Here is a 72089-nt window from a genome sequence, read left to right as displayed (position 1 = left end):
CTCCAAAATGCGTAACTTCACTCCTGAAATCATAATACCAATTATAATCAAATCCACCAAAAAAGCAATTATGACCTGGATAACAAATTTGCCTTCTTTTCCTTTAGCCAAAAGGCATCATTATATCTCATATCTTTTCTTACCCCAAAACACATTCTACCTTCCTTATGTACAGAGTTGCTTCCTTATTATTTCTTTTTTTTAAGAGAGAGAGAGGAAAAAAGAGAGTAGGGGAGGGGCAGTTAGAGAAAAGAGGGGAGAGAGAGAACCCAGGCAGGCTCCATGCTGTTAGCACAGAACCCAAAGTGGAGCTCAAGCTCACAAACCATTAGATCATGACCCCTGCTGAAATCAAGAGTCAGATCTTTAATTGACTGAGCCACTCAGGCACCCTTATTCCTTTACTGTTTATGATAGCTTTAATTATATACCTTAACTAGAACTCTTAACCCTTAGAAACCTTACTCTCCTGTGAAAACTAAGAAGCAAGCTATTGTGAACTGTTAACACCAATACTCTTTAGATTGGCAAATTTGGGAATACATTTTATCATTTCTCAAAGCATATGCTTCCTTGTCATAGAAGCTTTTCACATGGTACAAGACATGTTTTCTAACAGAGTCAAATTTATCTTTAGTTTCTCTGTAATAAGACAAAAGTAGGCAAATCTATGCTTAGTAACTCATGTTCTATTTGGAAATGACTTAGATATTCAATGAATTGACATCAGTCAACTTAGCAAAACGCAAAGGTTTCTAGTTACCAAGATGTAGGGGTCACTTTTAGGCAAGAGGCTTTAGCAATGCAAACCAGAGTAAAGTCCACAGTGACCAGCCACCTGGACACCAAAAGGCTCATTCAACAACCCACCTCGAAAGAGCCATAGGCTCTAACTGACCCATTACAACAAGGCACAGTTCCTAAGATTACCAAAAAAGGGAAAATCCTATAAGTTCCTGTACTTCCTCACCGTGCCCTGTAACTGTGGCCTCTCACCACTGCCCTGTGGCAGACAGTGTCTTCTTTGCTGTCCTACCCATGATTTCCTTGGGGTGTATTCTATAACTCCTTTCTTCTGCCTTGGATGAATTTTTAATTGCCCCTGCTACTGGCCCCCAACCACTTGGGATCCCCACATTTGCTAGCCCCCACCATCTAATTGGGACGCCCTACACAAAAAGATTTTTGGAAGCTATTTTTAAAGACATATACCATAAACTTAATTATTCCACATAAAAACTCTTATCCCACTTATGTCTATCTAAATCATTCCCTCCCACCAATTATGTTCACTACTCACAAAAACTTCATGAGACACTAGACAAAGTCAGCCATCATCTCAAGCTAATTTTCTTGCTGACAGATTTTGTAACAGATACCATGAACTTATCTGATCTGCGAAAATCGGTAATGGAAAGTCATTAAAGGGGCACCTGGGCGGCTCAGTCATTGGAGTGTCCAACTTCGGCTCAGATCACGATCTCTGGGTTAGTGAGTTTGAGACCCATATTGGGCTCCCTGCTGTCAGCACAATGCCTGCTTTGGGTCCTCTCTCCCCTTCAAACTCCCTCCACCCCACCCCACACTTGCACTTTCTCAAAAATAAACACTGAAAAAAAAAAAGAAAAAGAAAGCCATTAACATGAAGTCCTGAAGTTTGGGCAGGGGAAGCTCTCATACTCTACCGTTCATAGTTAATTGCAGACCCAACAGGGAGAGATGGGCTTGACCTTACACGGACTTGACCTTGCCCATAGATGCTACTCTACTACTCCAGCCACCACATGAGAAACTTTCCTCATGCCCTGGGCAACATCTCTGCCAGTGTGAAGCTACCACCCTGTGAACTCCCAGTTTATACCAATGCACTTTTAACAGCCTTCCCAACTTACCCCTTCTCTCCTCAAAAAGCGTGCCTCTTCTTTTCCTGGACTTGGCCTACGGTTTTGCTGTAGCTTGTTTGTCCCATACTGCAATTCTTTTTCCCAAATAAATCCATCTTTTGCTGTTAAAATAACTGGCAGTGTCTATTTTTAAGGGTAACAGACTTTTAGTAAGCCTATGTAGAATAAAAGTACTCTAACACTAACTGTAAAGACATACCAATTTTTTAAAAAAATTTTAATGTTTCATTATTATCTATTTTTGAGAGAGTGAGTGAGAAAGAAAGAGAGAGTGAGAGAGAGCGAGCCGGGGAAGGGCAGAGAAAGAGGGAGACATAAAATCTGAAGCAGGCTTCAGGCTCAGCTGTCAGCACAGAGCCCAACACGGGGTTCGAACTCACAAACCATGAGATCATGACCTGAGCTGAAGTCAGATGCTTAACAGAATGAGCCATCCAGGAGCCCCTAATTTTTTTTTTAACATTTATTCATTGTTGAGAGATAGAGAAAGAGCACAATTGGGGGTGGGGCAGAGAAACGGAGACACAGAATCTGAAGCAGGACTGGGAGATCATGACCTGAGCCAAAGTTGTATGCTTAACCAACTGAGCCACCTTGGTGCCACAAAGACACAACTCTTTTAATTAAACCCACAAAATATGGGGCGCCTGCTGGCTCAGTCGGTTGAGCATCCGGCTTCGGCTCAGGTCATGATCTCACCGTTCGTGGGTTCAAGCGCTGCGTCAGGCTCTGTGCTGACAGCTCAGAGCCTGGAGTCTGCTTTGGATTCTGTGTCTCCCTCTCTCTGACCTTCCCTGCTCGTGCTGTCTCTCTCTGTCTCTCAAAAATAAAACAAAAAACATAACTAAACCCACAAAATAGAACTAGCTTTAATATTGAATATTTTCCCAGATCATGTGAATGTGAAATCCATTAGAATTAGTTCTACCATATATTTTTTTATGTTTATTTATTCTTGAGAGAGAGAGAGAGAGAGAGAGAGAGAGAGAAGCCTAAGCAGGCTCCACACTGTCAGTATGGAGCCTGACATGGGGCTCAAACTCACGAATCATGAGGTCATAAATAAAAAAACATAAACATTTTTTAAAATTAGAAAAAAGAGTCAGAGGATTAACTGACTGAACCACCTGGGTGCCCCTCATATTTTTGAGAATTCAATTTATATAACCACTTAATTTTCTTTTGTTTAATTTTTTTTCTGTTTTTTTATTTAATTTTGAGAGACAGCGTGAGCAGGGGAGGGTCAAAGAGAGAGGGAGACAGAATCTGAAACAGGCTCCAGGCTCTGAGCCTGTCAGCATAGAGCGCGATGTGGGGCTCAAACCCACGAACCGTGAGATCATGATCTGAGCTGAAGTCGGATGCTCAACCGACTGAGCCACCCAGGCACCCAACCACTTAATTTTCTTAAAGCCAACTAAATAGAGCTCTTTTACAGATTAATTTTGGCAATACCATCCAGGGGTAGAATATACCATATATTGGGGTGCTTGGGTACACTAATACAAAATTCACTAGTTATAAAAGAATCAGATCTAAATTGGTAGATAGAATGGATTAAGTTTACCTGCTCAGATGATTACAGCTTTTTGTATTTTTTTCCCACGTTACAAGTATTTAACGGTTTAGTCAAGCATGTAGTTTTCAACAGTATACAAAATGGTCTTAACATACCATGGCAATCATTTGGGAGTGATTACTATATCAGGAAAAACATATTTCACCAAAAACAGAACATCAACTTTCCAATACTCTTTTCAAAGAGTTCCTGGGGTGCCTGGGTGGCTCAGTCGGTTAAGCGTCCGGCTTCGGCTCAGGTCATGATTTCACAGTTCGTGGGTTCGAGCCCCGCGTCGGGCTCTGTGCTGACAGCTAGCTCAGAGCCTGGAGCCTGCCTCAGATTCTGTGTCTCCCTCTCTCTCTCTGACCTCCCCTGCTCATGCTGTCTCTCTCTTTGTCTCTCAAAAAAAAAAACAAAAACAACAAAAAACAAAAAAAACCCAAAGAGTTTTTGATTTTCAGCTCAAAAGAACGGCATTTGATTACTGCATCCCTTGCATATAGGATGTAGGACAGGCTATACCAAGTCATTGATTAGAACTGCAATATGCAGAATAATAAGGCCAGTTCCGTTTTGTGCCACAGAAGGTAACTATGAAGCATAAAAGCATAGTAATTGTTGCAAGCAATCTTATTGTTTCGAATGTTTTCTACCATTGCTTCATGGGTCCCATTAAAAAGCTAACTACTGGCTAATGCAACAATATTTCCAAGGGTATAAAACACCGCAAAAAAGCTTTGTGCCACCAGGAAGCCACAGTAATCCTGTTTTAAAGATAGAGAAGAAAATGCCGCACAGGAAGCATACGACAGACCGTTTCAAACTGGTGTTGAATCTAAGGGACCAGGCATCCAGTCCTGGCACTGGCGGCCCCTGCTCGCTGCCTCTCCCCTTCCCACCACTGCGTCCGTTAGCTTTTTGTATTAGTATTGGTGACGTAGACACAGAAGATCTGTACTTGTCCTTGCCAAGTCAAGTTCCAAATGACCTTTCCCTCTTTTGTTTTTTCTTTTAGTAGGAAGTACCTCCGTGAAGTTTGGGTATCAAAGAGATGATCCTGGTAAGAGTTCTGGATAAGGTCCCAGCAGAACATTACATCACAAAGGCACAGAAAAAAAATAAAGTTCCTATACATCTTTTGAGATAATAGGGGGAAGTTTGGGGGTTGGTAAAAAGGATAGATGGACTTTGAATTGTTTCTAGAACTGCACCTGTGGTCCTGTAAAGACTGGATCTGTCAAGGAACAAAAAAAAAAGGACAGCTTTCTTGAATTTGTCAAAGAACTGTGTTGCCATCTAATGATATCAAAGACTAACACACATATTCACCTATGTTAGAATGTTTTCTCTCCCTGCTGGATACATTTAACTTAGGGGAGAAGGCCTTTTAAAAATTCCTATTAGGCTCTGTATATTAGCTTCCAATTTGGCCAAATTTCTGATCATAGAGTTATGTTAAATGCTTCCAAATATCTTGTTAGCTTTCAGCAGGCACAAGCAGTAAATATTTCTGCTGGTATTGCATTGCCATTAATTTTCATTTCAGTTTCCCCTTGGCTGTTTAGGAAATAATGTAGATTCTTATCAGAAAAATCCCTCAGAGTTCGATTAACTTTGGGAAGAGGCTTCTTCCAGCGTAGATAAAGGGAGACTAAAGCGGATGTTAAAGAATTTAACATCAAAGTTAGAACCTTTGAGAACAATCTTTTTTCCAGTGTCTCAGTTGATTTCAGTTGAGATATTGATCCTAGCACCTGCATTTGGTGGTGGACCCCTAGGAGGGTGCAATGCAGGAGGCTCAGGTATTATTCTAAGTGCCTGGACTTGGAGCTGTTGTGGCTATGTGAGAAGTGAGATGATTCGTTTTCAGAGGGACAAAATAAAAGCTGTGCTGTCAAGTTAACAATAGGTTTACAACCGACTGGAAATATGTATGAACCCCTCTCTCCCACAGTGGAGTCCCAAACCCTTAGAAACTTCACTTCCTGGTTCTTTTCTTCTCCATTTCGCAAGCCTAATTTTAGCAGGCTTTGCAATGAGCATGTGCGAAAGAACCGAAGTCTCTGCATCACCTCAAGGAATGTACATTTGTTCTAATCAAACTACTTTTTGCATTACATGAGCATAGAAGACTTTGGGGTAAGGTTGGATCCTCTCTAGTACTCAGTCAATGAGGAATCAGGGGACGGACTTGCACACTAGGAAATAAATTTCCTGTTGTAAGCATCCCCAAGTACCTGTCCATCAGACACTTGTTCTTGCGAGAATGTTAATTAAAACCTCGCTTCACTGTGCTCTGAGTCTCTGTGTTCCTCCTTTAGATGAGGAAACATGAGTCAGGCTGAGGGCAAACAAGCTAGCACCCCCAGAATGGGGCATGTGTGATATTCCTTGGACACGCCAAGGACAAAAAAAACAAAAAAGGTTAAATTGATAAGAGTCTCCACCAGTTTACCGGAAAGAGACAATCCTATCAACAGCCCAAAGTCTTGGAACTCCGTAAGTCTCAATGTCAGTGCCTTGCTAGAGGGAAAAACAACCTTAGCCTGACAATAGGTAGGCTACCACCAGTAAGGTGTTAGCATATGATACTCCCTCTTGACTTGTACCTTCCCAGACTCCATAAATCGGTCACCTCCACACTTACAATGCAGCTCTTCCTGCCCGTGTGTCCTGTCCCCATGCTTTAATAAAATTGCCTTTTTGCACCAAAGAATTCTTTCTTGGCCATTGGCTCTGGACTGCCCCACCATCACCCCAAAACTTCATCACTTTGATTGTGTCAGTGGGCTTATTTCTCACATTGGTGAAGCAAATAGCTGGTGGACTTTTGTTTACAATCTTGTTCCAAAGTCCTTTTCTTTTTTAGTTAACCTTTTAACAACACATGTACATTCAGGTTTTTTCACCCAGCACTGTTACAACTTTTGAATATTCGATTCATGACCAGGGTGCCTGGGTGGCTCAGTTGGTTAAGCCTCCGACTTTGGCTCAGGTCATGATCTCACGGTTCATGAGTTTGAGCCCTATATCGGGCTCTATGCTGGGAACCTGGAGCCTGGAGCCTGGAGCCTGGAGCCTGCTTTGGATTCTGTATCTCCCTCTTTCTATGCACCTTCCCTGCTCATGCTGTCTCTGCTTCAAACATAAATATTAAAAATATTTTTTAAAAAATAGTCGACTCATGATCACCAATTTAGTGGGGTTTTGGCTTTTGACATTCCTATTAGCAATAACCTTTACTCACTGGATCTTGCTTACGTCAGACTCAGTCCATTCCTAGTCTGGTTCTAGTACCCCTGTTGGATCCAGCCTACCTTCAGCTGGTAACCACCCTGTTCTCTATGAGAAATCTGGTGACTGGGGAAAGAACTGAAATGGCCAATTTCAAAGAATAAATAAATGCTTATTTATTTGAGAGAAAGAAAGAGAGTGCACAAGGGGGGGAGGGACAGAGAGAGTGAGAAAGAATCCCAAGCAGGCTCTTCATTGTCAATGCTGAGCCCAATACCAGGCTTGATCTCAGACTGTCTGATCATGACCTGAGCCAAAATCAAGAGTCAGATATATAATTGACTGAGGCACCCAGGCACCTCCTAAGTCCCTTCAAACTACTCACCTGTGGCCATGAGTTGAGTCAGACTGGTGGCCTCCCATCTTTTCTGCCCTTTTACCAATCCACGAATCTCAGGAAATAATCTATTTACAAATAGGACAACTGGAGCAGGCTGGGTGACCTTCTTTATTGTATGGAACCCAGAATGCCCTGGAAAGAGAGCTTCCAAACAGGTCTTAAAGTTTGCCACAGATTTATGTCTTTTGTTTGCATGTTTGGATATTAGACCAACCAGTGCAGGCAGGGATGAATATCTGAATGGCTTGTAAAATATCAGTTACTATTTTGACAGCTTTTTTTTTTAATAGTTTATTGTCAAATTGTTTTCCATACAACACCCAGTGCTCTTCCTCTCAAGTGCCCTCCATCATCATCCCCACCTCTCTTCCTATTTTGACAGCTTTTGTTGGTCCCTAAGGGAAACACGTTGGAGATCGATGTGGGGGTTGGCTTTGGGGTTTTGCTACTTTTTGCTTCCTGCACCCATTTTTGGACTTTAACAGGTTCTACCAATAAGTTCCTGAGCTGGTAAAGATCTGGTAGTCTGAGAGTATAGTCCTGATAATGACTCTAAATTCTTCAAAAACACTTCTGGGGATCCTCCCTAGATTTAGAACATTTTTTTTTTTTTACCTATAGCCCTAAGTTTTGCCTTTGCCTAAAAAGTGAAAGATTCCTAAGAAGGATTTCCTGCAACCTCCGGTGGCTTTATTTAAAAAATTTTTTAATGCTTATTTAGTTTTGAGAGAGAGAGAGACAGAGACAGAGAGTATGAGTGGGGGGAGGAGCCGAGAGAGAGGGAGACAGAATCTAAAGCAAGGCTCCAGACTCCCGGGCTGTCAGCACAGAGCCCAATGTGGGGCTCAAACTCATGAACTGTGAGATTGCAACCTGAGCCACCCAGGCTCCCCTAAAAGGTAACTATTTAATAGTCTCTTCAAAATGGAAAGGCAACTCAGATGATTAGGAGCCTGTGAGCACTCAGGTAAAGGTCAGAGGGAGGAGGAGTCACGTTTGTCTCAGTCTTTTGTTTCAGATACATCATGTGTCTTTCATTTTTTATTAGCTTTTTGTAATGACTCTTTCAATGAAGCTGTTTTGAAATCTTGAAGCTTCTGCATAACAGAAACTAGGTACCCCATTCTATTTAATTCGTGAATTCTTCCTTTCCTTTTTTCTTTAATGGTTAGTTTTTGAGAGACCGAGAGAGAGAGAGAGAGAGAGAGAGAATTCTAAGCAGGCTCTGCGCTTACAGCTTGATTGAACACGCCAACTGTGGGATCTTGACGATCATGACCTAAGCCGAAATCCGGAGTTAGAAATTTAATCAATTGTGCCACCCAGGTGCCCCCTGGAACTACCCTTTTTAGACATAAAATAAGCAGGTATGCTGTAAGTAGTGTACCTTACTCTGTAGATTTAAAAAATCTACTTTCTAGTGTCTAATCTTTCTTTTAGCTAAGAATTTTTGTGTCTCGTGAAGCCAGATTAATACTTAAAATGGACAGACTTCTGGGTTGGGTACACCTTTCAGTATACCTCATTGCATGGAATCAATCTAACCCATTTGTGACTGACTTATCATAACACAGGACTACTTGGGTTAGGTGGCCAGCACCCTAACAGCTTTTAAGTGTTCAACTCATGACCCACGGCACCTGGGCGGCTCAGTTAGTTAAGCCTCTGACTTTGGCTCAGGTTATGATCTCGCAGTTTCACAAGTACAAGCCCTGTGTCAGGCTCTGTGCTAACAGCTTGGAGCCTGGAACCTGCTTCAGATTCTCGCTCTCTCTCTCTCTCTCTCTGTCCTGCTCATGCTCTGTTTCTCTCTCCTTTAAAAATAAACATTAAAACATTTTTTTTTAATGTTTGACTCATGAGCACCAATTTTGTGGCTTTTTTGGCTTCTGAGATTCCCATTAACGATACTTTTAGTCACTGGACCCAGCTTAAGTCCGACTCCGCCCAATCCCAGTCTGTGTGATCTCGGTGAGTCACCTCTCCTTACCCACGTTGGACCTAGTCTACCTTCAGCCAGTAACCACCATGTTCTCTATGTGGAATCCGGGGGTTGGGGAAAGAACTGAACCAGCAGATTTCAAAGACTGAGAACTGCAGACTGATTATTGAAAAAACGAGTGGGGTGCTATAGCTCCTACCAGCAGTTCCCAATGTGGAACCTGGGAATCTGGAGACAAAACCAAGAGCTGAGGTTTCCAACCAATCAGGGAACAGTGGAAAGCAACTCAAGAAAAAAAAAAACAAAGCAGAGCTGAGAACTGGGAGAAGTTACCCTGAGCAATAGTGAGCAAGACAGAGAACTCACAGCGTTCACTGGTACCATGCCTGTATTTCTCGTAGGTTCCAAATGCCATCAAAAGTTCGCTTCAGATCCAACTGCTGCCACCAAATTTGTTCAAACCCAAACTCAGCTGCATACGATCTAATTGGCTTTATTAGGCAGTTCACGATCCTGGAAGCTATCTTATCTGGCAAGTAGAAGCGAGTTGTGAGCAGTTGTGCAAAATGGAAGACTTATAGGAAGACACAGGAGCAGGACAAAGAAGTTATTAGTAAAAGCAACGAAAGGATTGTTGCAGGTAAGGTCACCTTCCTTTGGGGCCAGGGCAGGGGTCTACTCCGCAGATGACCTCACTAGTGCGGATCAGGAAATTCCAGACTGACTGGTGAAAGGTCACATTCCTCCTGTTAAGTCTTGGCTTGCTGAAATGGGGACAAGTGTGGTTTCTTTTCTCTTCTTTGCCTTTTTTTTTCTTTAAACAATCTCAATTATCCTATGGACCTTAGTTAATAAGGTAGCAATATGAGTTTGTTAATTATAACAAGTTAAACAAATGTAATTAGGGAAGGAATGAAGGGGGAAGATGGTTATGGGATCTCTTTGTTCTTTTTGCTTTGTTGCTATTTTCCATAAGCTTAAAACTCTCCTAAAAAAAATAAAGGTTATTGAAAAAAATAATTATTTCCTGTTCCATATAGGAATCCCTTTCTGAACATTTCAATTAGGCTACTATGAAATCATAAAGTCTTTGAGGTAAGAGGTTCTTAAATTTTATCTTATCCGAATGCTTCACTTCATACATAAGGAAGCCAAAGCCCAGAGAGGAGAGGCGACTTACCTGAGATCACACAGCTATTTAGTTTTAAAGCCAAAATATGAACTTTTTATTCTACGTGAGCCTTTGCCTTCCTGGGGTGCTCTTTGCACCACACTGCATTAGGTATCTGTTTTCTACTTTTGGAGTTCTCATATGATTGGCTTTTCTTAAGATGGGATTGACTAGCTCAATCTTAGAATAATGAGGAGTGGCCCTTCTTAGAGATGGGGGCAGGCCTCTCCAAGATGGACCATTCTGGCATGAAGATTATTCTGAACTAAAGGCAATTGAGATCCTACAGTCTCAAGAGAAATATTTGCTCCTCCTTTGCTTACCTAGAAGAATCTAAATTGGGGGTCTTCTCCAGAATAAGAATTATTAGCAGAGATAAATTTTATCTGAGTCACCCATCTGTATCACCGGGCTGACATCTGATTACCAAACATCTGTTCACTTCTTTAAAAATTTTTTTCTAATTTATTTTTTATTAAGTAATCTCTATGTCCAATATATAAGGGCTCAAACTCACAACCCTGAGATTAAAAGTCACATGCTATACCAACTAAGCCAGCCAGGTGCCCCCATTTGCTTCTCTTCTTACTGCCCTGTGAAGTGCATCCCCTTCGTCTGAAGTCCCAGACCCCTACCTCCTTCTCCTTAGTTCAGGATGATACTTACAGCTCACTTTGCCTGACTGTCGTTGGAATTTCTGTGTCTGTGTGGACTCTTCGAATGTATGCTCTTACATTTTATTTTCTCCTGTAATCTGTCTCATGTCAATTTAATTCTGAGTCCAGCTAGGACTTCTGAGAGGACAGGAATTCTTCCTCTCTGACACTTCTAAAGAGAACTCCCTGTTTCTTGCTTCTTTTTTTTTCCAGAGGCCAACACTCTCCTTTTAAAAGACAGGGCTGACAATCTGCCTGTTACAGATTTGGAGGACTATCCATCTAGGTGACCTAGAGTGACGTCCCTGGGTAATGAAGAGTCCTGGCTCCTTGACTCACTTGGCCAACATGCAGAAATGTCCTGTGGATGAGGCCCAGCTGCTGTTATTTTAAGATGCTATGAGGCTGATGATCAGGCCAGTGGGAACATATGGACTGTGTCACACCCATTTTATTCTTTGGCCTAAACTATTATCTTGTTAGACAAATGTGAAGCTAACAAAACAGATGCCTAAGAGACTAGATTTCTCAATCTCCATACTGACTACCTCATTTGCTCAAAGTGATTTTATTGATTTAAGTAGAAATGGTCCCTGTCCTTAAGGAGATTACAATTTAAAATCATGTCCCTAACTGTGATAGTTCCACATCTGTGCCTCATTTTTCTGATAGCTAAAACTAGGATGGTCTTCAAGCATGTGTCCAGTTCTAACAGCATAGAATTTTGTTTCTTTTTTTTAATTGTTTTAATTTTTATTTATTTTTGAGAGAGACAGAGACAGAATGCTAGCAGGGGAGGGGCAGAGAGAGAGGGAGACAGAATCTGAAGCAAGCTGAGCTGTCAGCACAGAGCCCAACTCTGGACTCGAACCCACAACCATGAGATCATGAAACTGGATGCCCAACTGACTGAGCCACCCAGGCACCTCTAGAATTTTGTTTTTTATTACAACAGTCATATAGTAAGCATATGGGTCTGTCTTATCTCTTACTCATCCTCACCATCCACACTCACCAGACCCTGGGATTCCTAACCTTTACACATGCCTCATGAATGTGTCTGAGCACGTGATCCTGCATTCCCATTCTTTTAACTTAATTCTGGATAAAGTTCAAAGACAAGAGTGCACCCATTGGATTTAGTATCCTACTAGACTGCGTTCAGCCAAAAACGCCTCTTCAGTGAAAACATCAAATAAGGGTGGCATCCTTATTCCTATTTTACAGAGGGGAAACCGAGCCCCTGCATTGTTAACAAAATGTCCTGAGTCACTATGTCCTAGAAATAATAACTAGCATTTATTAATTAACTAACATTTGTTAATTTAAAAAAGGCACAGAGAGATTAAGCAACGTTGACAGTTCATACAGCCGCGAGGTAAAGGAGCTGGTATCAGTCAGCCGTTCTAACTATGTAGGCCACACGCAGCAAGCAGATCATCCTGCCTTTGCTACCTTACTTAATCTAACTTAATATTATTTTGATGCTATGAATTAGGTACTAACAGTGGTATGCTGGTAAATATCAAACAAGTGGTCTCTAAGGAAGGGTGTAGTACTGATTTGTAGTGTTTGCCCATTTCCATGGTGTAAATATTCCCACTAGAGTCAATTTCAAGCTTCCACAATGCCGTCAATGAGCCCAGAAATGGGAAGATATGTTCAGTAACTCTCCATTATATGCTATTTTCATTGTATAGATAAAATACATGTAAATATCTTCAAGAAATTGATAATAGTAAGGTGCAATAAATATTAGGAAAGATACATTTTTATGGCTTTTATATATTAAAAAAAACTTTTTTTGAGAGGTGGGGGCACAAATGAGTGATGGACAGTGAGAGAAAGAATCCCAGGAGGGGCAGAGAGAGAGAAAGAAACAGGGCTCACCCAAAGTGGGGCTCCTAGTTTACCTGAAGTGGGGCTCGAGCTCACCCAATGTGGGACTCAAACTCACCACCCATGAGATCATGACCTGAGCTTCATGAGATCACGTCAAATGCCCAATGACTGAGCCACTCAGGTGCCCTGTGGCCTTATTTTTAATGTAGTGTACTTAACTATAAGTGATCAAGAGTAATGTCTACAACATGTTTCCATTTTTGTGTATAAGAGAAAACTCTCCATCATAGATATGTGTATATGTGTTTATTTGATTTAAAATTTATTTTTTTAATGTTTTATTTATTTTTGATACAGAGAGAGACAGAGCATGAGAGGGGGAGGGGCAGAGAGAGAAGGAGACACAGAACTGGAAGCAGGCTCCAGGCTCTGAGCTAGCTGTCAGCACAGAGCCTGACGTGGAGCTCGAACCCACAAATGTGAGATCATGACCTAAGCCGAAGTCGGAGCCTTAACCGACTGAGCCACCCAGCCACCCCTGTGTTTATTTGATTAAAAAAAAAAAAAAGAGCAAACTGTTAAAATGGGTTACTTGAGAGACGAGGGGATCAAGAATGCCAAGAGACAGATTACCTATTTCTTGTCACATCTTTGTATTATTTGATATTTTACAGCCATAATATTGTGTTTTTATGATAAAAAATAATTTAGAGATTTTTTAAAATGGGAAACTGGAATTGGAAGGTAAGAATGACTTTTCCACTAAATATTTTAGAGATGAAGGGAATTGTAAAGGTTGAGGAACGTTCATTTTCTCATTTTAAAATTAGTGTGTGTCTTTGTTCATTGTTTTTCCCACTAGAACGAAGGCTCCATGATGGCTTTCATGGAGCCGTGATTGCAGCTTCCATCATGGCTCCCTCAAACTAGCACAACGGCTTCCCAGCCATCTCTGTATCTGTTCTTTCTCTCTGCAGTAATTTGCTAGGACTACCAGAAGAAAGAACCACAAACCAGGTGGCTAAAAGCCATAGTTTTTTTCACAATTCTGGAGGCTAGAAGTCCAAGATCAAGGTGTTAGCCGGGTTGGTTCCTTCGGAAATTGTAGGAGACTTTCTGTCCCACGCCTGTTCCCTAGTTACTGGTGGCTTGCTGGCCATTCCTTGGTGTCCCCTGGCTGCAACACTTCAATGTCTACTTCTGTCATCATAGGGTCTTCTCCTCTCCTGTGTCTGTGTTTCTTCTTCTCTTCTTATAAGGACACCAGGTAATTGGAATGTTTGTTTATTTATTTTTGAGATAGAGAAAGGGAGAGAGGTAGAGAATCCCAAGCAGGCTTTGTGCTGTGAGCACAGACTCGGGGCTCATACTCATGAATCATGAGATCATGACCTGAGCCAAAATCAAGAGCCAGATGCTTAAAACCATAAAATACCTAGGAATAAATATTACATGCTCCTTAATAGGAAGAACAAATATTGTTAAAATATCAATACGACCCAAAGCAATCTAAACATTCAATGCAATTCTTATCAAAATAACACCAGAATTATTCGCAGAGCTAGATCAAACAATCTTAAAATTTGTATGGCATCACAATCCCAGACTTCAACCTGTATTAAAAAGCTGTAATCATCAAGACAGTATGGTACTGGCACAAAAACAGACACTCAGATCAATGGAACAGAACAGAGAACCCAGAAATTGACCCATAAACGAATGGCCAACTAATCTTTGACAAAGCAGGAAAGAATATCCAATGGAATAAAGACAGTCTCTTCAGCAAGTGGTTCTGGGAAAACTGTACAGTGACATGCAGAAAAATGAACCTGGACCACGTTCTTACACCATACACAAAAATAAACTCAAGGTGAATGGAAGACCTAAACGTAAGACAGGAATCCATCAAAATCCTAGAGGAGAAAGCAGGCAAAAACCACTTTGATCTTGGCCACAGCAACTTCTTACTCAACATGTCTCCATTCATGGGAAAGGAGAGGAAAAATGAACTATTGGGACCTCATCAAAATAAAAAGCTTCTGCACAGTGAAGGAAATAATCAGCAAAAAAAACAAACAACAAACAAACAAACAAACAAACAAACAAAAAACCCTAAAAGGCAACTGATGGAATGGGAGAAGATATTTGCAAATGAGGTATCAGATAAAAGATTAGTATCCAGAATCGATAAAAAACTTATCAAACTCAACACCCAAAAAACACCCCAAAACAGATACTCCTCCAGAGAAGAGATTCAGGTGGCAAATAGATACATGAAAAACTGCTCAACATCACTCATCACCAGGAAAATACAAATTAAAACCACAATGAGGGTGCCTGTGTGGCTCAGTCGGTTAAGTGTCCGGCTTTGGCTCAGGTCATGATCTCACGGTTTGTGGGTTCCAGCCCCGTGTTGGGTGCTGTGCTGACAGTTCAGAGCCTGGAGCCTGCTTCGGATTAAGTGTCTCCCTCTCTCTCTGACCCTCCCTTGCTTGCACTGTCTCTCTATGTCTCTCAAAAATAAATTAAAAAAATAAAAAAATTCTTTAAAAACAATCCACAATGAGATATCACCTCACACCTGTCAAAATAGTTACCATTAACAACCCAGGCAACAACAGATGTTGATGAGGATGTGGAGAAAGAGGATCTCTTTTGAACTGCTGGTGGGAATGCAAACTGGTGCAACCACTCTGGAAAACAGTTTGGAGGTTCCTCAAAGAATTAAAAATAGAACTACACTACGACCCAGCAATTGCACTACTAGGTGTATATCCAAGGGATACGAGTGTGCTGTTTCAAAGGGACACAGGCACTCCAGTGTTTATAGCAGCATTATCGATAATAGTCACAGTATGGGAAGAGCCCAAATGCTCGTCAACGTATGAGTGAATAAAGAAGACATGGTATTCATATATACAATGGAATATTACTCGACAATCAAACAGAATGAAATCTTGCCATTTGCAACTACATGGATAGAATTTGAGGGTATTATGCTAAGTGGAATTAGTCAGAGAAAGACAAATATATGAATTCACTCATATGAGAACTTTAAAATACAAAACAGATGTATATAAGGGAAGGGAAGCAAAAATAATATAAAAACAGGAAGGGAGACAAAACATAAGAGACTTAAATATAGAGAACAGAGGGTTACTGGAAGGGTTGTGGGAGGGGGGATGGGCTGAATGGGCAAGGGGCATTAAGGAATCTACTCCTGAAATCATTTTTGCACCATAGGCTAATTAACTTGGACGTAAATATCAAATTAATTAATTAAGAAAAAAAGAGTCAGAAATTTAACCAACTGAGTCACTCAGACATCCCAGGATACCAGGTATTTTGGATTAAGAGTCCGCTCTACTCCAGTATTACCATCTTCACTGATTATGTCTACAATGGTTTTATTTCCAAACAAGGTCACATTCTGAGGCATTGGGGGTTAGGACTCCAACATATCTTCTGGAGGGACGTAATTCAACCCATGATGCCCTCTTATAGCCAATTCTCCATGGAGCTACCAGAGTTAACTTTAAAAAATATAAATTGGGGGGCGCCTGGGTGGCTCAGTCGGTTAAGCCTCCGGCTTCGGCTCAGGTCAGATCTCACGTTTGTGGGTTTGAGCCCCGCGTCGGGCTCTGTGCTGACAGCTAGCTCAGAGCCTGGAGCCTGCTTCCAGTTCTGTGTCCCCTTCTCTCTCTGCCCCTCCACCTCTCATGCTTTGTCTCTCTCTGTATCAAAAATAAATAAAACATTAAAAAAAATTAAAAAAAATAAATTGGTTCACTCACCCAATTCCCCACAACACCAAGAATAAAATCTAAGCTAGAGCTACCATGCCCTACTTTTTCTGATCTCTGTCTCTTTCTGCATCAATGTTTCTTCCCACTTCCTGCCTTACTAATCTGAGCTAGCCACACTCTTTCTGTTTCCAGAGCATTCCATGCTCCTTCCTCCTGGAGGGTCTTTGCTGTTCCTTCTGTCTGGAATGTGCTTCCACCAGATCTATGCCTGGCTCTCTTCCTCACTTCCTCCATCTCCCCACCCAGGGCTACCCCCTCCGAGAGGTCTAGTCTGATCCTAACTAGAACAAGGGCCACTCCTGTGTCCTTCTCTGATGTAGTTTTCTGTATAATGCTCAGTATGACATGACATTATATCTTAGAGTTATTTGTTTATTATATTACATGTTTCCGCAATAGAATGTATGCTCCATGAGGGCAAGGATTTTTTTAAATTTGAAATCCTTGCAGATATTTTATTTTTTATTTTTAATATAATTTATTGTTAAATTGATTTCCATACAACATCCAGTGCTCATTAATTTATTTTTTAATGAAACTTTTGAACAGGCAACTCATTTCCATGGCTGAAAGTCAGAATGATACAAAAAGATACTTAGAGAAGTCTCATTCTGATTCCTGCCTCTGGCCATCCAGTTTCTTTTAAAAAAATTTTCTTTTTAACGTTTATTTTTGAGAGAGAGAGGGACACGGAGTGTGAGCAGGGGAGGGTCTGAGAGAGGGAGACACAGAATCAGAAGCAGGCTCCAGGCTCTCAGCTGTCAGCACAGAGCCTGACACCGGGCTCCAACCCACGAACGATTAGATTATGACCTGAGCTGAAGTCGGCTGCTTAACCCACTGAGCCACCCAGGCGCCCTCATCCAGTTTCTTTTACTGGAGAGGAAACCATATTTACTGGTCTTGTAGTACTTCTTTATGCAAATACAATATGCATTTTTATATAGGTACATACGGGCATTTGCAGCCTTTGAAAAACATTTCTTAGATATCATTCCATATTGGTTTATAGATAATTTTTTCATTTGTTTTTATAGCTGCATAGTATTCCCTTTTAGGGACACACTATAGTTTCTTTAATCAGGTTGCTCCTGATGAACAGTCGTGGCTTCCCATCTTTTGCTACCACAAATGTCGGAAGGAATTTTTATACCACGCTGAGGCCGCCAGACTCTTGAATCCTTTTTGCATAGAACGAATGTAGAAAGATGGAGTGAGCCAGTATTACTGGGCGAGGGAGGTGTGGCCAAAAGGGAGCCGGGTAAGCCACGCTGCAGGGAGGGTCCAGCAGGTGGCGCTGCAGGCAGCAGATGCGTCTGGCCCGACCCGCCACGCCGCTCTTGCCGTGGGCGCCGACGACGGTGGCGCGGGGACGAGCGTGGGGGGTAGGGCGAGTCATATGACCCGCTCGGCTTCCTGGCTTCGGCCGCCGCGCCCGCCTGTGTCCGCCAGTAGTGCGCCGCGGCCCCGAGGAGCCGTTGAGGGGTCCGGGCTGAGGCCCGCTCGTGTGCAGGCCGTCGCTGTTGCTGTCCGCGCCCGCCCGTCCGTTCTCCCGTCCGGCCGCCATCATGCTGGCGCTCATCTCCCGCCTGCTGGACTGGTTCCGCTCGCTCTTCTGGAAGGAGGAGATGGAGCTGACGCTGGTGGGGCTGCAGTACTCGGGCAAGACCACCTTCGTCAATGTCATCGCGGTGAGTGCCGCCCGCTCGCCTGCCCGGGGCGCCGCAGCCCGCGGGTCTGGCCCAGTGCGGGCCCGAAGGCCGGGGTTCCCCTCAGCGCGATGGGGCGAGGGGGACGAGGGCTGGAGGCGAGGCGTTGCTGTCGCCTCGGCGGGGGCCGGGGTTTGGAGTTCGCGCGTGTTGGCGCCTGAGCTGTTGCGCTGATTTCGGCCGCCGAAGGGTTAATTCCATTTAGTCGTGTTCTATAAAGGGCTGGGTCCTCGACGCGGCCGTGACTTGGAAAGGGTAAAGTCGGCCTTGTCAACGTTTTTCAGGGTTGGGATTTCCTTGGGGCTTGCTTTGGGAGGGGGGTATCTGAACGCTTAACTCCGGCCCGTCCCTCCCCGGGGGGCGGATTTGGCGAGTCTGTCCATCCGGTCAGAACGCGTGAGTAAGACGCGCGAGCGTCTGTCCAGTAGCCGCTCGGGACGGAGAGCTCCGTCGTGAGGAAAGCAGGGGACCGGTGTGGGCTCCTTCACGAATTCTGTGGACAGCTGCTTCCTGGTGCTTCGGTTACTGGTTTTCAGCCGTTCCCCTTGCGGGGCCGGGATCGAGTTCATTGCTGCCGGGCTCGCTGGGAGAGACTGGGGAGAACCACTCCGGCCAGGCCGCCGCACGGTAGTCCGCAGCCTTTACTTAGCCAAGCAGTTCGGGGTCTCTGCTTTTCCAGAGCCAGTGGTCCGAAGAGTTGCATTTGTAGTCGCTTAACTTCCTGGAAAAAGGAGTTGGTCTTTGGTGAGAGTGTTTCTTGCTTGGAGGAGAGGGGAGGGGAGGGGCTGGGCAGGAACATAGCTTGTTCCAGACCCGGGGTGTCTAGGATGGAAATTGCCCTGGGAACCTATATACAAGCTGGCGTGTTTTCAGCCGTGATTGAGAGGAAGGATGATTATTAAATTTTGCTTGGGTGGTTAGTTGGTGAAGGAAGGAGTAAGAGATTCTCTTCAGTCTGTCGAGGCCAGGAGTTGCTGTGACTCACTCTTAGCTGGTAGGTGCTTGTACTTGACAGGGGTGAGCTTTTAGAACTCTTCTACAGAGAGGTGGCGGCCGTTCTTCCACCTTCTAGATGGTGGTTGAAATAGACTAGTTGCCCAACTGGTTTGGTTACAGGAATGATGGAAACACAGCTCCCTTGTGGGAGAAAATAATGTAACGTGTGACTCTTAGTCGTGCAGTAAGTAGTAGAGTGGCAGGAATGAGTAAGACTTTAGGAAAAAAGATTAGCAGAGATCCAAACTTCCTTTGAAGAATGTTGCATGTAAGTATAAAGAAATTTACCTATTTGTTCGGCTCCTTTGGTGATAAGTTTTTATTTTTGTTTTTATTTTTTTGGCTTGAAATGACTATCTCTTCCGCAGGTATAGTAGAGTGGAATGTGCATGTGATAACACATTAAAAAAATAAAATCTTTGGATTCAGTATCCATAGTGGAGTTTTTATATGATGTGGAAAAGTTAAAAATCTCAGTTCACTATACATTTTCTGATATCCCCTGAGGTAAGAATTAAAGTCTCCTTGTATCCCCTGTCCTTTTGGCAAAACTGAATTAATACACAGTGTTGATGTAGGTCTGTCACTACAATTAGTCGTTGAATTGGTTGCAGAGAAGTAGTTACGCTTCGGAAATCTGAAAAAGTTTAGTAAATCTTTGAAGAACTTCTAAAGACATAAGCATGAACATCATGCTTGATTATATATTCTTTTTTCTTGTAGACAGCGTAGCTTAATATAATGAGCAAGAACTTTGAAGTGAAGGAACCACGGGTTTGCGATCTGGCTCAGCCACTCTGCAACCTTGTATCCTCTCTTCAGTCCTTGCTATCTTAGCTATTAAGTAGAGATAATAATATGTTTCTGAAAGAGTTGTTTTGGGGAGTAAATGAAATGACAGATGTGACCAGCACTATGCCTGCCCAAAGAATGGGCCAGGTAAGTGGTAGCTGTTGTTATTTGTAGCAGATACACTTTTTTAATTCAGAAACAGTGTTTTGAAAAACATTTAGAAGGGAATTAGCTGTGCCCATTTCTTTCTTTGAATCTAATTTATCCAAACGTGGGCTCCAGTAGTGGATTTGTGGATTGTTGGCAAATGATCACATCATGTACTCCTCTCCCCACCCCCCTAATTTTTTTTTTTTTTTAAATTGTGTTAGATTATCTTAACAACAGAGCTTCTGGAACGCTGTTGAACTTAATGTGAACCACTGGTTCCACTTTTTTTTTTTTAAATACATTAGACTGTTTTTTTTTTTTTTTTTTTTGAGAGGGAGAGCACTAGAGTAAAAGCGGAGGAGGGGCAGAGACAATCCGAACTAGGCTCCATGTTCTGAGCTCTCACACTGCGTGAGATAATGACCTGAGCTGAAGTTGAACTCTTAACCGGCTGAGCCACCCAGGCACCCCAGCCTATTCTTTTTGAATTATAATTATATGGGTAGGTTTGGTTTAGGAAAAAATCTGGACGGTAGTTGGTTATAATCTTTAAGATGCTGACAAAAAGAGACCTTAATTAATTTCACACCTTCTTAAAAAATGTCAGACTCTAACCTAATCTGTGATTATTATAGACTATATTGAGAGTGAGGAAAAGTTAGTAATTAAAGTTGATGTTACAGACTTTTAGATAAAAACGTTTCAAAATAGTGAATTTAGCCTTGTCTTTAAAAAAATTAACTGCATTATTCTTTGTGTTTTGTATAAAATGTTTGACTTATAGATTCAGAAATACAGATGGGTTGAGTGTGTATTTAGAAAGTTGGCCATTTACTTACATTCAACAAGTAACTTAGGCATGAAAAGCTTAAGGTGAACATAAACATAAAATGTGGCTCTATCTTCTCCCTTAAGGGTTATGAAACATTTCATAAATATCGTTTAACTTACTAGAAAGGTTTGTGTAGGGTTTGGTCCATTCTGAAATTAGGCAATCTATTTACAGAGAGGTTCAGTCCTAAAATTCATATTCTTGTGGTTTTAAAACTTCAGTGATACTCCATTTTATCTGATATTTTTACATAGAGACCGTTAACACATGTAATGTACTCTTTTCTTTGGACATTAAAAAAAGAAACTTCTCTAGTATTAAATTTTCTCCTTAGTGTTAGGGTATGAAATATTGCTCATTGCTAAGTATTTTGGCAGTTATTGCATAATAAATCATGTGTCCTCTATGTGTAATGTTTGTTGAATAATCTTTGTTTTTAACAGAGATGCTTACATGGGTTATAGGATAGTTACTAAGAAATGTTTAGTAGGGTTTGCCAAGGTGTTCTAGGCTAACTTTTATAGATACTGTGTGTTTTTGAAATGAGTAGTATAAAAATTTATATTGGTACTTAACAGGTTAATTCAAGGAAAAGTTTATCAACTGCTGCGAATTAGGAAAGGGAGATATTTTGAAAGATTGTAGAAATTTGAACCTAGAATAATTTTTTTTAGCATTTCTCTTAACTTTAATTAAGTGGTCTAATTTTGACTCTCATTTTATAGATGTAGCTAGAAAATCTAGAAAAGTAATTCCTAAGGTAACAAAGCTAATTAGCGGAGATAAAATTAGAACCTACAGCCAGTGTGCTTTTACTTTTCTTATCTGCCTCTGTAAAATCTAGCTGAGATTAGAATCCTAGAGCTGTGGATTGGGAAATCTTAATCCTTTAAATATCTTTTTTCATTTATTTGTACATAAATATACTCTCCTTATGGATGTGGATAACCTTTTATTTTATTACTTTTTAAAGCTTTATGTTGTTTGTTTTTGAGAGAGAGCATGAGTCAGGGAGGGACAGAGAGAGGGGACAGAGGATCCAAAGTGGGCCCCATTCTGACAGTAGCAAGCTGGGTGCGGGGGCTTGAACTCACGAACCAGAAGATCATGACCTCATGGTCCTGGTTGGACGCTCAGCCAAATGACCCACCGAGGTGCCCCAAATCTGGATAACATTTTAAATCCAAGTATCTTAAGTATGTTGATTAACATTTGAGGACTATTTGCATATATGTGTGTGTATTTATGTTTGAGGATATGAATTAGGGGAAGGAATGATAGTCCGTGTAAAATAGAAGTAGTGGAATATTATAATGTTTGGACATTTAAGTAATTGGCTAACAGGGGTTGTTGGGTTCCTGAGCTATGTCTATTGTCTTTAAAAAGCAGAAATAGGGGCTCAGTTGGTTAAGCATCCTACTCTTGATTCGGATGGAGGTCATGATCTCATGTTTCTGTGCTGACAGCGGGGAGCCTGCTTGGGATTCTCTCTTCTCCCCTCCCCCCCATAGGCAGGCTCTCTATCAAAATAAACAAACATTAAAAAAGAAAAGTAGAAATAAGTCTGGATTTGATCAGTTTTTATTATTTAGTTATTTTAGGGTAAGAATGGCAAAAACAGTTTTTAAAGAAAATACAATATGGTTCAAGTCTAAAGGTTAGTAAATTTGAAACTTTACTGTAGAAACTAGCCTTCTAATGAGTTGGTCTTCCAGTTCACATTAGGAATTGTGGGACACGAGGCGTCCTGCCAGGGAGCTTCTTTTCTAGGCTCTTTATCCTTCATCCCCAGTCCCATTATTTTTGCCACGTAGACCTAGAATCTCAGAAGCCAGATGTTCTCATGAAGCTGGTACAATAATGCATTTTAAATTACTGACTTAGGGGTGCCTGGGTGACTTACTAGTTAGTGTCCAACTCTTGATTGTGGCTCAGGTTTTGATCTCACGGATTGAGATCCAGTCCCACATTGGGCTCTATGCTGACAGTGTGGAGCCTGCTTGAGATTCTCTCACTCGGTCTCTGCCCCTCCCCCTACTTGTGTGTATACTTTTTATCTCAACATAAATAGACATTCCAAAACAAAAGGGATTTTTAAATTGCTCACTTTGAATATATCTCACAATTTGAGGCACTTTTTAACTTCATCAAAGATAAAAATGGGTGGTAAGTGAACATGGATACAAAATGGATTGCAACTATAAAAACTAGTTACTTAAATGCTATTTTTAGGATTTTTTTCCTGACTTTCAAAATAATACAGGGTTATTAGTAGAAATTTGAAAAAATGGCATAAAGTAGAAGAAACCACTTGTGGTCTTCATCATCCAAGGTTAACTGACTGTCAGCATTTCCAGTGTGGGTGCACGTGGGTAGCTCAGTCAGCTCAGTGATCTCAGCTCAGGTCATGATCTCATGGTTCCTGAGTTCAAGCCCTGCTTGGGGCTTTGTGCTGACAGAGTGGAACTTGCCTGAGATTCTCTATCCCTCTCTTTCCCTCCCCCACTCTCTCTCTTAAAATAAATAAAGTTAATAAAAAGTATTCCTTTTTTTTCTTTTTAAAATGTATATATCCAGATGCCTTTAAACTTAAAAATTTTAAACCCTTTTAAAAAAAGTTTTGAGGGATGTTTGGGTGACTTAGTTGGTTAAGCAGCCAACTTCAGCTCAGGTCATGATCTCACAGTTCGAGCCCCGTGTCGGGCTCTGTGCTAACAGCTCAGAGCCTGGAGCCTGCTTTGGATTCTGTGTCTCCCTCTCTCTCTGACCCTCTCCAAGTCATACTCTGTTTCTGTCTCAATAATAAACATAAAAAAATAAAAAAAATGTTATAAAAAAGTTTTGAGATCTCTAGTTTTAAAAAAAATTATGGTGTATGCATTTTTTGTGTGTGAAAAAACCATTTTAATGCCTTTATAATTTATTCTTTTATGGCATATCATGTGGCTATGTCATAATATATTTGATTGTTTCCTTATTATTGGACATTTGAGTAGTTTTCAGGGTTTGGCTATTGTACATTAATTTGATCTGCATTTCCTAAGGATGGATTCCAGAGTTACATCATGGGGTCAAGAGATAGAAACATATTTCATGTCAAATGGCCAAATTACTGTCCAGAAAGTATGCATTACTGACAGTGTTTTCTGAATAGATTTCATGTATGAAGTTGGAATTAAGCTAAACACTAGTTCTTTGTTATTTTTAGAGCAAAACATACTTAGTTTTGTTGATAAGTAAAGTAAACCAGCAGTATTTTTAAACTATTTTATTAGGTAATTGCTCTGTTTCTGTGTTTAATGTTTAAAGAAGTATCTGCTTATGCTTCAGCAACTGCTAAGACTGAGACTATAGAGAACATAATTCCTTTTTCAATTTTCTTTTTTATTGAACTTTGCAGGCAACTCTTATAAATACGGCTCATCCCCTTTAGCTATCTGGATGTAATTTGTTTTAAACTTACTGGTAGATTGCATTAGGAGTTTGTATTCCAGGAATCTGGCATATTTCCATGCAGTTCTTAACTAATCTTGTCCTATTATGGTGTAATGCTGCCTTTTCTTGTTGGGGGTGGAGGGAGAGTGTTAAATATTCTTTTCTAAATCAGAATCTAAGAACATTTGCTAGGGAGACCACTTTTTGAGGCTATAACTTTTTTTTTTTTTTTTTTTTTTTGGTGTGTGTGTTTTAATGGTTATTTATTTTGAGAAAAAGAGAGAATGAGAACATGCATGAGCAGGGGAGGGGCAGAGAGAGGGGGAGAGAATCCCACGCAGGCTCTGCACAATCAGCACAGAACCACTAGAGCCTAATGGGGGCTGGATCTTACAAGCCATGAAATCATGACCAGAGCCGAAATCAAGAACCTGAGACTTAACTGACTGAGCCCTCCTGGTGCCTCAAGTGTATGCATTTTTTTGAATGAATAACTTGGGTATCATTTATAATTATAAAAGTTGATTCATGTCCTTTGTGCTCATATATGAAAAAACTCTGAAAAATTATTAACTTATTTGTTGAGTAGATTAAAATTAAATGACAATTTAAAGCATTTAGTTTTTCTTTCTTTTTTTCAAATATAATTTATTGTCAAATTGGCTTACATACACACCCAGTGCCCATCCCAGGTGCCCTCCTCAGTGCCCATCACCCATTTTCCCCTCTCCCCCGAACTCCTCCCATGTATCCTCAGTTTGTTCTCTGTATTTAAGAATCTCCTGTGATTTGCTTCCCTTCCTCTCTGTAACTATTTCCCCCTCCTTTCCTTCCTCCATGGACTTCTGTTAAGTTTCTCAAGATCTACATATGAGTGGAAACATGGTATCTGTCCTAGGACTGACTGACTTCACTCAGGCATTCAGTTTTTCTGAGAGGTAACAAACAAAAATTGGAATCTCTAATGAAATAATGTGAGTTAATTTCTTTCTTCAGAGTCAGAATTAAAAAGCTTTTATTCTGTTGTGCTATTTTTTTTTTTAAGGTTACACTATTTCTTAAATCGGACATTGGATCTTGTATTTGGATCCAATTTCATAATTTGTCTAGTTTATACAGTAGAATAACATTCTCCATATCCCAAAAGGAATTTTTTTACATTAATGATATCTAAGCTTAGAGTTAATTTAAGTTAACTTAATTTCATTTATGCTTTAGGGTTCATTTAAAAATTCTAAGAATATTTTATTTTTAAAGAATTATAATTCTGGCAAAATACTTTTAGGTTTCAGGTGTCAGAGTAGTGACATTTCTGCTTGAAAATTGAAGCCCTTCCTTCTAAACTGGGTTGGAAAAATAATCATTTGTTATTTAAAATAAAATTTGGATGATGATTAATTGGCAAAATAATCCTAAAAGCATCTTTTTAACCAATTTACTTGATAACAATTACTTTAGCTTTACCAAAGTAGTATTAATGAAGAATATATTTGAGCCTAAATTTGTTAGCATATGAGTGTGGTATCAATGAGTTTGTTTGGAATATGGTTAAGTGGCTGCATGAGTTAGAATGGCATAAAGGTTAGTAATTGAGAGCCAAACTATTGAGGTTCAGATCCTTACTCTTTGACTTGTGTTGTTTTTGGCAAGTTCTTTAACTCTCAGTGTATGTTTCCTTACATATAAAATGGGAATAATAGTAGTTTCTATCTCATAGAGTTGTTATAAGTTAATATTTAAAAAACATTTTGAACAGTGTTCAAAAGGCATATGATATGAAAGTGCTTCATAAATGTTAGCTGTTGAAATGTTACTGCATTGTGCTCTCCTTGAGGTCAGGGATTTCTGTTGCTTTTGTTCACTGATGTATTCCAGTTCCTTGAAACAGTGCCTGGCACATACTAGGTGCTCAAATATATTTTCAAATAGATATTCAAAATAAAAAATTAAGACAGATGTCTTTATGAACCCATATTCCATTTTCATGCAAAGTATGCAGTGTAGCACAGTGTTAAGAATGAGAGTTAAGAATGCAGCCTTGTGGTACAAGGTGGAGTAGACTGATCCCAACTGGAAGAAAAGAGTGGTCCTTGGCAGTACTACGTGCCCTCTAGAATTTAGGCTTTGTGTACAAGTGTGTGCTTAGATTGTCATTTTAAATTTGGATAAGACCATAATATTGGCATCCATTTACAGGTGTTTACTTTAATTTTTAAACCAAGATTTATGATTAGAGTGGGTTTAATCACTGTTGACAGCCATAGATTTGCAAGCCCCAACTGGCAGTATAATGTGTGGTAGCCCATCCTCTCCTAGATGAGAAGTGGGCCCTTGAGACTGCATGCAGCCTAAAGCAGAAAGAGCTTTTGGCAGAGTTTCCTCTCTGAAGGTGGCTTAAGGTCCGGTTTAGACACTGATCACTAGACCTACCTTTTTTTGACAGCTTATTTTGTCTAGAGAATGTTTGAATGCAAATATGTTGACTTTATTATTTTTAAATAGTTCTTGTCAGAGGAAAAACCAGGAAATGGAAGAAACCCACTTTTTCCCCCTCTCCAGAATCTAGCCGTTTGACTCCTAGGTTTTGGTTTCTTTATTTAATTGTATTTTCTGCATTCAGTGGCTGAATTAAAAAAAAACTTAAAATATTTGTTTCTTAAAAAAATACGCATAATTCATATTTAAGAAGAAGAGGGTAGATGTTTGGCGCCTGTGTGGCTCAGTTGGTTGAGCATCTGACTTTGGCTCAGATCATAATCTTGTGGTTTGTGGGTTCGAGCCTTGTTTTGGGCTTTGGAGCCTGTTTTGGATATTCTCTCTCCCTCTCTCTCTGCCCCTCTCCTGCTTGTGCCAGGCGTGCACTCTCTCTCTCTCTCAAAATAAATAGATGTTTAAAAAAAACTATAGAAAGTGTAGATACACAAAAAAGTCATCTTTAATACCATTAGGATTTAATCATTATTAAACTGTATATCCTTCCAGTTTTCCCTATCTTTATACACACACAAATAATATACTTTTTTTGTTTTTGAGATATAATTAACATATAACATTATATTGCATTCAAGTGTATGGTATAATGATTGCATATTTGTATATAGTGCAAAGTAGTCATCACAGTAAGTCTAGTTAACCTCCATCACCATGCATAGTTATACTTTTTATCTTATGATGTGAATTTTTAAGACATACTGCTTAGCAACTTTCAAATATGCAGTGTAGTACTATTAACTATAGTTATCATGGTGCACATGACATCTTATTTATTTTATAATTGGAAGATTGTACCTTTTGGCCCCTATACCTGTTCACCTGTTGCCACCCATCATCCCCCTACTCTCTGCCTCTGGCAACCACCACTTTGTTCTCTGAGTCCTTTTTTTTCTTTTAAGATTTTACAAAGAAGTGTCTTTCTCTGACTTATTTTACTTTGCATAATGCCCAGTATATGCCTTCTTGATCACAGTGACAGGATCATGTTGTACATACTTAGTCATCTCATGTAGTCTATTTGATGTATCTACTTTGATGGCTAATAGGCAACTCATGTTTAATCAGCTCGAGATGGAACTTTTGATCCCCTTCTGCCTCAATCCAAGGGACCAAGATCTATCCTTTTCTAAAAAATATTAAATGAAATGGATGCTAGAGGCTTTAATTAATTTATATACATACATTTTGGTTGCAGGCACTATTTTCCACTGTTCAGTGGATATTTGTGCCTATGACTTTGTTTTTGCAATTTTCTTTGGTGTGTCTGAAGGTGGGCCAGTTTGACCAATTTTAACCTTTACATGCTTCTCTCAACCCTGTCTGTAGCATGTAATTTCCTGAGTTAGGACTGATGATATCACCTCCATCATAATTTTCACCACACTTACCACCTTAAGAAATTATCTTATTTACTGTCTTTGTCTCTTTTATGAAATGTAAGTTCTTTTATGAACGTAAATTCCATAGGGCAGAGCTTTCTCCTTTTTTCAGTACTGTATTTCGGTACAAAGCACTATGCCCCGCATACAATAGGTTTTCTAAATATTGAGTGAATGAATGTGTATAAAGCATAGTGTTTCTGTTTTATGTATACTTAAACTGTGTGCAAGGCATTATGATAGATGATTCATAAATGTGTCAGATGGGGTTGTTTATGGTAGCATAGGTGCCTCATAGTAGCGATGTATAAATTAGAAATACTAAGTGCCTTTAGACTGGCACAAAATGCTTTGGGAATCTCTTTACTCTGACCTCTCTAAGACATTGGGGGTGTTTTAGAAAGGCAGTTTAGTGGGACCATGGTGGGAATGGCCAATGAGGTGAGCTTTGAGAGTAGAGTAGTTTTCATTTATCCATGAGTATTTGAAGCGGTGTTCTAGGTAGCATAGATATAATGAGGAACAAAACATACCTGATTTCTTGTGCAGCTTCCATTATTATGGAGGGAAGAAAAGATGTTCAAGAAAGAATAGTGGGAGTAGCAAAGGCACAACTGGGGACAAGAAATTTTGTTGAATTAAGTGTAACTTGCATGAAGGAGAAAACAAGAGACTGGAAAAGTAGATTTGTATGCATGGGGAGCCACAGATGATTTTTGTTCAGAGGAATGAAGTAAAACTGTTTTCCATAGGATTAATTTAGTAGCAATATATAGACCAATGAAAAGGAACTTTGTCACAAGGTTATTACAAAGGTCTGATTGAGAGGTAATGAATGGGGGGAGAGTTAAGGAGTAAGGAAAAGATGAGCAAGGGGCACCTGGATGGCTCATTCGGTTGAACTCAGGTCATAATTTCGTGGTTCATGGGTTCAAGCCCTGTATGGGGCTCTCTGCTAACAACTAACTCAGAGCCTGGAGCCTGCTTCAGATTCTGTGTCTTCCTCTCTCTCTGACCCTCCTGTGCTCACAATGTCTGTGTGTCTGTCTCTCTCAAAAATAAATCATAAATAAACATTAGGAAAAAAATTAAAAAGAAAAAATAAGATGAGCTTTATTAGGGAAGTAGAATAGGTATGATTTAGTGGTTGAATCAGATATGCAGGGCAAAGGGGGATTTGTAAGGAGTTGAGTGAATGTTGGGAAATATGGTTGTGTGATCAAATAGTGGATATGGGGTAGAGAACGAGGAATGGGTTTAGAAGAGATAGGGATGAATTGAGTATAAAATGTATTTTTATGCTTAATGGTAAAAAGGAAATTTGTGGTTGGGAAGGGCATTCATGCTATTATTTTTAGATATAGGAGGACTAAAATGAGAATTAAAATATAATCAATTCATATCTTTATCTTAGTAGTAAGGACTTAGTAAGTAGTTGAGCATTCAATTCTGGTTTCTCTTCTAAAGAACGTTGTAGAGTATTTTCTTTCTTGTGATTTGTGTCAGTTATGCTACCCTGCTGACTACTTATTTTGCAAATGTTTTATAAGCAAGGAATAAACAGAATGTTCTCCACTCTTCCAGAATTTCAGTTGAACTGTCTTGATTTGTTTATGGGGTTATGTACCTTAGTCTGTACTCAGATTGCAGGCTGCCCAGTAAACGTCCTAATCCATAGGCCTTGAGGCGGCTGAATGAAGGCTGTATATTCAAAGTGGCTCGGGCTCTTGTCGGCTTGGAAGCCTTCCTGATTTAATTTAAAGAGGAATGATTCTGTCCCTGGAAAGTGTCTGATTTTGTTTTGTATACCATCTTTCTACTGAAGAGAAAAGCTGGTATGTATAATTCGTTGTGCTTTAAACATAAAGGATATCTGATGTCTTGGGATTTCAGTTGTGATTTTTCTTAGGTGCTGGGTCAATGGATAGCTAGTCTTAGACTCAGGATATCGTTTTTCTTTCTTACTGGGTTATTTTACTGATTATTTTACTATGTGACTGAAAAGACATAGTGTGATCCTTAGTCCTCCTATCCCAGTTATGCTGTTTGATATTTGCTAAGAGATTCATTAAGTACAGTCTTCTGTGGACTTAACAGTGCTCAAAGACATCTGTTCATTTTAGAACATGTGGACATTATCAAATAACAAAAAAGGAACTGGCTATGTATGCCATGTCATTCTTAAGGGTAGTTAATGCAAAGAGACATCCTACTATTTCTTATACTGTCCTTTTCTACTATCTGTCTCCAAAACTGGAGTATGCGGTGAAAACCTATTCATTTATTTAGTTAGTGAAACAGTTGACTGTTTTAGGAAGTGCGTTCACATAGGAAAGCATTGTATGATTCTTTTGGTCTCCTTGTTAAATAGATACTCACTGGCTTATAAAAGATAAAAAGAGGTCAAGTGACACAGTTTTGAGATAGATCTGGAATGCAATTCCAACTCAGCCTGAATGTTCTAGTTCATGAAAAAGATAAACTGTGATGAATCCTGTTTACAGACATATCCTTTAGGATCTTGGTTTGCCACTTGGTATAGTACAGCTTTTCCAAGTTCTGTGACTGAGACTAGCTGGGAAACTGGGTATCACCTCTTGTGGTATTTCTTAGGCATTTTTAGCTTTCTTTGGCAATTCTTTGATAATTCATACTTTAAGTCTATTTTACTGATTGTTGTAATACTTTTTTTTCTATATTATCCTTGCCAGGAACACTTGTAAATTTTAGTGGTGTGTGTGTGTGTTTGGCAGACTTTGGACTGGGTCTTAAATTTGCCAGTGAAAATTAGCAAGATGGTTGTGAGGAGGAGGAAGCAGGCCTTGAAATACGTTAGACTGTGTTAATAATGGAGAATGAGATGCCCGATACCGAGCCATTTTCCTTTGTCTGCAATACATTATGTCCTGATCCTCCTTTTCCCTGAGACAGCACTCTTACAAATTTTTTAGGTCCCATATCTGTGGAGCCTTGCCTTAACTCTTTTCCCAGGCAAAGTTAATTGCCCTTTGCTCTCTTTTCATAGCATTTTTTAAAAAAATTGTATTTATTTGCATCAATTATATATCTTTTTATCTGTTTCTACTTACAGACTGCAGACTTCCTTATTTATATCCCTTAAATGTAACTCTGTGCCTGACTCAGGAGGTGCTCCATAATTATTGACTTAGTGGAGTGAAGCAGTATAGTGTATTGTTTAAGTATGTTGAGTCAGACATGCTTATATTTGAATTGTAGATCTGTCAGAACTCTGTGGCCCCCTCAAAGTGGTGATTTGGGAATGAGAGTAGTTGTCGCATGGGCTCATGGTTTGAGGGAAGATAAATCAGCAGAGTACCTGGCATAAATGCTCCGTAGTTGATAATTATCACTGTGGTTGATGTGGTATTTGAGGAGAAGGGCTGGAGCACGTGCTCCGGTTAGATGGCAGATGAAGTGGATCCTACCTCACCCCTCAAGTAAGCACTGAATAGGGATTCAGTTTTGAAGGAGGAGGAAAGGTTTCTGAGTTCCAGGATAGAGGTCTGCTGGCCACTAGGGAGCAGTTTTTTGATTCTTGATGAAGGTCTGTCATTGTGAGAGAAATTAAAATCACAGACTGTTCTTTGCCATCACAGATGAGCCATGATGCTTGGGGCAGCTTACTGAAAAATTTGCTGGTCTTTTTGTTTTGTCTTCCTGTTGGTAAGTTTGATAGTGGTTACTAGTTTTGGCTTGGTGGAATACTAAATTGGTATTTTACTTTACTTACCCATTTATGATCTCTCAGTTGACCATTGAGTTTTTTTTGTTGTTCCTGTGTTTGAGCAGCCTAACACGGACTTCAAGCTTCTGTACGAGTAATGACCTTTACTTATTTATCAATAGACAGCTCTCAAATATGTGAAGCATTTTTATTCAAATAGAAAGTAACATTAGAGTTTTGAAATTCAGACTTGTGTTCAAATCCCAGTTTTCCTGGTGTGTGTGACCTTGCTTTTAAGCTTCCTTTTCTGTAAAATGAGACCAGTAAAGTGATTGGTGTCATGTTGTTGTTAACATTATTACTATTTGTTATTAATAGTGTAAGTCAGTGACATATTCCTAACTAATAATAATGATGTATTCTTGACGCAGGAATCACATATAATTGGAAAACATTCTTGTTACTCCAGCCTCTTCCTGCACTTTCAGTTCCCTGCCAGGCTCCCCACCTGGATGGTAGTAAGTGGGGTTGTAGATAGCTACTAAATAAATAAAGATGTTAGCATTTAGAAGACATGGCAGTTTGGCACTTGAGAACTAGCATTTAGAAGACATGGCAGTTTGGCACTTGAGAACCGTACAGTGACTCAGTATTTCATGACTGCCCATCATATAAGAGCTGAGTTTCAGTATGAAGCAATGCTGATAACACGGAGTGGGCTAATGGAGTAGATTTACAATGTTTAGTGTTTCTTAAGGGACACCCAGAGAGAGCCAGAGGGTGAAAAATAACCATTGAAAGGGAAATGTATTCAGGCCATGACATTTTCTGCAGCCATACTACTGTACTGCCAAACTAAAAAATTTAGAAGCAGAGATGTCTCTACTAATACATGAATAAATGGCTACAAGACCTGAGGTATCCTAGTTTAAAAGAGGGGTCCCTGGTGGCTCAGTTGGTTGGGTGTCCAGCTTTGGCTCAGGTCATGATCTCACAGTTAGTAAGTTTGAGCCCCCCTCCTCCCCGGTTGGGCTCTGTGATTAATAGCTTGGAATCTTGGAGCATGCTTTGGATTCTGTCTCTCCCTCTCTCTCTGCCCCTCCCCTGCTCACACTCCCATCTGTCTCTCTCTCTCTCTCTCTCTCTCTCTCTCAAATATATACATTAAATTTTTTAAAAAATGTTTTTAGAGAATTAGTAACTTTAATATTTTAAAAAGTAAGAGGTGTTACTAAATGCTTTACTTTTTTCCCTGGGGGAAAACAAAGCAGCCCACATGATGTTATTAGTGGAAGAGATAAGGATGCAAATCCACAAAGCAGGAAAATGTTACAAGTTGGAGATAAAGGACTAAGAAATTAAAATCCAGGTTTTAATATATCCTAATGATAGGTGCCAAAGTTTGCTTCCTCCAGAGTCTGACATCAGAATTGTATTTATAAACATTTTCTGCTTCCAGTACTGCTGTCAAGGATGCCTGGGCTACTCTTTAAAAGATAAGAAAAGGGAGTATTGCCTATCTGTTTTAGGATACACCTGTGGAGCCCGGTTTTACTAGCTTTATTTATCTTCCAGTTAGAAAAGAGATCTGATAAGAGGTCATGGATTTGCCATCATCTGGCATGATATGCTCTAATCCTTGGTTACATTTAGAGGCTTTTTCCTTCTAACATTTAAAGGTTCTGAGTAGCAGTAGGACTTATGGGTTCAATTCTAAACTAGGAGACAGTTTCTGGGTAACTTCTCAGTAATGTCTCTGACATTTGTTTAATTGTAGACCTAAATAGCCACTAATGGATGTTACAGTTTCAGTGAGCAGTGAAGTTTATCATCTCGGAAGTAGAATGAGGTAGACTCAGAAAATTATATAAAATCTTCATCCCCAGTTAGATTTCTTGATAGCCCAGAAAAATCCCTGCATAACTTCTTTTAAAGAAATGGAGCTGAACGGGAAACAGAAGTGGCTAATGGATGATGTTGGACCTGAGAATTCTGAATGAGTCAGTTCAATTCCTACAGGATGTCTTGTCTCAAAGAAATTAGGTTAATATGTGATGTAAAGTTTGCAGGGCTCCCTGTGGTCTTCCTAGTTATACTCTTTAACAGGTAGCAGTTATTATGGCCTCTTCTCATACAAGATGTGATTAGGTTGATTTTTTCACTTTGGGGACTATGCATAGCAGTTTTAAAAATAATGCTCTCTGGTTGGTTCATCAGGAACTAAAACCTCATGGCTAAATTCCAACACAGACTAATCTTGTAATCTTGTCCTTAATTCTCTTGTTGGAGGTTTCCAGACTGCTTCAAACTAATCCAAGGGTATAATGGGAAAGAACAACATGAGGGCTGCAGCTATAGGTGTAGAACTGTAGTTGTGTTCTGAAAATTTTAGGTTAGAATAAATGGTTCCTGGGTTACCAGAAAACATTGGCGGGTTTACCAGTAACCTCCTGATGGGGGTGGGGGTTGGATACTCTCGCTCCGCTACCTTTCCACATAACCAGCATTTGACTGAACAAAATTGATAACCTAGATCATTCAGCAGGTGTTAGATCTCCCTTTGTCAAGGGCTGTTGTCCACAAATCACAAGCAAATCCATTAATTCATAGAACTTTGCTGTAGATTGGTGTGAATTTTCTAGCTGTTTTAGATCATTATAGTTGTTTTAGGACAGTCTATCCACCTTTCTGAATAGGATATTGTATCCACCTTTTTGAATATTGCAAATTACTTTTTTGGCATCCAGGTAATGCTAGACTTCTAAGATGTGTTGGGAAAATATTCCTGCCTCTTCTGTTTTTTGGGAAGAGATTATGTAGATTTGGTGGTGTTTTTTAATTTAAATGTTTGGTGGGATTCACCAGTGAAACCATCCAGGCCTGAAGATTTTTTAGAAAGAGACTTAAAATCTGAATGCCTGGCTAGCTTAGTCGGTGGAGCATGAATTCTTGTTCTTGGGGTTGTGAATTTGAGCCTCACATTGGGGATAGAGTTTACATTAAAAGAAAAAAAAGATTTAAAGTCACTAATTACATTTCTTTAATTGACAGGATTATTCAGTATTTTTTCTTCCTAGGTTAGTTTTGGTAGATTGTTGCTTTCAAGAAATTGCTCTGTTTCGGGGCTCCTGAGTGGCTTAGTCGGTTAAACATCCGACTTTGGCTTGGGTCATGATCTCATGGTTCGTGAGTTCAAATCCTGCATCCGGCTCTGTGCTGACAGTTTCAGAGCCTGGAGCCCGCTTCAGATTCTGTGTCTCCCTCTCTCCCTGCCCCTCCCCTGTTCACTGTCTCTCAGAAATAAACATTAAAAAGATAAAAATTTTAAAAATCGGTCCATTTTAATGGGGTTGTTGAATTTATGTGTATGGAGTTTATAGTATTTCTTATGCCTTTAATATCTGTAGAGTTTAGTGATATCCCTTCCTTCATTATTGACATTGGTAATTTCTGTTTCTCCTGTTTTCTGTCATTTCATCCGTTTTATTTTTTTTAGAGAATTGGTTCTTGGTTCCATCGATTTACTTCTATGGATTTTCTGTTTAATTGATTACTACTCTTACTGATTGTTTCTGTTTGTTTCAGATTTATTTTGCTCTTTTTTTTTCCCCCCAGTTTTATCGAGATATAATTGAAATACAGTGCTGTGTTGTTTAAGGTCTATGATTGTACTGACTTGACTTTTATGATTATCACAGTAAGTTTAGTTAGTATCTATCATCTATAGATACCAAAAAAATTTTTTTTCTTTGTAATGAGAACGCCTTTAAAAAAAATCTTTACTTATTTTTATTTATTTTTTAATGTTATTTATTTTTAGAGAGGGAGAGAGACAGAGACAGAGAGAGAACAGGGGAGGGACAGATACAGGGAGACGGAAAATCCCAAGCAGGATCTGCACTGTCAGCGCAGAGTCTAATGAGGAGCTCGAACTCACCCATGACCTGAGCCAAAGTTGGACATTTAACTGACTGAGCCACCGAAGCACCCCAGCAGTGTTAATTGAAATAATAATGTTGCACATATTTGCTCTTCTTCTAATTTCTTAAGTTATTAATTTGAAAATTTTCAAATACAAACATTTGAGTGTCTAAGTTTCCTTCTAAGCACTACTTTAGCTATATCTCACAAATTCTGATGTTTTTCATTTAGTTTAAAATATTTCCCAATTTTCCTTAAGACTTTTCTGACCCATGGGTTACATATAATCAAATATTTGGTTATTCCTAGATACTATATTAATTATTGCTAGATTAATTCCATTATAGTCAGAGAACATACTTTGACTTGAATCTTTTTACATTTCTTAAGCTTGTTGTATGGTCAGGATATGGTTTGTCCTGAATGTTCCATGTTCATTTGAAGAAAGTATGTATTCTGCTCTTTTTGAGTGGAGTGTTTTTTAAATTTCTATAAATGTCAGTTAGATTCATTTGATTGCTGGTGATGTTAAATTTTACATCTTTGCTGGCTCTTTGCCCACATGAGAGGAAAGCTGAAGTCTCTGTAACTGTGGGGTTTATTTCTCCTTTCATTTCCATCAGTTTTAATTTTATTATTTTATTTTATTTTGAGAGAGAGAGAGAGAGACAGTGAGCGAGCGCACGCACACAGTGGAGGAGAGGAGCAGAGGGGAAGAGAGAGAATCCTAGACAGGCTCTGGGCTGTTAGCGCCAAGCCCGATGTGGGTCTCATGACCGTGAGATCATGACCTAAGCTAAAATCAAGAGTTGGATGTTTAACTGACTGAGCCACCCAGGCGCACTGAGGAAACAAATTTTAAGTAAATTCTTTGCACTCAAGTCTACTTTGATATTAGTATAGCTACTCCAACTTTCTTTTGGTTAGTGGCTGCATGGTGTTACTCTTTCCATCCTTTTACTTTTAACTTAACCTCTGTCATTACATTGCAGCCCATTACAGTGGGTTTCTTGAAGACAGTTGGGTCTTTTTATATATATAAAAAAAGCTTTGATAATCTCTTTTAGTTGGTGTGTTTACATAAGCATTTACTTTTGTTACAGTTATATGTTTGGATTTTGTTCTACCATTTAATTATTTGTTTTCTGTTTCTCTCCTTTGCTTTTTCTTCCTTTGTTTCTTTACTGCTTTCTTTTCAGTTAGACTATTTTTCACTATTTTAATTTATTGCACTTTTGATTGTTCTTTTTGTATGGCTTCATTAAGTGTTTGTTCTAGCGATTACAGCACACACTTTACCTGGTTTACTTAAAAACCTTACTACCATACAGGTCCCTTTACCTTCTTTCCTGTATGGGGTGTTTGTCATATGATATCTGCACACATTGAAAACATTACCAGAGAAGGTTGTAATTTTTGTTTTCAACCATCAACAATTTTAAGTATTCAAGAGACAACACTTTATTTACATTTACCCAGATGTTACTATGTCTGTTGCTTTCCCTAAATTCCTGAAGTTCTAGGGTTCTTTTTGTTAGTTTCTCTTATGCCTGCATAACTTTTGGCCTTTTTTTTTTTTTTAAAGAGCATATTTGCTGGCTACACATTCTTTTAGTTTTCCTTCATTTGAGAATGTCTTTACCATTTTCATTTCTAAAGAATATTTTGCTGGATATAGAGTTTAAGGTTGACCGACCTTCTCCACCTCCTCCTCCCCCCAGCACTTTTTGGCCTTTATTGTTTCTGATGAGAAATTCGTAGTCATTCAAATTGTTACTCTCACAGGTATTGTGTTCTTGCTGGCTGCCTTCAAGATTTTTGTGTCTTTGGTTTCAACAGTTTAATTATGATGTACCCAGGTGTGCACTTCTTTGAGCTTATACTTCTTTGGGTTTGTTGTAATTGAATCTAAGTTTGTGTTTCATTAAATTTTAGACATTTTCAGTAATTCTCTGTCTTTAAATTGAAGTATAATTCTCGAGTGCATGGTTGGTTCAGTTGGTTAAGCGTCTGACTTCAGCTCAGGTAATGATCTTCCGATTCGTGAGTTTGAGCTCTGCATCAGGCTCTGTGCTGACAGCTGAGAGCCTGGAGCTTCCTTCAAAATCTGTGTCTCCCTCTCTCTCTGCCTCTCTCCTGCTCAAGCTCTGTCTCTGTCTCAAAAATAAATAAACATTAAAAAATAACATATTAGTTTCAGGTGTACATCATAACAATTTGATATTTGTATACATTGTGAAATAATGACCACAATGAATCTAGTTAAGTTACCCTCCAATTTTTTTCCTTGTGATGAGGTTTACTTTCTTAGCAATGTTCAAATATGCAGTATAGTATAATTAGCTAGTCATGTTGTACATTACATCCAATGACTTATTTATTTTAAAACTCAAAGTTTGTACCTTTTGACTGCCGTTACCCATTTCTCTCACCTCCCACATCCCCCAATCTCCGCCTTTGGTAACCACCTGTCTGTTTTCTTTATCTAGGAGCTTGGTTGCTGTTTTTTTTTTTGTTTGTTTTTCGATTTCATGTTTGAGATCATACAGTATTTGTCTTTCCCTGTCTGACGTATTTCACTTGGTATAATGCGACCGGAGTCCATACACGTTGTTGCAAATGGCAAGATTTCATTATTTTTTAATGGTTGAATAATAGTCATATATATGAATATATGAATTAATATGAATATACATATGTGCCACATTTTCTTTATTCATTTCATCCATTGATGGTCACTTAGGTTGCTTTCATATCTTGTCTATTGTAAATAATACTGCCATGAAAGTGGGGTGCATATATCCTTAATATTTTCACTTCAGGTAAATACCCAGAAGTGGAATTGCTGAATCATAGAAGTAGTTCTATCTTTAATTTTGAGGAACCTTGCTACTGTTTTCCATAAAGGCCAGCAGTACCAATTTACATTCCCACCAACAGTGCACAAGGAAGGGTTCCCTTTTCTCCACATCCTAGCTAACACTTAGAATTTATCTTTTTGATAATAGCCATTCTAACAGGTGCGAGGTTTTGATTTGCACTTGTTTTTGATTCATATTTCCCTGATGATTAGTGACGTTTAGCTCCTTTTCATGTGCCTGATGGCCATCTGCATGTCTTCTTTGGAAAATATCTTTTCAGTCTTCTGGCATTTTTTATTTAAAAAATGTTTTTTTAATGTTTATTTATTTTTGATAGAACACAAGGCTGGGAGGAGAAGAGACAGAGGGAGACACAGAATCTGAAGCAGGCTCCAGTCTCTGAGCTGTCAGCACAGAGCCTGATGTGGGTCTTGAACCCAGACCCATGAGATCATGACCTGAGCTGAAGTCAGTCGCCCAACTCACTGAGCCACGCAGGTGCCCCTCTTCTGCCATTAAAAAAAAATTTTTTTTTAATGTTTATTTTTTGAGAGACAGAGAGAGAGAGAGACAGTGTGATCAGGGGAGGGGCAGAGACAGAGAGGGAGACACAGAATTTGAAGCAGGCTCCAGGCTCTGAGCTGTCAGCACAGAGCCCGATGTGGGGCTTGAACCCACAAACCGTGAGATCACGACCTGAGCTGAAGTCAGTCGCTTAACTGATTGAGCCACCCAGGCATCCCCTGGCATTTTTAAACCAGATTGTTTGTTATTGAGTTGTAGAAGTTCTTTATATTTTGGGTATGAAACCTTTATCAGATAAATGATTTGCAGGTATTTTCTTCCCTTTGGTGTCGTTTCATTTTATTTTATTTTTAAAATTAAAAAAAAATTTTTTTTAATGTTTTATTTAATTTTTGATACAGAGAGAGTCAGAGCATGAGAGGGAAGGAGACACAGAACCGGAAACAGGCTCCAGGCCCTGAGCTAGCTGTCAGCACAGAGCCTGATGCGGGGCTTGAACCCACGAATGTGAGATCTGACCTGAGCCGAAGTCAGAGGCTTAACCGACTGAGCCACCCAGGCGCCCCTCGTTTCATTTTAATGCAGAAGCTTTTTAGTTTGATATGCTCTGAATTATTTATTTTTGCTTTTGGTGTCAAGATTCAAAAAATTCTTCTCAAGACCTCTGTCAAGGAGCTTAGTAGCACATGTTTTCTTCTAGGAATTTTATGGTTTGGGGTCTTACGTTCAAGTCTTTATTTTGAGTTAAATATATTATATGATGTAAGAGAGTGACACTTTTCCCAGCAACATTTATTGAAGACACTGTCTTTTCCCCCTTGTAAATTCTAGGCTCCTTTGTCACAAATTAATTGACCACATATGCATGTGTTTATTTCTGGGCTCATTATTCTGTTTCATTGATCGATGGGTCCTTTTTTTTTTTTCTTCAAATGCCAATATCACACTGATTTGACTACTATAGTTTTGTAATAGAATTTGAAATCTGTCAGTGTGAGGCCTTCTTCTTCCTCAAGATTGCTTTGACTATTTGGAGTCTTGTGGTTTCATTCTCTTTCTCTTATAATGGGATTTCAGTGACATGAATGTTAGACTTCATCCTACAGATCCTTGAGGCTTGCCTCTTTCTTTTTCTTATCCTTCTCTCTCTCTCTCTCTCTCTCTCTCTCTCTTTTTTCCTGGTTGGATAATTTCTGTTGCTTTATCTTTAAGGTCATAGAATTTTTCCTGTCATCTCCATTCTTCTGTTGAGCCCATCCAGTGAGGTTTTTTTAAAAATTTTAGTTATAGTTTTCATTTCTAAGATTCTTATGTGGTTCTATTTTATAACTTTTACTTATCTGCTGAATTTTATGTTACATTTATTTAATCTTTCTTGGAGCATGGTTATGATAGCTAGTCTCTGAGATTTCCAACATTGGGGTCATTTTATTACTGACAACTGTTCAGTGATTTTTTCCCTTGTTAGCTGTCGAGTTTTCTTGATTTTTCAGATGTTGGGTTATTCTGGACACTTTGAATATTATGGGTCTCTGGTTTTGTTTACATCCTATAGAGAATGATTTGTTGTTTTGGTTTATTGTGCATTTGACCCAGTTAGGTTCAAGCCACAAGATTCAACGAGCCTTCGTCTGTGGGCTTGGTTCTAAAGTCAGTCTAGTTTTCAAAGCCTCAGTAGTACTATTTGGATCATTTCTGGCTATATACTGTGAAGGGCTTTATCCAGAAACCTAGCTAGTGGTCCTATTTCCTAGTTTAGTTCTCAAGACCTTTGATATGTTGTTTAGGGTCAGATCCACATGTTACAGTTTAGGGATGAGCCCAGGAATTCATGTACAACTTTATGGGGTCCATTTCTCTAGATCTCTCCTTTGCAAGTTTCATCAATACTATGACTCATAGCCCTGGCCCCATTTTCCTGAGCCTCTGTCTGGAAGTCTGGGGCTTCATTATCCCTCCTTCGCTATGGCTTTCCCTCAACTGAATCTATCTCAGGGGCCAAGAGAATGGACAAAAATTATCATCATCATCATCATCATCTTCATCATCATCAACAGGGATTCCTCTCTCTTTTCCTCTCCACACTACCAAGCACTTTTTGGACCAGGGTTCTTATGGTTAAGAGTATCCTTTTCTAAGGAATACCTGCCTGACAGACTTGGTTTTGTCTGGAGGCTATGGCATGAGAGAGAGGAAAAAAACCCAGGAGACTTTTCCTACTTTCTCTGTCCTCTCTTCCTCCTGCCCCCCGCCTCAGCTCAGAAGAGAAGGTGCTTTTTTTGGAGCCTTTTCTGTTCATGCCTGGTATATGTTGGTCTCATTTGTACTACCTTTGATTACAGAGTAGGAGATGGGAGGAAAGAAAACAACTAGGAATTAGCACCAGATTGCTTGTGCTTTAAGTTCTGATTTCCTTTACTAATCTATCTGCTTCCACTTACACCCTCAGTTGCTGCATACATTCTTTCCAGGGTTTTTTAGTTACCTTCAGTGAAAGGGATGAGGTGGAGTGTGCTTGCCTCATCTTTTTTTTTTTTTTTTGAGAGAAAGCATGCAGGCAGATGAGAAGGGTAGAGGGAGGGAGGGAGGGGGAGAGAGAGAGAGAGAGAGAGAGAGAGAGAGAGAGAATTTCAAGCAAGTTCCATGTTCATTGGGGAGCTGGACAAAGGGCTCGATCCCACAACCTTGCACCATGACTTCAGACGAACTCAAGAGTCAGACGCTCAACCGACTGAGCCACCCAGGTGCCCCCTTACTTAAATTAATCTGAACCAGAACCCTGTGCATTACTTTTTAACATTGCATTTAACGGACTTCATGTAATGATGATGCTACCAAATATTAAAACCCTTTCTATAACTTTCTGAAGCAGGCATTGTTGTAAATGCTATATGTATTTTAATTAAAAATATGAAATTCACTGTACTGTTTGCAGGCTAAAACTTTGTTATCTATGATTAAGCCTTTCCATAAAGTAATTTTCCTTATGACTAGAGGACTTCTGCTACATATATAACTAACTGGTTTATAGCATTTTGGTGGTTCTAGGAATTCCCCATTTTAATTTAGTAATAGAAGCCTATTTCGGGATTTGAAGGAAACTTTTTGTAATTTCTTTTTGAACAGCTATACATGCACACACGGAAGAGCACATGCAGCAAAATATAGAGGTCTCCTCATTCTAGTTCTCAAATACGCAGTTTTTCCCAGAAAGAGGGAAAGAAACTTTTAAATGTAGAAAATCACTTTCTTTATGAAAAAGTATTTAAGTTAGAAAGGTTAAAAAAAAAGTAGTTGAAATGTCTAGAGACTAACCAGTAGAATAGTATCAAGGCCTGAAAATGTGACTGTATTTTCCCCACTCATGCTCCTGACTTTAGAACCTGGTTTAGCCCACATGTGAAGATTAGTAGTCTTTTTATATAAAGGCACAGGTGTTATTAAAGTTTTATGGTGGACCCTTGATGTTGGTGGAAAATACATCCCAACATTAGTGACTTGACAAGTTAGCAAAAATTATATTTGCTAAAGGTCTCTAGCACTGATTTCTTTTGGCATCCATTTTTACATTATTACTGCATTGCCATAATTTCTGAGTACCTGAAAATACACCGTGGTGTGGTCATTGAGGGTTTGACTAGGGATGTTCACTAGCAAATCATTTTACAGACAAGCAAGTTGAATTTTTCCTCAGTTTTTTGGATATAGATTTATAAAACCTTTCTTAAAGTATTTTTAATGAAAGGTATAGTGAAAATAGGAAATAGTCACTGCAGACCTTTTGAAATGAATTTTCTTCAGGAATAGAGGTTAGGAGAGATGAGTTTTCAGGCTCCTAATTGAAATTATAGGTTTGAGAACATTTTAATCCTCAAGAGTTAACTTTATAAAGGGGATTGCTGCAAAGTAGCTCTATTTGTATCAGCAAGCAGTAAGGATTAATTAGTTGTTATAATGAGTTAAATTGGAATGACAGTCAGGCATTTAATTAGTAGTTACAGAGTTCCCTATGCCATTATGCTTTTAATTTTTTTTAATGATTTATTTATTTTTGATACAGAGAGAGACAGAGCATGAGAGGGGAGGGGCAGAGAAAGAAGGAGACACAGAACCGGAAGCAGGCTCCAGGCTCAGAGCTAGCTGTCAGCACAGAGCCTGACGTGGGGCTCGAACCCATGAACATGAGATCTGACCTGAGCCAAAGTCGGAGGCCTAACCGACTGAGCCACCCAGGCGCCCCCATTATGCTTTTAAAAAGGTCTTATTTGGAGAATTTTTATCAGTTAAATTTAGTTTTCATAGCCTAATGTCCTAATGTCTTCTGCTGCATTTTAATGTTAATGCCCAAAAAAGAGCTATTTTAGAATCCGTTTTGCTCCTGTTGGGGTGTTCTGTATATCCTACTATATAAAAACAACAGTTAACTTGAAAAGTAAGCTAGCCACCTCCAGTCCCCACAAGGCAAACCTGATTGCTTGCCAGATTATCATAATTTAACATTAATAAAGGACAAAACTAAACAAAAGATCACTGGCAGTTTTAACACTAAAACCTAGAGACTTGCCATCCCAAGAACTTTAGATCTGGGAGTGGTCCTCAGCCGAGTATATATTTCAGGAGTGCCTCTGCTGGCAGAAAGGCAATACTTGATGTTTGTGAGGACCAGGATAGCAGTTAAGAGTTAAGTTTTATATCTTTTGGGTTGGAGTGGGTCTTTTTGCTTCAGATGAAAGGAATGCACTTGTTATTAAAGGCCTGCTATTTGGGAGCAGAAACTCCTATCTGCAGTAGCTTTAGGGACTCCGGAAAGAAGAAAAGCAAAGGGAAGGGAGTGGTAAACACGTGAGGTAATGGAGGAAGTGAACTATCTATAGGCACTTAAGAGAAGCAACTGTAAGGAGAGAGGTCAAGCCTTTGCATTCTGAGTAAGAGGGTTGTTCAAAGTTGTGTATCTATGTATAATCTAAAGTGGCATGGCTGAGACTGAAATTTAGATTTCCTTACTGATATTCGAGTAGCACAGCAGTTAGGTTACCTGTAGAAGCTGCCTTATTATCCCATGTAGATTTTAAATGATCTTTAGATGTTTAAATGTCAGTATTTAAGAGAGGCCTTTCTAGATACTCAGTCACCTCATACTATCTCCTTTGTTTTAAATGGTATATATTTATTCTGTGATAATTCTTAGGTTTCCTAGTTTCTCTTCCTTCCGTTTATTTGAATAAGTGAGTAAATAAACGAATGAGTGAAAGTACAGGCGAAGTAGCTTCGTGGTCCTCAAAGACCGTAGAGGAAAGGTGAACAGTATAAGTGTCTGTGAGTCAGCACAACACACATTCATTGTCTGCATATGCTATTGCAATGTTTGGATCATGTGTGAAATAGGCTTTTATTTTTATTTATTTTAATTTTTTATGTTTATTTTTGAGAGAGAGATCGAGAGAGAGAGAGAGAGAGAGAGAGAGAGAGAGAGAGAGAGAGAGAGATCGAGACAGAATATGAGTGGGGAAGGGGCAAAGAGAGAGGGAGACACAGAATCTATAGCAGGCTCCAGGCTCCGAGTTGTCAGCACAGAGCTTAATGTGGGGGTGGAACCCATGATGCAAGATCATGACCTGACCCAAATTCAGACACCTACCCAGCTGAGCCATCCAGTACCCCTGAAATAAGCTTTTATAATTGGTTTGCCTATGTTGGAACCCCTAGGCCAGAGTTCATAAATGTTAAGCCTGAGAGCTTTAACTACTTCTCCCTCATCTGTGTAGACAACACAGCTGGAAGAGCACATCTTTACCAAGTCCAGGTACAAGCAACAGCCAGTTGATTTGAATTGCCAGACCACATGAAAACATTGGCATCTAGACCATAGTCTACACAGGGTCCTGTCCATGCAAGAGTCTAAGAATGCTCTTACTCTTTTTTTCCCCCCTAAGTATTAGATTCATGCCCAACATGGGGTTTGAACTCATGACCCTGAGATTAAGAGTCACATGCTCTACTGACTAAGCCAGGGAGGCACCCCTAGCTAACCCTTTGTCGAAGAGTTAGAAGTTTTTTTGAGTCAGTGTTGCAGGTCACAGCATTTTTGTTTGGAAGGATAATCTTGGAATTTTATGATTTTGTAGAAAGTTTTTATTATTTGATTTGTTTCAGAGAAATAATTTCTGAGTGTAGTTTGTTTAGAACAGTGGCCCATTTTGAGAATTTGAGCCATTTGAAGAAAAGAGGCCTTAATTGATTATGTCCCTGAGAAACCTGATTTCTTAATTCTGTATCGTAAGTTCTAAAGAGAACCCCTCCCTCCCCAAACAATTGAAACCCACAGACAAACCCACTGGAACTTAGAGAGAAGTTATTCTTTGGTTATTAAGATTTAACTGCCCAAACAAATTTTTTAATGTGTGTGTTCAAACTGATGTGCTGTGGCAACGAACTCTGTATGTCTATAGTTGGAAGTAAATCGAGATTTGCACATAATCTGAGAAGACATTGTTGTCTTTTAGGAGAATATGTAAGGAAGGATTGTCCATAATAATTCTTGATGTGCTACAGTAGTGAATGATTATCTTTTCTAGCCCCTTCAAAAAACTGTTGCAAGGGGTGCTTCAATGGAACCGTTGGTTCCAAGCATCCGACTGTTGATTTCAGTTTGGATATGATCTCATGGGTAGTGTGACTGAGCCTCTCATTGGGCTCCACACTGACAGTTGGAGCCAGCTTGGGTTTTTTTCTCTCCGTTTGTCTTTGCTTCCTGCCCTCCAGATTGGACATTCTTTCTTTCTTTCTCTTCTCAAAATAAGTAAATATTAAAAAAAGAGTGTTGTAAAGGAGATCTCAGACATGAAGTCTGTGTTCAAAGTGGTAACTACTGTATTAAGTGTTTAGAAAGAAAAAAAGAGGAAAATGTTAGTTGAGTTCCAAAAATTAAGAGAAGATTAGATGTGGAACACACTATATTTTAATTCATTTCCCATGTTTTAAATAAATACTGAAACATTGGAGTAGATTTTATTTATTAAAAATTTTTTTATTTTTAAGAGAGAGAGAGGCAGTGTAAGCAGGGGAGGGTCAAAGAGAGGAAGACACAGAATCTGAAGCAGGCTCCAGGCTCATGAGTTAGCTGTCAGCACAGAGCCTGATGGGGGGCTCCAAGCCACAAACCATGAGATCATGACCTGAGCCCAAGTGGGACGCTCAACTGTCTGAGCCACCCATACGCCCCTGGAGTAGATTTTAAAATGCCAGTTTTAAAGCCCAGAGGACTTGACTTTATACCGAAACTGAAGTATAAAACATGGGTTTTTTTTTTATTAGAATATGTCTATAATTGAGTGGCCTTTTAGAATATTAAAGGATATTGTTTTGAAATAATTTTAGATTTTCAGATGATTTGTTTTATCGTTTATGTTCCCTCTATGTCATTTTACATTGGTAAGATATACGTACCATGGCCCTTTGTATAAAATACTTAAGTGTATTATTTTCTAAGATTTAGGATATTCTCTTACATGACTAGTTTAGTTTACCAACTTTATGATGTAAAAAAAAATGATACTTCACAGATTTTATCTGTCGCTTTCTGTCCTTTGACAAATTGACAGGTATAGGATCCAGCCTCTGGTCAGGTACTGTCTTTAGTCGGCATGTCTTTTTAACCCTCTCGAGCCTGAAACATTTTTACAGCCTCCCTTTGCCTTTTATAACACTGACATTTGTCAAAAATATTCCCTCTCCCATTTAATAGAATGTTTCTCATTTTGGGTTTGTGTGATGGTTCCTCAATATCATCAGTTTTTGCATTCTCAGCTGGAATACTACGTGGGGGATATAATGTCCTCGTGGTATCACTTCTGTAGGCACGTGATGTCCATCTGAGCCTCTTATGTTGATTTTGATCACTTAGTCAAGGTATTGTTTCAGTTCTCTAGTTTTTCCTCCTGTAAGTAATGAGGGTTTGTGGGGATACACTTTAAGACCATGGAAAATAGATTTCCCCCTAGAACTATCTTTCATTTTAAATACTTCACTAGGGGCGCCTGGGTGGCTCAGTCGGTTGAGCCTCTGGCTTCGGTTCAGGTCATGATCTCACGGTTCGTGGGTTCGAGCCCTGTGTTGGGCTCTGTGTTGACAGCTAGCTCAGAGCCTGTAGCCTCCTTCAGATTATGTATCTCCCTCTCTCGGACTCTCCCCTGCTCGCTCTGTCAAAAATAAATGAAAAACATTAAAAAAAAAAACTTCACCAGCAAAAAATAGGTTGCATTCTTTTTTCTTACTAAATTGAAATATAAGAGTAATAATTTATTATCAGTAATTCCATTTGTTAGTGAAATATAAGGGGCATAATAATACTACTAACTAGAGAAATTAGTATTGGTAATAATAATTTTATGTTAAAAGTTCTTGGAAAAAAGTGACTAACTTGTATATTTATTGGCCATACCTTCCTTTCAAATGTGTGATTTTTGGCAGTTAAACAATTGAGTCATAGTGTGTTTTGTTTAAAAAAAAAAAAAGATTGCTCTGCTTAGCATGTGAAAAGTAGTTTCTTCTGGTCAAGAAAAAAAATTTATATGAGGCGTTTGTCCTGCTCCTTACTACATTCTGTCTCTACAAAGTACCTTGATAACCAAAGCCTTAAAAAAAAGGTGGGGGGGGATTGTTACAGAATACTGAGAGACATTTGTCAAACCGGGTATTTTTCCACTTGTCTTTTCAAGTGTATTCGACTGGATTGGATTGCCACTGTAGTTGTACAGATGAAGTAAGGAGAGGCTTGTTTTCCCTTGTTGTTAATAGCTTGCTTGCATATTTGTTCATTTAAAAGAGCAACTGTAAAATCTAATCTAATTCATTTAGAATCCCTACTTTAAAGCATTGAAGTGTATGGATAGGTCATTGTGTTCTCCCCTGTGTTAGCATAGTTTACAGACAGCCCCTGCTTAGGACCTCTCTGGTACATTAACCTATTTACAGAGAATAGACCCTTCCCCTTTCACGTTGTCTTCTTAGGGTGTGGTCAGTTAAGTATCCTTTCATTAACATAGGTCCACTGGCCTCATCTTTTCCTCCTTCCTGGTGTTAACTTTTACCTTGGTTCTTCTTTTTCCTTTAACTTCCTTTCCCTTTTCCATTTACCTCATTTCTAAGATCTGCAGTAGTAAATGTAAGTAAACTCTACATGTGAGTTAACACTATAAGAAAACTTTCTGGAACTAGGTTTGCTTTTTAGCCTTTGATATACTAATGAATTTTGGGAAAAGAGAGCTACATTCTCCTACAGTTGTAGGCATTCATCTCTTGAGTAACGATATTTTATTTTTATTTATTTTTTAAAAGTTTTTAAATGTTCATTTTTGAGAGAGAGACAGAAATAAAGAGTACAAATGGGGGAGGGCCAGAGAGACAGGGAGACACAGAATCCAAAATAGGCTTTAGACTCTGAGCTGTCAGCACAGAGCCCAACGTGGGGCCTGAACTCACGAACTGTGAGATCATGACCTGAGCTGAATTTGGATGCTTAACTAAGCCACCCAGGCACCCCTATTTTTGTTTTGTTTTTTAAATTTTGATTATTTAACGTCTCTACCTAACATGGGGCTCAAGCTTGTTACTTAACTATATTTTAAGAAGCCTGTGAATAAAATATAAGATCATAAATGTTAGAACTAGAACTTAACTTTGGACCTACTCTTCCAATTCCCTCTTCTTTTGATAAGGTAGCTTCATTCCAAAGGTAAAATGACATGCATGTAGGTAGTAAGTCGCATAACTGGTAATAACAGTCCCTGACTTGGAGGATAGTTTTTTTCTTTACTATCTTATTTTGCTTTCAAGTTGCTTTTGTCCAGCCAAATTCCAGGAATATTGCCTTGAGATTTTGGCTTATAGGCTGTGTGTTGATGTCTACAGTTGCATCCACTGTCTCAGAATCAGTGAGTGCTACTTGAGTAGTATTAAGTGCCAAGAACAGTGCGTGGTGTTATTTAAGTGTTAAATTTGTTTAAGTAAATAGAATGATATATGATTAAGTATATATATTTTTAAGCATCTACTTGCTTCCTAAATTGCTAGTCTCAGTTTACTGGCATTTTGAGAGCACAGAAATAAATATTCTCAGTTATCTAGAAAACAATTGCTAACTGAGTGGTTTAGTCGTTCAGCACAAGTTTTGAAAAGTGAGGAGTAGGATTTGATACTAGGAAAGAAGTAGAAACTGCTTCCAAATCTATAAAATAGTTATACCATAAAATCCACGCATCATAGTTAAATATTTATTAAACATATTTCTGTACTAAAGACATTTTGCAGGTAAAAACTCAAAAGACTTGATTACCTAATTTTCAGCCTTGCAGGTTAGCAACTGAATTAGAAAAGAGTTACTGTTAGCTTCTGCCACCATTGAGAAGTATTGGTAAAGAAACGTCTAAGAAAGTTTAGGGGCACCACTCCAGTACACTGCAGACCCCCTACATCATTTTATCTTGGAGTGGTACTATAACTGATGTTCCTAATCATTAGGTTTTATTGCCAGAAGGGCCCTTACAGGTTATCCATCTTAGTTTTCCTGTTTTACGTTTGAAAAGTGACCTTCAAATACCAAGAACACATTAAATCATGTTCCATAGATGTATGTGAGAAGTTAGCCGAGTATGTGCGCATTTTAGAAAGCTTTCTGTGCAAGCTAGTTTAAAAGTTTTGACATTTAAAAAAGTTTAGCTACCATTTCTGGCTGCTTCATTATATAAAATATCTATTTCCTAATGATACCAAACAAATGAAGCATTATCTCACATAGATCTCACTTCAGACATTAATTAAAGCTTATTACAATACATATAATTACAGTGAAAATCTTTAAGAAAAACAGAATCAACCACTATTGAGCTATGTGACCTTGGGGATTTATTTCCTTTTCTTTAAAAATGATAGTGATAATTGCCTCTTTTTACAGCATATGAGTTTTGAAGTTGTGGTAAGATACACAAAACATAAAATTTACCATCTTAATTATTCTTAAGTGTACGATTATCTCAGTAGGTATTAAGTACATTCACCTTGTTGTGTAACTGTCACCACCATCCATCTATAGAACTTTTTTTTACCTTTCCAAACTGAAATTCCATTCCCACTAAGCAATAACTCCCTATTTCCCCCTTCTCCTAGCCTTTGGCAAACACCATTCTACTTTCTGTCTTTGCAAATTTAACTGTATTTTAGGTTCCTCATGTAAGTAGAATCATATAGTATTTGTCGTTTTGTATCTGGTTTATTTCACAGTGTAATGTCTTCAGCGTTATCTTTGTTTTAGCATGAATAAGGTTTTTAAGGCAGAGTAACATTACTTTGTGGGAGTAGACCACATTTTGGTTTTCCATTCATCTCCAGTGGCCTTTGGGTTTCTTCTACCTTTTGCTTGTTATGGATAATGCTGCTGTGAATGTGGGTATACAGATACCGTTTTGAGTCCCTTGCTTTCAGTGCTTTTTGGTATATAACCAGAGGTGGAATTGCTGTATCGTGGTAATTCCGTTTTTAATTTTTTAGGAATTACTATATTGGTTTTCATAGTAGCCGCACCATTTTGTGTTCCTGCAGCAGTGCACTAGGATATGGCTCCATATCCTCACTGCAGCTTGTTATTTTTTGTTGTTGTTGTTGTTTGATAATAGCCACCTTAATGGGTTTGGAGTGGTATCTTTCGTGGTTTTGATTTACATTTCCCTAATGATTAGTGGGTTGAGCATCTTTTCTGTCCTTACTAGCTATTTGTATTTTCTCTTTGGAGAACTGTCTCTTCAAGTTGTTTACCCATTAAAACAAATTAAAAAAAATTTTTTTTAATGTTTTAAAATTTATTTTTGAGAGACAGAGATAGCACGAGCAGGGGAGGGTCAGAGAGAGAGGGAGACACAGAATCTGAAGCAGGCTCCAGGCTCTGAGCTAGCTGTCAGCACAGAGCCCGACACAGGGCTCAAACCTGGAAACCATGAGATCATGACCTGAGCCAAAGCTGGATGCTTAACTGACTAAGCCACCCAGGCCCCCCTAAAACAAATTTTTTGTTAAGACTTTTTAAGAGTAGTTTTAGGTTTACAACATAATTGAGGAGGGGAAGGTATAGATACTTCCCATATACCCCTTGCCCCTACACTCACAGCTTTTCCTATGATCAACATCCCACACCAGAGTGGTCCATTTGTTATAATTGATGCACTTACACTGACACGTCATAATCACCCAAAGTCCATAGCTTTACATTATTTTTCACTCTTTGTGTTGTATATTCTGTAGGTTTGGACAAATGTGTATTGACATGTATCCATCATTATTGTATCATACAGAGTATTTTTACTACCTAAAAATCCCCTGTGGTCTGCCTGTTTATTTCTTCCCCACCCCACCAACTCCTGTCAACCACTGATTTTCTTACTGTTTCCATAGTTGTACCTTTTCAGAATATTCTTGGAGTCATGTTTTCAGTCATTTTGTTGGAATCTGTATATAGGCCTCCCAGGTTGAGTCTTTCTTTTAGGTATGTTTTAAAGATTCCTCCATGTCTTTTTGTGGCTAGATAGCTCATTTCTTTTAGTGTTGAATAATTTCCATTTCTTCAATATGCCACAGTCTATTTATACATTTACTGAAGAACAACTTGTTTCCAAGTTTTAGCAGCTTGCATAAAGATGCTGTAAGCACTAATATGCAGGGTTTTATGGGGACTTAAGTTTTCAACTTCTTTGGATAAATACAAAGAAGCATAATTGCCAAATTGGATGGTGCGAGTATATTTGGTTTTGTAAGAAATCACCAAACTATCTTCTACAGCAGCTGTACCATTTTGCATTCCTATCAGTAATGAATGAGAGTTCCTGTTGCTCCATATTCTTAGCAGCATTTGATACTATCATTTTACACATTTTGGCCACTCATTGGTAAGTGTGCAGTGGTATCTCATTGTTTTAATTTGCATTTCTCTGATGACCTATCATTGGCAATATTTGCCATCTTTGTATCTTCTTTGGTGAAGTATCTGTTAAGGTCTATGGCTCCTGTTTATTTTGAAAGAGAGAAAAGGGGTAGAGAGAAGAAAGGAGAGAGAGAATCCCAAGCAGGCTCTGCAATGTCAGCACAGAGCCTAATATGGGGCTTGAACTCAAATCATGAGATCATGGCAGAAATCAAAAGTGGGATGCAGAGATACCCAGGTGCCCCATGGGGCTCAGTTTTAATTGAATTACTACTTTTCATATTGATGAGGTTTTAAGAGTTCTTTTGTATATTTTGGATAACAGACCGTTATTGGATGTATCTTTTGCAAATATTTTCTCCTGCTTTGTGCCTGTTTACTAACACTGTAACTTGTCTAACTCTTGTTCACAAGACAGATTTTAATTATAATGAAGTCTAGCTTATTGTTGCTTTTATGGATAGTGCCTTTGGTACCTTTGCTCCTTTTTATATCAGGTTATATTTTTGTTGTATCAAGACTAGTTCTGATGTATGTAGTTTTGATGCCATTACTAGATTTTCATATCTGAGAATTACGTCTAATATAAATGAAAGTAGTGGTTGTGGTTAATGTCTTTTTTCTTTTATTTTTTTTAATTAGCATTTAATTAAAAATTTTAATGGTTTATTTTTGAGAGAGAGAGAGACAGAGAGACAGTGCGTGCGCGTACAAGAGGAAGCACGGGTGGGAGAGGGGCAGAGAGAGAGGGAGGCACAGAATCTGAAGTAGGCTCCAGGCTTTGAGCTGTCAGCACAGAGCTCCATGTGGATCTCAAACTCAACAAACCATGAGATCATGATCTGAGCTGAAGTCAGGTGCTTAACTGACAACCAACCGAGCCACTCAAGCACCCAACATCTTTTTTTCTGAAATGAGATTAAACTCCACTGAACGGGGTAGGGGAAGCAAGATAGAACTTTGGAGTTATGAAGAGGAAATTAATGTATAAAGTTGGAATTCAATGTATTCAGGACTTGTAGACAGTTTTAGAATCATGTGTGGCTAGCATAAGGTCATAGTAAACAATCGGCCAGTGCTGGGGCCTTGAAAATCGTTCTATTTGTTTTAACCATTCCTATTTTGAGAGATTTTATAATCCTGGGCTGTTTACCTAAAAAGTTAAGAGTCAGGTCACTAAGAAATTAATATTGGGTAAATAAAATCCATAAATATATAAATTTAGTATTAATTGTGACTCATTCAATGTACTTAGTAATTGCAGTCAAAATAAAGAATATGATAAGTATGAAAGAGCTCTTAGGAGAATTATGATACTTTACTGAAGTTTTATAAGATTTGAATGTTTAAGTGGACACATCATGTGCCTGGAGATGGAGAGATTTGATAAATATTAAGAATTGATAAAGGGCAATCCCTCTCAAATTAGATACAGCTAATAAAATTTCAGTCAGTATTTTAACTGAAATATGAATTTCTAAAGTTTATTTGGAATGTGAGCAATGAATGAACTATTTCAAATTCTTGATCTTCTATATAGAATAATATATTGTACACGCTATAGTAATCATCTAATTCGAATTTAGGATAAACAGACTAATGGAAAAGAATTGAAGATTCAGATACAGAACTGTCTTTCTGTGGCATTTGTCAAATCACTTCAAATTAGTTAGGAATGTGTAGTTGTTTTTTTTTTTAAGGTAGGCTTTGTGCCCAGTGTAGAGCCCAATGTGGGGCTTGAATTCACAACCCTGAGATCAAGACTTGAACTGAGATTTAAAAAAGTCGGACTCTTACCCGACTAAGGAACTGAGGTGCTCCAGGAATGTATGGATTTTTATTTATAATTTATTTTTTTAAAGTACTTAAAAACTTTTTTTTAATATGTTTTTTATTTATTTCTGAGAAACAGAGAGAGCGTGAGCAGGGGAGGTTCAGAGAGAGAGGGAGACACAGAATCTGAAGCAGTCTCCAGGTTCTGAGCTAGCTGTCAGCACAGAGTGTCTGACGTGGGGCTCGAACCCATGAACCATGAGATCATGACCTGAGCCGAAGCCAGATGCTTAACCGAATGAGCCACCCAGGCGCCCCTGGAATGTGTGGATTTTTAAATGAGGAATTTTTTGCGCTGTATAATCAAATTCTAGATGGGTGAACATTTTAAATGTGAAAAAGTCATTCAAATACTATTAGAAATATTTCAGTTTTATGATAAGAAGGTCATAAACCAAAAGGAGAACAGAATTGATTACATAAAAGGCAAACCTATAAAGTGACAAAATAATTGGGGATGCCTGGTGGCTCGGTTGAGCATCCCTCTTGATTTTGGCTCAGGTCATGATCCCAGTGTTATGGGATCAAGCCCTGTGTTGGGCTCTGTGCTGCGTGTGTAGCCTGCTTAAGATTCTTTCTCTCCCTCTGCCCCACTTCCCTGCTCATATGCTCTTCCTCTCTCTCTCAGAAACTAAAAAAATTAAAATAAATAAAAATCATCTCTCTGAAAAAAAAAATTACAAAATGTTTTATAAGCCTTGTTAGAAAACAAACCTGGAGCTCTCTGGCTCTCTCCGTTCCACCAGCTTGGAGTGAGCAGAGGCCCGGGTTCGAACCTGCAATAAACGACCCTTGCTTTTTGGCTTTGAAAAAAAAAAAAAGAAAGAAAACAAACCTGGAAAAACTATTCAGCTATGAGTTGTAACAGTTATTATCAAAATAATTTAAATGCTAAAATGGAAAACTTTGAAGTTTTACTTCCGATTTTCTGCTTTGTGTGTTAACATTTATGTATAGGTGGGAAAATTAATAAATGTTTATCCATAGTTTTAATAATTTTTTTAATTTAAGGAAATATGTAAAATATTTTATTATTTTCTAAATGTTTGTTTATTTATTTTTGAGAGAGAGAGAAAATCCTAAGCAGGCTTCATTCTGTCAGTGCAGAGCCCAACTCAGGGCTTGATTCTGCAAACCGTGAACTTACAACTTGAGCCACAATCAAGAGTTGGATACTTAACTGATTTAGCCACCTATGTGCTCTCAAAATATCTTGCTTTAAATGGGGGAAATGTTTTTGTATGAACAAAATAATGTATCTCTTCGGGAAGTAGGGGTATAAAGCATGTTTTCTTTAGACATTATTACCATCACTAAAAAATTAAATACTAAAAAGGTTACAGAAGCATTGTTGATGCCTGAAGCTTATGTCATGTTATGTATCTTAATAAATATTGATTAATCTAACTTCAGATGATTTCTTTTGTTCAGTCAGGTCAGTTCAGTGAAGATATGATACCTACAGTGGGCTTCAACATGAGGAAAGTAACTAAAGGTAACGTCACAATAAAGGTATGTGATCTTTCCATACTTGATTTGAATTGTTAGCCACACAGCTAGAAATCTTTGTTTCTTTTTTACATGCTTATTTGTACTTCTTAACTCAGGAATGAGTATGTTTCAAAAGAATGTAAATCTTTTTTTTTTCTTGCTCTAATAGATCAAAATGTGTAAGTTGAAATGGTATTAAGTGCCATAAAAAAAAAATCTAAACATACGGTTTGGCAGAATAACATTTAGGGTCTAGATGTTTCTAGGAAATAAAAATCCCATGTTTGAGATCTGTGGTTTGGGATATACATAAAAATAAAAATCCCATGTTTGGGATGTAGTGTTACATGATTTTATGGGTAGTATTTTATATTGAAAGGTAATTTATTCTTATAATATGGATAATTTAGTATTACATTTGTGGTATATATGCGGTAACCTAGTTTTCTCTTTCTTTGTTACTAAGCCCTAAAATTAAAACTATAAAATTGGAAAGCTAACTAGTTAAACCTAATTTTTAAAAAAATTTTGTTTATTTTGAGAGAGATAGAGCATGAGCATGCATGAATAGGGGAGGGGCAGAGAGAGAGAGAGAGAGAAAGAGAGAGAGAGAGAGAGAATCCCAAGCAGGCTCCATGCTGTCGTCATGGAGTCTGATGCGGGGCTCAATCCCATGAACTGTGAGAACGTGACCTGAGCCGGAATCAAGGGTCAGACACTTAACTGTCTGAGCCACCCAGGCATCCCTGAACATAAATGGCCTCAAGAACGTCTAGATTAAGAGCTTGTTTTATTCAAGTTTTTCAACAGTAATTTGGCTCTAACATTGTATAAATAAGCATACCTGCCTCATCTTTCTCTCCCTCTTCTGGTACCTTTTCCTTCCATGTATTACTTGAAGTATTTTTATTAAGAATTGTCTGTCTTGGTTTAAAGATTTGGGACATAGGAGGACAGCCCCGGTTCCGGAGCATGTGGGAACGGTACTGCAGAGGAGTTAATGCCATTGTGTAAGCACTTTTTTACAAAAGTCAATTTAAGTTTCTAGGAAAAGATGTTGTTTTCAGTACTTCAGAGGCTCAATTTGTATTTCATACAATAACAGTCTTTCTCAGATATTTTCTTAGTATAATCCCCTTAATATGAAACTTGAAGAAAATTAATCATAAATGAGTTTTATTTATGTTTTTTGTTTATGCAATTAAGAGCTAAGTGATATAAATGTTTTACTGTCATGTTTTAGCACCTGAGAATAGTCTATTTAAAAGTAGTTTTGGGTACTGAGGTTCTCTTTATGTAGGTCTTTATTTTGGCTAACAGTTTCAGTAGTATAAATCTTAAAATTAAAAACCTTAATTCTTAATTGTGATCATCAGAGAATTTGGAGAAGATATATCGAAACTGCTTTTTTTTTTTTAAAGTTACATGATAGATGCTGCAGATCGTGAAAAGATAGAAGCCTCTCGAAATGAGCTACATAATCTTCTAGATAAACCACAGTTACAAGGAATTCCAGTAAGTATGGAGTTTTTGTTATACGATAATATTTATATTATTAAAAGTATAATTCTTTGATTATGTTACATTTGAAATCAGTAAAATGTCTTCTGTCTTAAAGTCTTAAAAGGCTTACTTGTCCTTATTGAATATGAGCCATATACTGGGCTCTGTGCTATGTATTCATTTCTTAACCACCTGTTTGTCAAACTCTTTGCAGTAGGAGCAGTGCTCAGGCCTGGGGATACAGTCATAAACAGAAGTGAATGTGCTCCCTGCCATCATGGAGCCTGTGGTTTAGTAGGAAAGGTAGATGCCATGAAATCATTTGAATAGCACAGCTCTGATAAGTACTGCAAATGGGAGGTACAAGGGGCCATGAAAGTTTTAAGTTAGAGGAGAGATTTGATTTAGTTTGAGGGAAGAAAGGGTTCCCAAAGGAAGTGATGCTTGAGCTGAATTGTGAGGGGTAGGGAGGCATGTGAGGGATGGGATGATGGGAAGAGAAGGGAGTTGTAGACAAAGAGAGGCCTTTTGGAAGGAAGAAGCAAGGCACTGAGAGGAGGCCAGTTTCTCTAGAGCACACAGCAAAGTGAGAGGGTGAGGAGAGTATGGTGAGTTGTGAGGCAGCTAGGACACTAGAGGAGGCTGGGTTGGGCTGGGCCGGGCTGGACTGGACTGGACTGGACTGGACAGGACTGGACCAGACAGTGTGAGAAGCCGTTGCAATGTTTTAAATGATCAGATTTATTATTTAAGTCACTTTTGTTTCAGTTTATAAGTGGATTAAAGTGGCAAGAAGGAACTATAAGGAGAACAGTTTTAGGAAGCTGTTGAAGTTGTCCTGGAAAATTATAGACCATGAATTAGGGTGGAAGTAGAGAAGGTGGTGAGAAGGAAACAGATATTAGGGATTTTTAGGAACATTGTCCACCAGACTTGATTATGGGTTAGAAGAGGAAATGTAAAGAATAACTCCTAGTTTTCTGGTTCATGCATGTAGATGGAAGTTGCTGCTGTTTGTTGAGCCAAGAATGCTGGAAAAGGACCAGGCTTTATTTAGCCTCATGACAGTTTAATGAATGTCAAATACTTGAGGTATATTATCTTCATGAATACTCATAACATAATGAGGTTCATGGCTATCCGTCCTTTATAAAAGTTGTCACTCATTCAAGGTTACATGGCAATCTTATGTTGTGCAACCAGGTTTTGAATCCATGTCTATCTGACTTGAAAGCCAATTCTTTTTTCTCCTGTTTTAAAACCGAATTCTGTATACTATAAGTAAATATCAGTCTTAAAGTCATCACGAGTCTTTTTAGTTGCAAGCAATAGAAAGCTGACTTAATTAGGAAGGAATTCATTGAAAGGATATTGGATAGCTCACAGAGCCTCTCAGAAGGCTGCACATAAGCAGGCTCAGGAGATAGGCTGGAGAAGGAAGCGAAGCAGCTGCCAGACACCAGACTCACACCACAGAGTAAGTCTGGTGACCACATGCAGTTCCTGAACACTGGGTGCAGTTGTTTTAATTCGAAAGTCATCTAGATGATTCCCTTTCCCTGTCAGAATGGGTTCTCTGTCCTCCTTTCTTGTATAACTGTCTCTGCATTGAAAGTTTTGGTTAATTCTAGATGTAGCAGAAAGGAAAGCTGGGGAAAAATTATCCATAGAAGCAAGTGGCTCTATCAGGAGGCAGATTCTTAAGGTAGGAGATTTCTTAAATGTAGTAAGAGGTCTAAAATGCCAGGCAACCTCCAAACTGACAACTGATCACAAATGACCGTGATCTTATTTTTAGAAACTCAAGTAGGTCCAGATTGAACCTAGTATGGCTTACAAAGAGGCGTGGGAGTTGGGAAAGGGGAAACAGGCTGACCAAAGGTATTGAGTTTTGGCTCTTGGCACTCTGAGTCTCTGTAGTGCACTCTCCTATGAGCTCCCGGTGTCCCTGGCTCTCTGTCCTTTGTGCAGTCAAGAGTCTGGCACCCAGGAGTACAGTTGGTCAAAGTATATGGAGTCAGCTGTGGGGGTGGGGGCGGGGGTGTATTAAGTGAAAGGAATAGATATGACAAGGTAGACCTGGCATGTACTTTGTTGAGATGGATCAGAGATACAAATTTTTAGAACACCCTGACTTTAGAGTATGGATATTATTACGTATGTTACAAGTTCTTGTATTCTCGCTTTCTTTCAGGCAGAAATGACATATCTGAGAAAGACAGATTGGTAATTGGGAAGCCTGTTTCAGCTTTCCGTTCTTTTCAAAGCACATCTAGCAACAGCATTTACTGCTAGAGTTTATAGCTGCTATATTTATCTGGAGCTCCAGACTTAACCATTATCTTAGAATATTTATACATGGTATTTTGTAGGATGGATCAGGAATTTTAAAATCGTATTTTAATGTTTATATGAGGAATGGCTAACATAAAACATGGTTAAAAAATTATTCCCCCTCTCTTGGTTGTGTTGAGTTGGGTTCACATTTTGGTAGAGATATATTTACTAATAGCAGAATGCATACCATAGACTTAGATTTTTTTTTTTTTTTGAGAGTGTGAGTGTACAAGTTTGGGAGAGGGAGAGAGAGAGAATCTTAATCAGGCTCTCTACACCCAGCTTCTAGCTTGCCATGGGGCTTGATCTCACAACTGTGAGGTCATGCCCTGAACTGAAATCAGGAGTTGGACATTTAACTGAGAGAGAGAGAGAGGGAGAGGGAGAGGGAGAGAAAGAGAAGGAGAGCTGGGGAGAGGGGCAGAGGGAGAAAGAAAATCTCCAGTAGGTTCCATGTTCAGCACGGAGCCCAGTGTGGTCTTATGACCTGAGCTGAAATCAAGAGTGGGACACTCAACCAACTGAGCTGCCCAAGTGCCCATAGACATAGCATATTTCATTTTATTTTTATTTTTTTATATATTATTTGTTTTTGGGAGAGTGCAAGTGGGGAAGGGGCTGAGAGAGGGGGACAGAGGATCTAAGCAAGCTCTTCCCTGACACACTGACAGCAGAGAGCCTGATGTGGGGTTTGAACTCCCAAACTGTGAGATCATGACCTGAGCTGAAGTTAGATGCTCAACTGACTGACCCACTCAGGTGCCCCTAGACTTAGAATATTTTAAATGTTTATTTTTTATTTTTTGAGAGAGAGCACCAATTAAGGAGTGGTGGGGGGTGGAGTACTCCTCTCTGACAGCGAAGAGCCCGATGTGGGGCTCAAACCCCCCTGTGCGATCACAACTTGAGCTGAAGTTGGATGCTCAGCCATTGAGCCAGCCAGGTGCCCCTAGACTTAGACAGTTTTAAATAGAAGTTGGCAGCCACAGGATGGATTAAGGGCATCTGTGTGGGAGAAGTTAAAATCGGTGCTAATTTGAATGATACAATGAATGAGATAGGCTACCACTTACCCAAATATGCTTTAATAGTATGGCATGTGGTACCATTCCAGTTTTCATGTCCACAGATAGGACTATCATATGCTTCTGTGACCTTTTCTTACGTAAAAGTTTATTGTTAATATCTTTTCTTTTTAAAGGTGCTAGTGCTTGGAAACAAGAGAGATCTTCCAAATGCCTTGGACGAAAAACAGCTAATTGAAAAAATGTATGTCTTAAGAATGAATGATGGTGTTTCAAAATATGTTTGGTTCTGAATTACACTTTTTTGCCCACTACTTTATTTAGCATTGTTATATTATTATTTTTATTTTTATTTTTATTTTTAGAGAGCACAGGAGAGGGGGAAGGGGACAGAGGGGAGAGAGAAAAAATCCTTAGTAGGCACCATGCTCAGCACAGAGCCTGACATGGGGTTCCATCCCACGACTGTGGAATCATGACCTGAGCTGAGATCAAGAGTCGGATACTCAACCGACTGAGCCACCCAGGCGCCCCTTAAGGATTTTATTCTATTTTTGAGAGAGAAAGAGAAACAGTGTGAGCAGTGGAGGGGCAGAGAAGGATTTTATTCTAAAGTTATCTCTATGCTCAACATGACGTTCGAACTCACCACCCCAAGATCAAGAGTCTCATGCTCTTCTGACTGAGCCAGCCAGGCACCCCTGTTATTTAGTAATGATTATACCTGTGTTTTTAGGTAAACATGGTAAATTTGGACTACCAGAGAAGTGAATTTCTAAAATTTCAGTAGTAGTAAAATAATTTCTTCAGTATAAAAAGACCAGAAAATTGAAACAAGGGTGAGCAGTATGATGGTTATTTTAAGCACCGACTTACTCTCTTAATTCTGTTGCTTATAGGAACCTGTCTGCTATTCAGGATAGAGAAATTTGCTGCTATTCAATTTCTTGCAAAGAAAAGGATAATATAGGTAAGAAATGACTGTTGAAGAAATCGGTATTACTGGAAGGACATCTTAATGTTTTCTACTGTTTATTTTCCCCTTTTCTGTTTAATTGACTTCCTTTTTAGAGTACTGTTGTTTTTGCCTCAGGAAAAAGAATAGACATTATATCTTTTGACAACAAATACATATCCTGAATGTGCTCTGTGCTATTTAAAGAAGTAAATGAAATAGACATGAAGTTAAACATTATGTGGTATCAATTTATTGTATTAATTTGGTAGAGCTAGTATCCAGCTGTGCTTTTTAACAAAATGACATTTTTGAAATAAGACTTTACAAAAATTGGTCTATTATTTGGTGTGTAGGCACTAAAACAACTGTTCATTTATTGAACCAGTATATTACTGCAATATGTTAGTACTCTATTGGAGGTATAAGCCAAAAGTACCCTTTATCTTTTAAGTGTCTGTATAAATTTTCTAGAATTGCCATAGCAAAGTACCACAAACTGGGTGGCTTAAAACAGCAGAAACTTATTTTCTTAAGTTCAGGTGGAGAGGCATCCAAAATCCAGGTGTCATAGGGCCCTGAAGGCTGCCGGGGAGTACCCTTCCTTGCTTTTTCTTAGTCTGTGATTGCTGAAGTCTTTTCACTTGGAGATGGCATCACTCCAGCTTCTTCTGTCTCCAGCCTCACACAGCCTTCTCTTCTGTGTGTCTCTGTGTGTGTTTTCTCTTCTTAGGAAGACATATATCATTGGATTAGGGCCTAATTTAATCTAGGATGATCTCATCTTATATCTGCAAAATTATTTCCAAATAAATTCTGAAGTTCTGGTAGATGTGAATTTTTAGGGGACACTATTCAATCCGGTACAGAATCCTTAAAGAATAAGTATATCTGGTTGGACTTTAGTTTCTTAACCTATTTATGAGAGATTATTTAATAAAAGTTTATTGGAATGGGTAAAAAAGGTAAAAAGGAAAGACTGGAAGAGTTTGACAAGATAAAAGGCTGTTCAATCTGTTAGCTGCTTGAGTGTAAAGACCTCTGAACAGTGTAATAAAATATACCTTGAAGCAGGTGGGTAGGAGCCTAGGGATTTTCGTGGCATCTTCACTTTTCCAAGTTTGGTGGTCACTGGTCAGAAAGATCACCTGTGGGTCACTACAGAAAAATGAGGCTCTCCATCATTGCTGCCTGGTAGGCTACAAACAGCATGGGCTTTGGAGTCAGGCAGCCTTAGGCCAGAACACTTGGTCCTAAGTTATTTTCTGACTGGCCTTGGACAAAGCACTTAACCTCCCTGATCTCCAGTTTTTACTTATCTATAAAATGGTGATAATGGCAGCAATTTCGAAGCCTGTCTTGTGAGAAGGAATGTGAAAATGCATTGCAGCATTTGACATATGGTGGATGTCACATGGGGGTATTAGTTTTCTGTTGCTGCTGTCATTTAGCAGCCTGTCATGGTTCTCACTGAGCTGGAATCAAGCACTAAAATGATGGGTTGTGCTCTCTCTGGAGGCTTTAGGAGAGATTCCATTTCCTTGCCTTGTTTTCACCTTTTAGATCCTGCCTGCTGTCTTGGATCATGGCTCATTTCTCTATTCTTTTTTTGTTTTTAATTTTTTAAACATTTATTTATTATTGAGAGAGAGAGAGAGAGAGAGACAGAGCATGAGTGGGGGAGGGGAAGAGAAGAGGGGAGGCACAGAATCTGAAGCAAGCTCCAGGCTCTGAGCTGTCAGCACAGAGCCTGATGCGAGGCTCGAACTCACAAACCGCCAGGTCATGACCTGACCCGAAGTTGGACGCTTAACTGACTGAGCCACCCAGGCGCCCCTCCTCCTTCCATCTTCAAAGCCAAAAACATTGTGTCCCTCTGACCCTTCTACCATAGTCACACGTCCAATTAAAACAAAACAAAAAAACTTATATTGGAATACAATGTAGAACATAAATAATGCCAAAATAGTGTGTTTAAAATGTATTCTGATATTTTTTCCCCTTTAGCCTTTATTGTGGTTCTTAACCATAGTTAACTTTTCCCAAGTCATTTCTAGTCTATCAAGTCTTTCCCCGTACCTTCTCAAACATGCTCTGATGAACTCAAAGTGTTGATAGTTTTCTGGCTGACTGTGGGCTCATTTTATTTTTATTTTTAAGTATATTTACTTTGAGAGTGAGTGAGCATGAGTGCATGAGTGGGAGAGGGGTAGAGAGAAGGAGAGAGAGAAAACCCCAACCAGATCTGTGCTCTCAGCACAGGGCCTGACACCAGATTCAGTCTCAGGAACCATGAGCTCATGACCTGAGCCGAAATCAGTATTTGGATGCTTAACCTACTGAACCACCCAGATGCCCCATAAAGATTTTATTTTATTATAATTTTTAATGCTTATTTATTTTTGAGAGAGGGAGACAGACAGACAGTGCAAGCAGGGGAGTGGCAGAGAGAGGGAGACCAAGAATTCAAAGCAGGCTCCAGACTCTGAGCTGTCAACGTAGAGCCTGACGTAGGGCTTGAACTCATGAACTGTGAGATTATGACCTAAGCTGAAGTCAACACTTAACTGACTGAGCCACCCAGGCACCCCAAGATTTTATTTTTAAGTAATCTCTACACTGACCATGGGGCTTGAACTTAACCCTGAGATCAATAGTCCATGCTCTGCTGACTGAGCCAGGCCCCCAGGCTTCCTTTAAAGAGCACCTAAAAGCAATCTGAGCCTAATACTTTGCTGATGGACACATACTCTCCTCTATTAATTGGGTAGAATATGTGACTTGTTATATTGTGAGCATTCAGTTAATTTGAGAACAGACTCTTCAAACACATAGGGTTACAAAGAGTTTATTAAAAAAAAATTCCCCCTATGTTAGGAGGAATTCTTGTTAAATTTGTTGTGACGCCATGAGAGTACTTACACACCAGTGTTCTCCTCAAAGGATTTTTTTCCCGGGAGACATTTGGCAACATCCAGAGACACTTGGTTGTCATAATGAGTGTGATGCTGGCACTTAGTGGGTAGAGACTGGGGATGTTCTAAACATGCTACAGTCCCCATGGCTAAGAATTGTCCAGCCTTAAATGTCAGCGGTAGTGGTGAGATTGAAAAACACGTTTCTGTACTAACCATAATTTTTAGGGCATTGTGCTATTCTGTAAATCCATTTTACTACCTTATATACTCTTTAATATTTCATAAAATAGGAAAAGGAAGTTTTTGAAAGGGATAAGAAGAATCTTTTATTTTAGTAACTTAACAAACCAGCCCAATACTTCCTTGAAAAAAATCTCAGGAGCTCATTTAGGAAAGGAAATGCCAGAGAGCTGGTGAGAACTTTGCTATTTGAGGCTGATCTTCCAAGTCCGTCATAGAGCTCCAGAGTCACTGTGTGTGAGCATAGCACTCCTGCTTCACTTCGTATTATCAAGCCCTAGGATGGGATCCACTCTACCTAGCTTCAAAACCAGTAGTTTGTAAATCAGAATGCTTATTTATTTGGAGCAAGAAATAAAACTAACAGCCAATTAGATTTTACTTGTTGGATAATTAAGTCAGAACATCCTCCTTAATTTCAGTTTTTAAAACATATTTTAGAACCAAATTTATGAATATACTAAATTGTTTCAAAGGTGTGTCAGTGCAAATGGATTGTATATTCTTCCACCTTCCTAATAATGGCATATGAAATACTTCAGTAATGTATCCCCAGACCACACATAGAACAGATTACTTTTGGGAACATGATCTTTGCAAAGATGACTCATGTTTGTGGCTGTTTTTGTCATGGAAGATGACTTCTTTTCCTGAGTATCTTATTTCTTTTCTGTTTTTTTATCTAGTCTTAAGGATCTATCCGTTTTTACGATATTACTTCTGTCCAGCATCCACAAGTTTTGATTTTTTTAAATGAATATCTTAAATATTTAAACCTAGGCATTTCACTTTCAGTTTTCCCTTTCTCCCTGTTCAGTTCTAATGATACGGCTCTGCTCTTACTGCACACTGCTCTCCTCCTTTGAAAGTGCACACAGTCTGGTTCAGCAATCGGGTTAGGTCATTGTTTTCACAACTCTGAACAGATCGTGTTTGTTCAATCTCAGCTCTAGGCTCTTCTTTATATGTGTGTGGAGTACAGTTTCTGTAACACACGCTAACTGGGAAACTGAATTTGCACTCCTCTCTCAGGCTTAGAGACTAGAACGCTTCTTTTGATAGATGCTCACATATCCTTTGTGTGGATGACACATTATAAAGAAATCAGCGTCAGGGATTCAGTGTTTGAGTTAGCTGCTTTCTCTTGTCACTCCAAGTGCTTTTCTCTTATCTCCACTACTGTAGCTTCATTTGCCACCTCTGTGGTGGTATCTTACCTGTCCCTACTTTTTTCTGAGATCCATAGAGCCAAAACTACCTGCTGCACATCTCCATGCCTGTTATTTTCTGCACCTCAAACCTGACGTGCTTAACAAGCTAAACTCTTTTCTCACGTTTCTTTTCCTTTTTCCTTTCTTTCTCTTTTTCTTTTCCTTTTTCTTTTTTTCTCTTTTCTTTTCTTTTCTTTTTTCTTTTCTTTTCTCTTCCTTCCCTTCCTTCCTTTTTTTCTTTTTCTTTCCTTCCCTCCCTCCCTCCTTCCCTCTCTCTCTCACTTTTTTTTTTTTTTTGAGATAGTGCAAGTGGGGGGAACAGAGAGAGAGAGGGAGAGAGAATTCCAAGTAGGATCCGCACTATCAGCATAGCCACTATGTGGGGCTCAGTCTCACAAACCATGAGATCATGACCTGAGCCAAAATCAAGAATCAGACGTTTAACTGACTGAGCCACCTGGGGGCGCCCCTACAGCTAAATTCTTTTTTTTTTTTTTAATGTTTTATTTATTTTTGATAGATATAGCATGAGAGTGGTAGGGGCAGAGAGAGAGAGGGAGACATAGAATCGGAAGCAGGCTCCAGGCTCTGAGCTGTCAGCAAAGAGCCTGACGTGGGGCTCGAACCCACAAACGTGAGATCATTACCTGAGCCAAAGTTGGAGGGCTAACCGACTGAGCCACCCAGGCGCCCCCCTACAGCTAAATTCTTAATCTCTTTTTTTTTTTTTCTCTCAAGTCTCTTCTTTCTTTAGCCATGGTGTTTGTCAACAGCTCCATGACAAATAACAACTCATTGAGGTCAGAAGATCCTTTCTCACCCACTACATTTAGGCAGTCTGTTCTGTATCTTAGTCAACTCTGTATTTCCTTTCTCCATCCCTATAGCACTTGTTTGCTTCAGGTGTTCCTCTGCTTCCTGTTCTGCTGTTATATATGGTGTCTGTATTGACAGTCCTCCAAGTTGTCTTCTGTTGCCATTGTTGATCATACTAAAATAAAGTAATAGAAGTTCTCTGCTTAAAATTCTCCAATAACGTCTAGTTGACTTGAGAATAAAACGCAAATCTAGTAGCATCTTAGAGTGGGTTACAAGGATATCTGGCTCCTTCTTGTCTGTGGTTCCCCATTGAGGACCTTTTTGCCCCCAGGGGACATTTGGCAATATCTGGAGACATTGTTGGTTGTCACAATTAGGAGTGTGTAGGCGGAATGATAAAGGCCTCTAGTGGTAGAGGTCATGGATACTGCAGAATAGTCTATCAGGCACAAGAAAGGCCCTCTTTCCATCCCAGCAAAGAATTATCCAGTCCAGAATGTCCAGAAGGTGTGAAGGGAGACCCCCTGCTTAGCCTTAGCAACGAGTGGCAGCCCTTCCCCCATCCCTGTGCTTCATCTGCATCTTATCAAATAAATATCCATCCAGATCTCCACACTCTTCATGCCTTTGTTTATTCTTTTGCTTTTGTTGTTTCCTTTGCCTGGAATTCTGTGGGGCAGCCCTCCTGCCAGCCTCAAATGATTTCTTCTGTGTTTTCCAGCTTTGACACTAAAAGCTCCCCGAGGGCAATGAGGGGTTCTCCCATGTCTTTGCATTCCTGGCACTTCACCTTATCTTAGTATACCTCATCTTAAGGCAGTCAGTAAATTTTTGAATGAATAAAAAGATGACACATGCTGTCCTGAGGACAACTTAACTTTTAAATCAGAGACTCCTGAGTCTCTCATAATTCCTTAGACTGCCCTCTTGAAGTTTAGGTAATGGAGATTACCTAAGAAAAGTGTAGTGCAGAAAAGCAGAAGAGGGCAGGGCCAGCACGTAGTTTGAATTAGCTGCATTTTTAAATATTATCTCTCATGTTTATTAGTTTCTTAACTTTGATATCTTAATGCGTTCAATTTTTTTCCCTCCATCTTTAGATATCACACTTCAGTGGCTTATTCAACATTCAAAATCTAGAAGAAGCTGAAGCATCTCCTGAAGTCTTCCAGTCCTTCCTGGCTATAATCCTAGAATTATTGTCCGTTCCTCTGAAGTACTTCCCAGAATACGGTCCTTCCTAAACCCAAGAAATTGCCTTTTTCAGAGTTTATTTCTCATGTGCACTGCTGAAGATGTGTATCCCTAATCCTTCATAAAGAATCAGCTAGAGTTGTCATGATAAAGTCAGCACACACAAAAAAAGCTTCTTATACATACTTGTCTTAAACAGTGTGTAGAGCTTTTTTTTTTTTTTTTTAAAAACACATATACGTGACCATCTTAAATCAAGACAATTGCATATATATGTTCTGGTCTTTCTGGGCCAGATTTTTATATTGGTTTTTGGTAAATGTCTATGATATTTCATTATAGAGTCCATTAGCTTAATACTGATACTTGATACAGCATGAAGTTTCTAGTGCCACACACAGTATTTAGAAAACCTTTAGCCTGACTCATGTGGGGTATAAACATTATGTTTACATATCTCACAAATGCATGTGAAATGTATAATTACACCTTAGGAATATAAAAAAATGGTCTGCAAAGAGTGAGCAGAAGCACCAGATCAATGTCGTTAGTTGGTTCTTTATACTGGTGAGATTGTTTATGAGTTTAAAACACATTCTGCTTTCTGAGAATTCTTCATCACCAGATAGCAGTTGGGGATATGGGAGGAACTAAGGCATGCTGTTGTGTATCTGTCCAGATCATTATTTCTCTATTTTCTCTCTCTTTTTTTTTTTTTCCCCGGGTTCAACACACTTTTTTAAAGGGTTGGGAATTGAGGATTTTCTCAAAAGCTTTCATGAATTTAGAGCATTCCAGCCAATGTAATAAAATGTGTTAAGAATGTCAGACTTTGTTCGAACACCTGTTTGTTCTATCTCCAGTCATTAAATCAGTGCTGCTGCATGACACTCTAACTCTTGACTTTTTATATCCAGTCATAGACTTTTAGCACAATAGATACTTAGAAAGAAATAAAAATTCCTATTTTTCTCTCCTATTGATGTAAGGTTTGGCACTCTTTTGTCTGGTGCCATTAGACATCTTGATTATTGTGACAACTCTAGACCTGCCTGCTCTATCTAATGTAATCATGCACAACGTCTACAGGCTGTTTAACGATCGCCCGGGGAACTGAGGAACTGATGCTGTGTGATGGTTGCTTCTATGACACGGAGATGTATAACAACTTAAAACGAACATGTTCTGTAGTTTAGTGATGTCCATATACATAAAGGGACATATTAATACTGGTTCACTTGTAAATTGTTATTCACATAAACCACTGTAGTAGATGAAACTCTATGGTACACCGCTCATGTGTTGCCTCACACCGTGTGTGATTCTGTTTCTTTTGTTAAGCAGCACTCATGTAGACAGTGCGTTTCCAGACGTGTTGAGCACTCAGAAGTGCAGTCAACAGTAAGTTCTTTTAATGAATACCAGTTTTAATTTATAGACTGCCATGGCCTTAACAATATTCTGTACAAAATACTGCACTGTGTTGCACAGATACTACTTGTTTTCCTCCATTTACATTTTTATGAGTAGAATCTCGGCTTTTAAAATTCTGTTCATATTCTTTGAAGCATGTTGCATACTTCCCTGATGGGATGGATGGTTCTGTAAATGAAGGGATATTTAAACTTGCTGCTGTAGCTCAACACCATTAATGGTCACTGTGAACCATTACAGAGAATATGGCAATTTGCTTGTGCCTAAAGGAGGAATTGGAACTATAATGTGTGACTGTGTGGGGATCGCATAGGTTTGTTATTTGACCTATAGCTAAACCTTAATGTGTTTGTGTGTCTTTTCATTGCTTTCAGCATTTCAAGACATCCAAACTCTACTACCAACATTTTCCTGTGCATTAACTTCTGCATGTGAAAACTTAACAGTTACTGAACTTTGTAAATACGTGAATTTTTTAATTTAGGTGATGCATTTTTTTTGTCTGTTTATTGCTCTTCTCAGCTTTATTCAATAAACTTGCATTTTGAGGGTTATATTGACCATTTTAACTTAAAACGTGCATCATGATGGAAGGTGCTGACTTTTTTCAAAGGAGATAGAAAGAAAGTTACCACGAGCAGGGTCCATATACAGTGTGCTAGAAAGAAATCAGCTCATTCCTCAAAGAACTGGGTCTTTGGACTAGTTAAAATAGAAATAAACTTTTAAAATACCCACAGAATTGATACTGCGATTTTTTGGGGGGACAGGGTGGAGGAGATGCTCTTACCTGTAAACTGTCATGATACACCAAATTTAGGACTTTTTGAACTGGCAAGAGCTAGCTAAGCATTTTATAATCTATTCTTTTTAAAAATAATAACAAAACTGTATTAATAAATGGAAGTTGCAAGGCATGCCTACTTACTGACTTCAGTTCCAGAATGAAAAGATTTTAAATACCAAACATGGTTTTCCCACAAAGGCACATTTTTAAAGTAAAGCCATTTGGTCTCCTTTGCTGTGTGCTCCTCAAAGCTACTGCAAAGATGGTATTTTATGTAGTTTTACTCAAGAAAAGTTCAACTTGGCTCTTTCTCCTTTATCCATACTATTGTTCTGATTAGTCAGACCTTGTTGGCCAATTGGATGTGATTCAGCATTTCTAGGACAGAAACTTCTAGGATATCCAGGTTTAATTCTCGTATGGAATTGGTGGAGACATTGAGTTAGGCAGTTCACCCGGTCCTCTTCTCACCGCCCTCCTACCAAAGTGATTTTTGAAGGAGTGTGTATGTTCCTGAGGCCTGGGGGGGGGGGGGGGGGGGGGGGGGGGGGGGGAGGATAGAAATTTAGCTTCCAGTATCCTTGATCTTAAGTTTATATCTGCTTTCAAAAATTGAGACTTCTAAAATCAGCCCCTTTGATTCTGTCACGTAAATTGGATGTATTGGGCCGTGGCTACTTTACTATTCATTTTTTTGACTGAGGAATTAATTGCCTTGTGTAATTCTATCCATACAAGATCCACTTACACTGAAATCCTGTTGGTTTGGTAATTCCAACTTCTCAGGGTCTGGCAGATTGAAAACTGGAGTGGAAGTCCATCATTTCTACCATAGCATTATAATGTAACATCCAATTGGCCAAATACTTTTAAAATGCCATCGTGGGGAAACCAGCATGTTTTAGTGTTTGAAACATTTTTTGGTCTTAAAAACTTTGTGCCCTCAGCAACGTGCATGCCTGTGAACATACTGGAAAGGGAAGACCGTAAAGCAAACGCTAGCTTGCCAACTTCCCTTAAGCTTGCAGTTGTACAAATGTGGGGCCCACTGCAGGTGTTTCCTGTTGATTAGTAAATAGCCTCCACACAATTTGTTTAAAACTCAGCTATTAATAAAAATGGGTGCTTTTTTATTCAAGTGCTACCTCTTGAATGTTCTTAGGGAAACAGAAGCAAGTCATTGACATGCTCGATAGATGGCAATGGGAAGTTCTTAAATCTAAGCAACAGCAGTAGTCATTCATTATTCCATTTCATTAGCTAAGAAGCCTTCTCTTCAGTAAGGTAATTTCTATTTTAAAACTTCAAGGCAGCTGGTAACTTAGGTGATGCAGATTTCCTAGCAGGAATCAGAGTGGGAAAGATACTTTGACTTCATTTTGTGGGGACTTGCAGGTCAAGGGAGGAGGCTGGGAAATAATTTGTCAGCTTAAAATGCTAATATAGTTTGACTCTGTCAAAGTCCTGGATTGACATTTGAGAATATGGTTTCCTTTCTTTGTTATTAACTGTTGCTGACTTCCCTCTGACTCTGTAGTTTTCCCAGCTCTACAATGAAACAGAGGATTTCTAACGTAATTTGTCTTAATAGACTATGGTTCTAGCAGCCAAGAGAAGTGGATGGTGGTCAAACAGAAAAGAAAGATGAAAAGGCCCATTCGTCCTAGTTACTATGTTAACTTTGCATGTTCTTCAGCTTGCAAATAATCCAAAAGCACAAATATTTACATTTTATCACTTTAACACAGGGGCTAGAGATCACAGACATTTTATAGAATGATACAGTAACTTTGATTTTGTTTGAAGGAAATGCTATAAAAGATATGGGCTTATATTTTGAAAGCCATTTAAAAATTTTAAAGCATCTCTCCCAAACTGGAGAAGAATGTTTATTCTAGTATATGGTGTGGAAAAATACATACCTACTACTAATTTGGGGGCAAACTATTTAGAGCTAAAGTTTAACTGCTGTGTTACTGGGTTCTGCTAGAATTTATTTGGAGCTGGAGGAAATTGGAACAATTAAAATCCTTTTCAAAGTAGTGAGAGGGGAACCCCCCCCCCCCCAGTAAAAGCCATGT

General features: G+C 38.9%; 1 protein-coding gene across 1 annotated transcript; it reads left to right on the top strand.

Annotated features, from left to right (window-relative positions):
* The first annotated feature begins 17894 nt into the window (after nucleotides 1-17894).
* On the top strand, nucleotides 17895-69958 carry ARL8B (ADP ribosylation factor like GTPase 8B). The gene is made up of 7 exons (XM_029917530.1): nucleotides 17895-18207; nucleotides 55526-55606; nucleotides 56522-56595; nucleotides 57007-57100; nucleotides 60627-60694; nucleotides 61350-61420; nucleotides 67694-69958. The coding sequence occupies exons 1-7, from the start codon at nucleotides 18085-18087 to the stop codon at nucleotides 67741-67743; spliced, it is 561 nt and encodes a 186-aa protein (XP_029773390.1). The 5' UTR covers nucleotides 17895-18084; the 3' UTR covers nucleotides 67744-69958.
* Nucleotides 69959-72089: the final 2131 nt, after the last annotated feature.

This window comes from Suricata suricatta, chromosome 12 (genome assembly GCF_006229205.1).
Source record: "Suricata suricatta isolate VVHF042 chromosome 12, meerkat_22Aug2017_6uvM2_HiC, whole genome shotgun sequence".
NCBI lineage: Eukaryota > Metazoa > Chordata > Mammalia > Carnivora > Herpestidae > Suricata > Suricata suricatta.
Note: the sequence above shows the minus strand (reverse complement) of the source record. Positions and strands in the feature narration are given on the sequence as shown.

Bases quoted from the DNA above. Each gene is read 5' to 3' on its own strand.
- ARL8B (XM_029917530.1), top strand. From the start codon at position 18,085: ATGCTGGCGCTCATCTCCCGCCTGCTGGACTGGTTCCGCTCGCTCTTC. The intron at 56,596-57,006 runs GTAAGCACTTTT...TTTTTTTTAAAG, and splicing joins AGAGGAGTTAATGCCATTGT to TTACATGATAGATGCTGCAG. The intron at 57,101-60,626 runs GTAAGTATGGAG...TTCTTTTTAAAG, and splicing joins CACAGTTACAAGGAATTCCA to GTGCTAGTGCTTGGAAACAA.